This window comes from Hibiscus syriacus, unplaced genomic scaffold (genome assembly GCF_006381635.1).
Source record: "Hibiscus syriacus cultivar Baekdansim isolate YM2019G1 unplaced genomic scaffold, ASM638163v2 tig00112604_pilon, whole genome shotgun sequence".
Classification (NCBI taxonomy): domain Eukaryota; kingdom Viridiplantae; phylum Streptophyta; class Magnoliopsida; order Malvales; family Malvaceae; genus Hibiscus; species Hibiscus syriacus.
The window spans coordinates 2,414-74,502 of NW_024063366.1; the positions used below are offsets into that span (position 1 = coordinate 2,414).

Here is a 72,089-nt window from a genome sequence, read left to right on the forward strand (position 1 = left end):
TCGCATTAAGGTGGTTCATCAGAGATTGAAATCTTGAAGCTGAGTTTGAAGCAGAAAGAGATGGTGGTCGAAAGAGTTAGAGCAAATGAGACAAGATAAAGCTATGTTGGGGGTTGACATTGACTTTCATTCATCACAATGTGCAATGTTGAGAAAAGATAAAGAAAAAGGTGAGGATGAGTAGATCCTTACAGAAAAATTACCAGGAGTTATAAAATCCCGAAAAGCATCAGGACCCAGCCAATCGACGGTACAGATGACCAGAGAATTGAACATTGAGAAAAGACGAGTTGAAGATCTGAAAGGAAAGAATAGCCGTCTACTCAAAAGCCTGGAAAAAGGAAAGCAAAAAATGGAAGATTTCGAGGTTGACAGGAGAGAGCGAATTATAAAACACAAGGCTGAACACCGCGAGATCATGAATGAAATGCAAAGAGAAAGGGATCAAGCAAAGATTTAGAAGATGAAGAATGACATCTTTGATAAATTTGAAGGCGAGAAAAATATCATGTTCAAGGGATTTGAATCTGAAATGAACCAGTTGATTGCTGAACTTGAAGTCAGAGGCCAAAAGATGGAAGAATCCAATGTTGAAAAGAAAAATGGGAGCTGGAAGAAAAAAATTTCAACACCAGACTTGAGGTAGAGCAGGAAGCTAGAATTGGATGCGAAGATGCAGAAGAAGAAACAAGATGTTCAAATCCAGAAGCTTAATCAAAGAACACAAGAAGCACGAAAAAACTTGAAGAAGATCTGGATCAGTCTAGAAATAAAAACTCAGAGTTTAATGCTTACATTTTGCAACTTGAAGAATCATTGTTTCAAGAAAAGGTTCGTCTAGGACCTAATGATCTCAAAGAAAGTAATGAGGAAAATGCTTCACTACGAAGACGCATTAGAGATCTTGAAAAAATTCTGCACAATTGTCAAGTCAGAATCACTGAGTTAGAGCAACTCTTGAAGAACAAATGAACAATGGCAAAAGTCAACTTTCTATGTGAAAGAAGTGAAGAAAGAAGTAATATGGTGTTCGAGGCCATGGTTCAAATGAGCGAAGTTGCCAGATATGGGGGAATAGCGTTGAAGCCAAAATAATTGAGCATCATGTTGATCCAGTTTCTAAGTGCGGAAAGAAGGTGTCATGGTTAATGAAAGAAATTATAGAGCTTAATAGGAAAGCTACGCCTTATCTGTAGTTTGAACTATTTAAAGAAACTTTTGTATGCCGATGAAAGTTGTTCTATGACAGTTAACTTTTGGGATCAATGTTTTTGCATACATACATTTGCATACATTCATCATTCATTTCATAATTTTCGCTATGAATATTTATTTTTAAGTTAAATTCATTAATTAAAATTTGAAAAAATAATATTAAAAGATTTTTCAATCGCAGTTACTCTGGCCAAAAGAGAAATACAACATCAATACGGTACTAGACAAGCTACTAGGAGAATTATGGAGGATAAAATATAGCGTATTGAGGAACGCATCATAAAGAACAGAAGAAATGAGAATGAAGCTGGAAAAAATTGAAGCTAGTATTGCAAATTCACAAGACAGTATGATGAAGAAGATAGAGGACATGTTTAAAAGGCAGGCTATCAGTGGAAAAATGCATGAAAATCCTGTATCTTTTGACCAAGAACCCATATATCCTCTAGGTTTCCCACCAGAACCAATTTATCATTCTGGTACTACACCTATACAAATCAATGCTCGTACATCTGCATTACAAGAAGTCAAACCACATGAAGATCAACAAGTGGATCCTGCATCTTCAAGCAAAATCCGCTTATATCGATGTGAAAATAGGGGATCTTAATACTGAACATTTGATCCCAGATTTGAATGAGCTGAATGAGAAACAAAAAGTAAAATGAAGAACTGACCAGACAGATCAAGAGCTTAGAAGAACGAATGAAATCCGTAGAAATAACTGAATCGTTCTATGGTTTGATGCTAGTGAGTTGAGTTTGGTTCCAGACTTAATCCTTCCCATTAAGTTCAAAGGCTCCCGAATTTGATAAATATGATGGTACTACATGCCCTTCATCCCCATCACTATGTTTTGTCGAAGAATGCAGGATATGTGAAGGACGAGAAATTGTTAATTCACTGCTTCAGGATAGTTTGACAGGACGGCTTTAAAATGGTATACTCAATTGACCAAAGCCAACATTAGATCCTGGAAAGATCTGGCTAAAGCATTTTAGAGCAGTACCGCCATGTGACAGACATGGTCCTGATAGATGGACTCTCCAAAACTTGGAGAAAAAGAATAATGAAACATTCAGACAGTATGCCCAGAGATGGCGTGACACTGCGGCCCAAGTTCAACCACCTTTGTCAGAAAAAGAGGCCACAGTAATGTTTGTCCATACATTAAAGGCTCCTTATTTAAACCTCATGGGGAATGCAACCAGGAATTTTGCAGATTTGGTCATTTCTGGAGAACTAATTGAAAATGTCTTGAAAAGCGGCAAGATTGAATCAAATGATGGGTCTAGTTCCAAAAGACCTACGTACGTACCGGAAAAAGGAAAGTCAACAATGCAATTCTTACAGCAAGGTTCATCGAAAAGTGTTACAATAACCCAGCCAAGGGTTCAGAAAGAGGAAAACAAACACTAATCGAGCAGAGTCCAGAGGATCTCGAAAGGAAAATGAAAGGTTGTCTTTTACACCTTTACCAGTACCGTATGCAGATCTATGATTCGCTGTTAAAAGCATGTTATACGGCCTATCCTTTGGTTCCCATGCAACCACCATTCCTCCTTGGTATGATACAAAGGCACACTGTTTACCATGAAGGAATTACGGGTCATTCCATTGAAAACTGTTTAGCATTCAAAAGGGTGGTTCAAAATTTGATCAACACTGGGAAGTTGGAATTCAATACACCATCTGCATCAAATCACCCATTGCCAAATCATGGAGATAAAAACGTGAATGCAATTCAGGAAGAGAACAGAAGAAAGCAAAGACTGACATTTCTGAAATTAAATCTCGTGGCCCAACAACTTTCTTTAGCCGGTATAATTCCACAACAATTCAAGCCAAAGCAGAATAAAGGCAAGAATTATTGTGAATATCATCAGGAGAAGGGCATAAAATTCAACTATGTCTGAGTTTAGAGATTTGGTGCAAAATTGATGAACAACAGAGAAATAGAATTCTTTGAAGAAGAACCCGGGAAAAAAGAAGATGATGTTTGCTCATCAGAGGATTCTAAACCAAATCAAAGAATAAATGATCCTGTGATCATTAATGTGAAATCATCCACGGTGATTCCTGCACCAATAAGGCCAAAAGTAGTTATTACCACCTCTACCATTTCCATACAAAGATACCCGCAGGGTACCTTGGAATTATACTACCAATGTTTCATGGTAGAGGATCTGTTTCTCTAGATAAAACAGAAGAGAAAATACAAAGTCTGAGTACAACATCAACGTCCGAAGCAGTGAGCGAAGTCGGTTTCTTTACGAGAAGGGAGAGATTACTCTCCCGAAACATCCAATGCTTCAGAACAAGTGAAAGCAAAAGGAAAAGCCGTGGCAATACCTCAGAAGGTATTTAAAGATGAATCCCTTCCAGCATTCAATGAACCTGTGACAGAAAAACAAGCTCAAGAATTTTTGAAATTCCTAAAAATAGTGAGTATAGTGGTTGAACAACTACACAAACAACAAGCGAGATTTCTATTCTTGATCTATTGATGAATTCAGAAGCACATAGAAATGCTTTGATGAAAATCCTCAATCAAACATTTATCCCCGAAGATATATCCCTCAATAAACTTGACAGAATTGTAGGACATATAGCCGCTGACAATTACATAACATTCACGGATGATGAAATACCAGAAGGCGGAATGGGGTCAGTAAAAGCTTTGAACATCACGACACATTGTCATGGTCATGTGTTGCCAGGAGTATTGATTGACAATGGGTCTGCTCTCAATTTGATGCTCTAGTCACACTTCAAAGAATGCCTCTGGATCAATCACACATGAAGAGTTATCAGAATGTGGTGCGAGCATTGATGGCACTCAAAAAGAAGTGCTTGGGAAAATGGAAATACCGTTGTTAATCGGCCCAGTCGTGTACAATATTGACTTTGTGGTGATGGACATCCACACATATGTCTATTAGGGGAGGCCATGGATTCATTCAGCAGGAGCCGTTCCTTCTTCATTACATCAGAAATTGAAATTTGTTGTTGATGGACAACTAATATGCGTCAGTGCTGAGAAGAAATCATTGCGTCTGTAACAAGCGATGTTCCATATATCGACACCAATGATGAGGCTCTTGAATGCTCTTTTCGAGCTCTTGAATTTGTAAATGCAACCTTTATTGCAGAAGGAAGCAAATTCCATATCCCAGATTGTCTGATTGCACCAAGATGACAGTTACAACAAATTAGGCATCGGAGCTAAAGCTGGGAGAGGTCTAGGAAAGAATCTTCAAGGGATTTCAGTTCCTGTCAGTATAAAGATGAAAAAAGACCGTTTTGGGTTAGGGTTTAAGCCCAATCTTCAGCAAAGGAAAAGAGATGGAAAAAGATGTGAAGACAGAAAGGCAAAATTGAAAGGGGGAGAAATCCTTTGGAAACACATGTCTTTCCCACAGTTGAAGACAACATTCAGATCAGGGGGAACAATTAATGTAGAACAGCAGCTTGTTGAAGCCTTTAAAGAAGAGAAGTTGACGAAAGATCAAGACATAGTGAAGAAGCTATGAATGGATTATTTGTCAACATGATCATGAATGACAACAAGACTGGCAAGTACTTGGATAAGATTCGCCCATGTTTTCCTGGAGAAACACTCACCAATTGGATCGTGAAGATCTTCCTATAGTTTTTAATATTAATACAGAGTAATATTCAGAACTAATCTTTATGTTTAGCTCAAAAATATGAAAACTTTTTGTTATCTTGTAAAAGAATTATGTTAAATATAAGAAATTTTCTTTAAAATTTCAGATGGCAATCATTCTTTACATTTTATTACATTTTTACATTTCATAAATTTACTATATTCTTTCATATGTCGATTTAAATTTGCAGGTGTCACAGTGTTAATAGCATGTTTATTCCTAGATTTAATCCAGTGATAAATTTAGAGCAGCCTATATGTCTGGAAGAAATCAATGGTGTGAGATGAACTGGAATGTGATGTTCTATGAACTATTAAGATTGGTAGAAAAAGAGGAAAACAATTCTACCACACAAGGAAGAGGTTAAGACTGTGAATTTGGGAACAGATGAAGAAATAAAAGAGGTGAAAAAATTGGTACCACTCTGACAGTCCAGATAAAACAAGAATTGATAAATCTCCTTCAAGAGTTCAAAGATATCTTTGCTGGTCTTATCAAGATATGCTGGTTGAGCACAGATATAGTGATACACAAGCTTCCAATCAATCCAGAAATAAACCAATCAACAAAAGTCAGACGAATGAGGCCAGAAATGTTGTTGCAAATCAAAGAAGAAGTGATAAAACAAATCAATGCAGGTTTCCTACAGGCATCTAAATACCCAGAATGGGTAGCTAACATTGTTCCCGTACCTAAGAAAAATGGGAAAGTTCGAATGTGTGTGGATTACAGAGATCTCAACAAAGCTAGTCCGAAAGATAGTTTTCCATTACCCCACATAGACACATTGGTGGACAATACTGCAGGACACGCATGGTTTTCATTTATGGATGGATTTTTCAGGATATAATCAGATAAAAATGAATCCTGAAGACATGGAAAAAAAACAACATTTATAACCATGTGGGGCACATTCTGTTAAAGTGATGCCATTTGGATTGAAAAATGCAGGGGCAATACCAAAGAGCCATGATAACTTTGTTTCATGACATGATGCACAAAGAGATTGAAGTATACGTAGATGACATGATTGCCAAATCCCGAACTGAAGAAGAAACAATTCAAATTGATGAGGAAACTTTTCCAGAGATTGAGGAAGTATCAATTAAAGCTCAACCCGCTAAATGCACTTTTGGGGTAACTTCTGGAAAACTTTGGGATTTGTGGTCAGCAAAAAAGGAATCGAGATTGATCCAGATAAAGTAAAAGCAATTCAAGATCTTCACCACCCAACAAAAAAAGAAGTTCGAGGATTTTTGGGAAGATTAAATTATATATCTCGGTTCATTTCTCAATTAACTGACAAATGTGATCCAGTGTTCAAATTACTTCGAAAGAACAATCCTGAAGTCTGGAATGAAGAATGTCAAAAACGTTGGATATTATTAAGAAATATTTATCCAATGCCCCAATTTAGTATCACCAATGCCTGATAGACCATTAATTCTCTACTTAACGGTCTTCGAAAATTCGATGGGATGTGTACTAGGACAGCATGATGAATCTGGAAGAAAAGAAAAAGCTATTTATTATCTGAGCAAGAAATTTACTGATTGTGAAGTTCGATATCCACCAATACAAAAATTATGTGTGCTTTGGTGTGGACTACTCGAAGACTCAGACATATATGTTATACCATACTACTTGGTTGATATCAAAACTTGATCCTTTGAAATTCTTAATGGAATCACCAGCTTTGACAGGCAGAATGGCTAGATGGCAGATGTTATTATCTGAGTTTGATATTGTATATGTCAACCAAAAAGCGATAAAAGGAAGTGTCATAGCTGATTTTCTGGCCAGTCGTGTATCAAATGATTATCAGTCTTTGAACTTCAATTTTCCGATGAAGATTGTTGTGCATATCCATGAATGAAGAAGTCAGAACAAATGATGAATTTGCAATTGGAAGCTTTATTTTGACGGAGCATCTAATGCTTTGGGACGAGGAATGGGGGGCAGTGTTAATTCTCCAGAAAATATTTATTATCCCTTTACGAGTAGACTGGAGTTCTTTTGCACCAATAACATGGCAGAATATGAAGCTTGTGTCATGGGATTGAAAGCAGCTATAGAAAGAAAAATCAAATTTCTCAGATATATGGAGATTCATCGTTAGTGGTGTATCAATGCGAGGAGAATGGGAAACAAAAGACCCAAATTGTTGGAATACCGAAATTTTACCCTCGAATTAGTGAAAGAATTTGAGAAAGTTACCTTCAATTATCTCCCTCGAAGAAGAAAATCAAATGGCAGATGCTTTGGCTACATTAGCTGCTATGTTTCAGGCAACTAAGAAAGTTGATATGATGCCAATCAAAATGCAAGATATGAAATTCCTGCACATTGTTATATGTGGAAGAAGAGGTAGATGGTAACCATGGTATCATGATATCCTGCAATATATCAAAAATCAAAGTTATCCCCGAATGCATCGGAAATTGATAAAAGAACTTTGAGAAGAATGGCTGCTGGATATTTTCTGATGGAGAGATTATGTATAGAAAAAGCAGTGATCAAATGCTATTAAGATGTTTAAATATAGTGAAGCTCGAAATGTCATTGAAGAAGTAGGAATATGTGGAACATGCAAATGGTCTTTCCATGGCCAGAAAAATAATGAGATATGGATACTATTGGGCTACCATGTACACATTGCATTGATTATGCAAGGAAATGTCATAAATGCCAGATATATGCAGACAAGATTCATGTACCCCATCTCCTTTACATGTAATGACAACACCCTGGCCATTTTCTATGTGGGGAATAGATGTCATTGGAGCAATACACCAAAAGCATCGAATGGACATTGTTTCATCCTTGTGGCAATTGATTATTTTACCAAATGGGTTGAAGCTGCTTCATATACCAATATTAAGAGGTCCACAGTCTGTAAATTCATAAAGAAAGAGATAGTTTGCCGGTATGGCCTACCAGAAAGAATCATTACAGATAATGCTGAACCTGAACAACAAAATGATGGCTGAACTTTGTGCACAGTTTAAGATCAAACATTCAAACTCAGTGGGTATCGTCCAAAAATGAATGGGGCAGTTGAAGCAGCAATAGAACATCAAGAGAATCATTACAAAGACTACTGAAACTTACAAAGATTGGCACGAGAAGTTACCTTTGCTCTATATGCATACCGAACTACTGTTCGAACATCTACTGGGGCAACGCCTTTTCTTTAGTCTATGGGATGGAAGCAGTCTTACCAATTGAAGTTGAGATTCCATCGCTTCGAATATTGAGAGAAACAAAATTGGATGAATCTGAATGGATCCAAGCTAGAGTTGATCAATTGAACCTATTGAGGAGAAAAGATTGAAAAGCTATTTGCATGGACAGATGTATCAAAACGGATGATGAAGTCTCATGATAAGAAAGTACATCCAAGAGAATTCCAAGAGGGTGATCTAGTACTAAAAAAGATCTTGCCTATAATAAAGATTTCCGTGGGAAATGGATGCCTAATTGGGAAGGGCCATACGTTGTGAAAAAGGCCTTTTCGGAGGAGCGTTGATCTTGGCAGAAATGGATGGAAAAATTCTGAAAATCCAATAAACTCGGATTCTGTCAAGAATATTATGCTTGAAGAGAAAAGAAAAAGAAAGAAAAAAAAAGAGAAAAAAAAGAGAAAAAAGAAAGGGGGTCAAGGTGAAAACCCGCAAAGGGCATCTTGCAACCAAAGGAAGGATTTGAGTTGAAAACCTGAAAGGCGGCTCAAATGCAGTTTGATATTAGGCATCTGGCAATTGAACTCTCTTAAGATTTGACAGTTTGGAGAAATTCACATTACAAGCATTTTGACAACGTTTGAGATCTTCCAGAAAAAAGCTTACATCATTACTCTAAATTGTGTCAACTTGATTATTTAGAAATACTTATGCTTATAATTTGTTGAGACATTTGAATTTTTTATTCTTATGTTTGCCAAAATTTTGAATACAATTCTATTTATTTCAAGTTCAATTTATTTAAGAGTCAATTTATTTTGGAAATTCAATTTATTCTTTTCTATTGAAAACATAATTTGAAATAATTTAAAGATTTCTGAATATCACTTTATGTTAATACTTTTAAAAATACATGGAATACAAAGTAGGCAAATCATCACTAGCTTAAAGTCATGACATCAAGATTGTTATAAGTGGTGCTACCGACACAAGGTCGAATCCGCCAAATATACTCATCAATTGCTCCAACCAATCACCATTCAGTTCTTGCACATTTTTCAAAAAATATACTAAGACAATAGAAGGTGATCTTTGCAGCACTAATCCAACAAAAGGAAACAAGACATTGATATCACTAGGAAACATGTTTCTATATAGATCCTGTATATGGTTTTAAGGAAACCTAGAAGCATTTCCACCTCATCAGGTTCAAGTGGAGTAACTTTATTCCTTCCAACCCATACTAGGTTCCATTTTCAGCATCATCAAGAACATACTTCTGGACACTCGAAGGTGGCTCATTGTCATAAGCTTCAAAAGCCTTACAGATCCTTTCTGTCAATTTGGCACTTCCTGTTATAAACAGTTCAACTTTGTTCTTGGATCCCATGAAAGCCATCATTCTTTGTCAATGGAAAAGCATCAGCACATGGAGGAAGCAGAATAAGAGAAAATCTATTCTTAATTGGCAGAATTATGAATATAGCCCTTTTCAGTGTAATAGCATGGAAATACTTCGAATCTACAAATTCTGGCTCTACATCAAATAGTGTGTGATATCTTAGTCCAATCATTGAATTTGGAAGATGAATTTGCCAATAGCATCTTCTGGAAGTGTTCTTTGAGTTATGATCTGATTTGGCAGAACCAATCATTGAATTTGGAAGATGAATTGCCAATAGCATCTTCTGGAAGTTCTTTGAGTTATCTGATGATTTGGCAGAACCAATCATTGAATTTGGAAGATGAATTTGCTCAATAGCATCATGGAAGTGTTCTTTGAGTTATCTGATCTGATTTGGCAGAACCAATCATTGAATTTGGAAGATGAATTTGCTCAATAGCATCTTCTGGAAGTGTTCTTTGAGTTATCTGATCTGATTTGGCAGAACCAATCATTGAATTTGGAAGATGAATTTGCTCAATAGCATCTTTGGAAGTGTTCTTTGAGTTATCTAATCTAGTTGGACAGAACCAATCGTTGGAATTAAAAGATGAACTGCATGACGTCTTTATTATGAAGTTTCTTTTCAAGCTTCTTTGCTTATCCTTTCCCAAAAATCATAGCACAAGTTTCGCCTTTGCTTGTAACTGGGATCATCACATAATGGCTTCCATCTTTTACGGAAGAAAGCTATTTGAAGTTTTAGCATCTGAGAATCCCATTTTTGTCAAGTATAACAGTTATTCTCTTCATCAGAATCAGAATTCAAGATTTCTCGGTATTAGAAGAACTATCGATATTGTGAAATCATCTTGAAAGGTCACTTCATAATCAGATGAATTGTTATCAGAATCAACATGTTGCATGAATGCAAGCTTTCAAGAGCCTATACTATTGAGTTTTATTCTCAAGAGGTTTTGTGACATATATCTACTATATTTGTCAAAGATGATAGATTCTCTGATTCGAAGAAGGAAGATCTATTGGGTTTTTACAACTGAAGAAATACTCAGTTCACCAATCTGAAATCAAAAACTTAACATTCATGCATCATATTTTAGGTGTTTACAAAAATAGGTGCATTTTCATTCATTTTCATCTGTTGAATTTTAACAGGAATTTCAAAGATTTTAGCAAAGATTCAAATCTATCAATTGATGGATTATTTTGAAGAGAAAGTTCATAATGAGAAGAACTCATCTGAAGAAGGAAGAAGAAGTCATAATGAGAAGAATTTGTTCAACCTTTTGCTCAAATCTATCACTTGATGGATTTTTTCCAGAGAAAGTTCATAATGAGAAGAACTCATCTGAAGAAGAAAGAAGAAGTCATATGAGAAGAACTTGTTCAATCTTTTGCTTGAATTCATCATCTGATGGATCAACATTGCAGGGAGAGTTCATAATGAGAAGAACTCATCTGAAGAAGGAAGAAGAAGTTCATAATGAGAAGAATTTGTTCAACCTTTTGCTCAAATCTATCACTTGATGGATTATTTTTCCAGAGAAAGCTCATAATGAGAAGAAACTCTTGAAGAAGAAGAAGAGTTCATAATGAGAAGAACTTGTTCAACTTTTTGTTTGAATTCATCATTGGATGGATCAACATTGCCAGAGAAAGTTAATGAGAAGAACTCATCTGAAGAAGGAAGAAGAAGTTCATAATGAGAAGAACTTGTTCAACTTTTGTTTGATTCTTGATGGATTATTTTGCCAGAAGGTTCATAATGAGAAGAACTCATCTAGAAGGAAGAAGAAGTTCATAATAAGAAGAATTTGTTCAACCTTTAATCTGAATTCATCATTTGATGGATCAACATTGCCAGAGAAAGTTCATAATGAGAAGAACTCATCTGAAGAAGGAAGAAGAAGTTCATAATGAGAAGAATTTGTTCAACCTTTTGTTTGAATTCATCACTTGATGGATTATTTTTGCCAGAGAAGGCTCTAATGAGAAGAACTCATCTGAAGAAGGAAAGAAGAAGTCATAATAAGAAGAATTTGTTCAACCTTTAATCTGAATTCATCACTGGATGGATTATTTTTTCCAGAGAAAGTTCATAATGAGAAGAACTCATCTGAAGAAGGAAGAAGAAGTTCATAATGAGAAGAATTTGTTCAACCTTTTACCTGAATTCATCAATTGGATCAGCCTTTCCAGAGAAGTTCATAATGAGAAGAACTCATCTGAAGAAGGAAGAAGAAGTTCATAATGAGAAGAGTTTGTTCAACCTTTGTTTGATGCTATCACAGAAGGAGATAGATTAGCATCAGCTTTCTAGAAAAAAGTTCATATGAGAAGATTCATCAAGAGCTTATTCAACCTTTTGAATGACTCTATCACAGAAAGGAGGTCATCATCATCCCCAGCAGAAAGTTCATAATAAGAAGAACTTATCTGGAGAGAGAGAAGAATTTATTCAATATCTCCATTATGATCAAGTGAAGCCAAATGGATAAAAAATTTATTATCTTTTCATCTTTGCCCTATTCTTGTTAACAAGAATGAGCAAAGAGGGGCAGCTGAAGATACTAATTTTTTACCCATATCATATTATTATTATATTATTATTATATTTATATACATTATTATTATTATCATTATTATATTATTATTAAATATATTAAATACATATATAATATTATTAAAAAAAAATAAAAATAAAAAATAATAATTACAGGCCCAATTACAACTGGACCGGCCCAGTTACAAACCAACCAGAACCGGTCCAAATCCAACCAGAAACCCTAAATATTTGGGTTTCCAGTTAGGGTCCTAACCCTAATCTAAACCAGCCGCCTCATCACAACCGTGGATCTGGCACGATCCAACGGTCCAGATGGCTCCAGAGGGAAACCTAGGGTTGATACCCTAGGGCCACGCGGCGCGCCCCAGTTTCCACGGCTGCCGACACTTTCTCGCCGCCTCCGCCGCTGCCACGTCCCGAATGAAGACTCCAGAAGATAGAATACCAGCCGTCCACGCCATGGCTACTCGGTGAGTCACCACTGGTAGTCCGGTGACTCACCGAGAGCCCTTCTTCGGACCGGTCCGACAGCTACAACGGTGGTGGCTATAAAAGCCACCACCCATCTGCGAAGAAAAAAAAAGAGGAGAAAAAAAAACTGAGACAGAACCGGAGAGAAAAAAAAAACAGAAAGAAAAAAAAAACAACAACAAACTAAACCAATGATCTCAGTCAGCATCAAACGCAGCAAGGAAAAAAGAGAGAGATAGGAAAAAGCTTACCTATCATCGGAGAGCCCCAACCGTCACGGATCTCACCGGAACCTTCGAAACACCGAAGGTACTTTTGTAGATTCGCTCGATTGGGAGTTTTTTAGGAGGAAACAATACCGGAACCGTCTTAGGACGGTCCGATCTATCTATTAGTATAAAAAATAATTTTCCGGCCAGGATGTGGTGGGCGGCGGTGAATCACGGCGGCACACGGTGGCCGACCGTTGACGGCTTCCCTCCGGTGAGGGAAGCTAGAGAGAGGGAGAGAGTTTTAAACTCTCTCGGTTTAGAGAGGAGAGAAGGAAATGAGAAATGAAAACTGGCCTTCGGGCCAGCCGGTTTGGGACCATATATAGTCCTTCCCGAACGACGTCGTTTCGGGAAGGACTATGCATAATTATAAATAATTAAACCCGTCCGCAGTCCTCTAAACTTGTAAATTTTATATTTGGTCTCTAAACTGAATTTATAATAATTTTAATTCAGTCTTTGAATTTTAATTTTATTCATTTAGTCCTTTATTAAAATAATATATTAGGATAAATGACAGATTTAGTCCCTTAATTTTAATAAATATTTTTTAATCCCTAGTCATATTTTTAATTTTATTATAAAATTCGAATTTTAGATAATTTTATTTTAGTCACTAAATTATTAAATTAGAAAATAAAATATTTAATACCATATTTAATTAGGAATTAGATTTAGTTTTATTTTATTATAAATTAGTTATTTATTTTATATGTTTTCATTTTACTGCTTAAATATATTGTTTAGTGATTTTTATTTTATTATATTGTTAAATATTTTTATATATCATAAATATACATATAATAAATAGTAATTTTTAAATATTTATTTTTAATATCAAAGAAAAGGACAGTCTTAATACAACTGGATGTCCTAATTTGATATTTAAAATTAAAAATTAAACAATATTATTTAAATTAATATTTATCAATATCAAAGAAAAGAGCTGTCTTAAGGTACCTAGAATTTCTTTTCAGATATTTTTAAATAAATAAATTTTATATAATTTGAAATAATAAGATTAAAAAAAAAAAAAAATATATTTTGTATATATAGACATTTATAATTAAAAAGTACCATTTGGGCGTTGTAGGGGTGCTAATCCTTCCCTAAACGTAACCGACCACGAATCCCTTTTTATTAAAAAGAATGAATTTTGGTTAAACGCAGATCAGTTTATCTTTTAATTGATGTTTTCTTAAAAACTCTTTTAAAAGAAAATTTTTAGGTATTCGACCTACCTGATCCAAAAGGCCGATGGCGACTCACAAATTATTTTCAAAATTATTTATTCACATCAATTTCCCCGCCAAATTTAATATTTCGTGCCCGGACGAAAACCGGTTACGACAGCATTGTTGGTGGCAATGTATCAGAATTACTCTTTACCTTACATCCTTTGTTATGACATTTATTGTTGGTGTCTCGATTTCCACTTCCAACTTCTTACCTTTAGATTACTATCCATGTCTCTCATCATCCTCTTTTTTGTTTTCATTAATTAATTTTCCAAGGTGGAGTCCACTACGTGTTGTGATGGCTTTGCAATGCTTATTGCAATAAGCTTTCCATTGAATTTTATGAACTTCAATATCACTTGGTAATGCACCTTGTGGTATGTTGCTCAATGCATTGGCCAACTGTCCTATTTGATTCTCCAATGCTCTCAACGATGCTAACTGAATTTGAATCACATACCTCTATGCTTTTTAAATTACATGACTGCCCTTGATAGCTTTTCTGGTTGTGATATTGTTGTGGCTGCACCACCTGATGATGTGACTATTAATGTTATAACATTGGTTGCTACTGAGTATACTATTGTTATAGATAATGTTGTCGTGTATTCCCAAAATTTGATTGTAATGTCGTATTAGGGTTGGCTACAATATGACTTCTCCAAGTTAAGTTGGAATGATTTTGGAAGTTAGCATTGTAGGTGTTCCCATATGCATTAGCATTATCATTCCTGTTGTAATTCCTTACAAAATAGACATACTCGGGGTTTTGTGGACATTCTTCAAAATTATGGTTATCACCATAATAAACACAATTAAAAAAAGATGTAGCTTTTACCTCATACATACCTCTAGGCTTTTGCATTTTTTTCATCATTTCAGCCAATGCTATTACCCGTGTAGTCAGTGAGGTTAGAGCATCATTGTGCAATATCGCAACAACGCATCTTCCCGACATGATCCTTGTGTTTGGATATTGATAGTCATTGTTGGAGATCCTCTAATGGATATCGTATGTCTCATTGTAAGATTTATCCAACAATACTCCATTAGTTGATGCCTTCATAACCATTCTCGTTTGTATATTAAGACCATTGTAGAACATCTTTATTTGTGTCTAGTGTTAGAAACCATGCATCACACATTTGCACAACAAATCCTTAAAATGCTCTCAGGCTTCATAAAGGTTTTCATCTTCTATTTGCTTGAAAAATGTGATATCATTTCTCAGCCTTGCATTTATTTTGAAGGGTTGAATCGTAGCAAAATGTTTTAGGCAATATCATTCCATGATGCTATAGTAACAAGTTAGATCAAAATCGCTAAGATAATGCCCAATCAATTGTCGGCCACAATTCTCACGGCTTCAACACGCTTCTCGTCTAAGTGTTGTTTTCCCTAAGGAGTTTAGGCTTCCCTGGTTAGCGGTAAGAGAAAAAAATAAAAGTGTATATGAAAATTAGGGTTTCTAATGGTAAATAAAGTGTGTAAAAATATTATATTTATAGCATCCCAAAGTCAAACTTCCCACCTCCTTGAGCGTATTAAGCTTAAAAAGAATATTTTGTTTTAGCTTTAACATCTCTTTCCTTTCTCCTAGCTCTCAATCACAATCATGAACAATTTTTTTTCCTCATTAAGGTTGATATGATTTTAGTTTTAAAGAGATGTATTGTTAAGATTTTGAGTCACAATTACAAACCATAAGGAATAGGTGGGTCTCGCAGTGATGAACTCAACTCGGATTTCTTAAATGCAACTCAGAAACCTGCAAGTTGACAATCAACATTTAATTCTTTGAACTTTTTTCTTTAATGGGGCAAATCCTTTTGGACAAAAAGATACTCAGTTATACTTCCATTTTTCTTTTTGGGAATTCGAAGATCCCAAAAACAAAAGTGAAGTTCTTTTTTTTTTTGTCAAAAATAGAAAAGGAAAATATGCTTGATTGAACAACTGACATAATGTCTCCTAATTTTTCATCTTTGATAGAGAGAATTACAATATCAAAGATGATTCGAAAGAAAAATTATTATGTACGTATATGCTCAAGGTGATGGTGTCCTCCCTGTAAACTACTTGTAGTCTTTATTTCTATTATTTCCTCCTACTTGATTTGATCCCCTGTCCTTGTTGTTCAGTTTTTCTTTGTATATATGTTGTAATCACCATTTTTTAATTACTATAACCCTGGAAGATTATTGTTACATCTACACCCATAGGAATCTAAATATTCTTGTTAAGATCCTCTCCTATATTGCATTGTATGCACGAGTTGATTGCTAACTATCTAAATTTGAAACAGAAATTAGTGTTATTCAAACAAGGCTTATATTATAAATAGGTACCTACAATATATTCTTTTTTTCATCTAAGTTTCTAAAATATTTTTTTGATCAAAATAAGTACGTAAACTTTTTTTTATCAAAATAAATACCTAAAGTATTTTTAATCAAAATAAGTACCTACAGTATTCAATTTTTTCATATAAGTTATAAAAAAGTTAACATGTGACATTAATTAAAGAATATTTTAGGTACTTAGATGAAAAAAATTGAATACTTTGGGTACCTATTTTTTGACCAAAAAATATTTTAAGTACCTATTTTGACCAAAAAATATTTTAAGTACATATTTTAACCAAAAAGATAAATTAGATATTTATTTTCATAAAAAATTACTTTAAGCACTTAAATAAAAAATGTGATATACCTTATATACTTATTTGTGATATAAACCGTTTTTTGTTTTAGTAATATTATATCTAAAGATGTTTTGTTTTCTATATTTTATAAAATTAAAATTTAATTTATTAATAGAATTGATTCAAATAATAAATAGTTCGATATCATTTAAATATATTTTAATTTGAGATCTTATATATGCAAAAAAATTTTGTTAAAAAATTAATCTATACGTAAATCAATACGAATTAATTAGGAGAAAATGTTTGAGAATTGAGAGGATAACAAATTTTTATTTTCATTTGTTACAGCCAATTAGATTTGTGTTGTGACATTTGTAATTTCCTGAAAAATATTTGTGAATTTGGGCACTCGTGGGGGTCTAAAATACCACGTTGTTTAGATTTCATCCCCTCATCCACGTTCCTAATTTCATTACATATTACCCTCTTTGCGTTATCTCTTCCACTCCCAGCATAACCTAAACCTACAGTACACTCTGCAACAAACGCGCTTCATTTCTAACCAAAACTTTTTTCCAGACAAACAAACGCTACTCTCTTATAACAAGTCATTTCCTACTTAGAAAACCCTAAGCCATCATTCCGTCTTCTCACAGTACTTGTTTTAAAAAAGAAAATCAAATCTCGCTTTTAGCATCTCGATCTCCGCCTTTTTTACTACTTTTAAGAAGAAAAAAATCGTATATTTGTCGAATCGACTTTTTTTTTTAATTTGAGGCGAATAGGGAGAGATGGTGAGAGGAGGAAGCAGGAGAGACGAAGTATCTATGGTGATCAACAACACCAACGTGTTTGCGGCTCTCGAAACTCTAAGGAAGAAGAAAAAGTCTGACAAGGACCGAGGTTCCTCTAAAAAATCTTCTTCCAAGTCTCAGCAATCGAAAAAAGAACCCGAGCAGCAGGTCTTTTGGGCTCCGGCGCCGCTCACTGCCAAATCGTGGGCCGATGTCGATGATGAGGACGATGATGATTATTATGCTACAACCGCTCCTCCTCAGTCCGTTTGGGGACCCTCCGAGTCGTCTCAGGCTCATGAAGATAAGACAGTCAACGTTGAGGTGAATTAAATTATTGGTTAAACGATCAATTCTCTTTGTTTTCTTTTCTATTTGAATCCTATAGAATCAGTTGGCGTAAATTTTTAAAGTTGAAGTTGGATATTATCTTGTCTTTATTTGAGTGATTGTGGGTGATTATGTTATGGGAAATTGTGGAACGGAAGCAGTGTAAATGATGATTGGACATGAACTTTTTTTCACCCAATAATTTGACCAATGGTTTTATAGCTAAACCTGATGGCATAATTTTCTATTGATTTGGCCCGAGGTCCAGATGTTTGGGCTCTTATATTATACCTCGGATTGAATTATTGTATTCTTCAACTTTGTTGCTATTTTGGTTGTTATATTGTTAATTATTTTTAGTAATAGCTGTTCATATGAGAATGCTTCTATTATCCCTTCAGTGTTGCTAGAAGTTTTTCATAGAAATTCACAAGATGATGAATCGTGCTGAATGGTATTTATGGGAACTCCAAACTTTTCCAGGAGACTGGTAGAGTTGGTCTATGCCATTAAATATTTTCCAAAGTAAAATTATTAGTACAAAAAATATATGGATCTGTTCACTTGAAGTGAAATAAAATTATGCAAGTTCATGATGAAGACTGGACATTTGTTTATCCTTAGAATGCTTTTTTTTTCTGGAGGATGCTAAATATTCTGATTTATGTACGAAGAAAGGAATCATGTTAGCATTACCCATTAAGGAACCTTACTCTGGAAAAGAAATAAAGGAACTTACATTTGATAAATGGAACTAATGCCTGATGGAACTGAGGTGAAAAATGAATTTATTGGTATCTCTTCATAGAAGAGTTGTTTTTCTTCCTTTTATTTTTATGTTCTATTATCATATTATAGAAATTGTGGGTGGTGTATCCTAGCTTCATTTGTTCGTCTTTATATTTGATTATAATTCAATAGAGTTCATTACTATTTACTAGTAGAATGGTGCTTACAGCACTTGAGGATCACTTGGTTGTAAGCTTCCACAAATCTAGACATTTATGTTATGTTATTGACTTTCTCTCAAGGAAACACCACTCCTGCCATATCGTTTGATGTGGATATTGCTATATCTTTCTTTTTCTTTTTCGACAGATTATATAGGAACAATGGTATATTTTGCCATTACTGTAGTTTAATTTTGGAACTTTAAAGATTTCCTCCATTTCTTCTTACATCAATAGCTTAAATCTTTAAGGTGCCAGATTTTATATTATTCCTCTCTTGCTGTAAGTGGAACTTTATCAAATGCTTCTTGCAATTTAAGGTTGAAGAAGCAAGGGATGAAAAAGTGGCATAGTTGTGTGAATAAGAGAATGCCATATAAGATATAACATTGTGACTACTGTTATTAGCAGAGATCCAGATTGTTTTTCTTGTGGGCCCTCCCAAGTCTCAGGTCCATTTATGCTTTTGTTATTCTGCCAATAGGATGAATCCTTTGAGCATAAATTGTTTGTCCTGTTAATTTGGATGGCTATAGTTGATACGGGATGAATGATGGAAATTAGTCTGCTTTTTGACAAGGTATCTCTTAATAGTCATTAACTTTTTATTTGATCTGGGATGACAGGATAGTGAGAGCGAAGAAGATATTTTAGATGAAGGTGATGAAGATATAGAGGAAGATCATGACCATGAACCAGAGGTTCAGGTACATCCAGAGCCTTTACCAAAAACGGCTCCTGAAGTTCCTGCACCACCTAAGGAGCCGGAAAGACAACTTTCAAAGAAAGAGAGGAAGAAAAAGGAACTTGCTGAGCTGGAGGCTCTTCTTGCTGATTTTGGAGTTACACAGGAGAGCAATGGCCAGGACGAGTCACGTGGTAATTTAACCAACTTAGCGCTTCAATTACTTCCTTTAGTACTCTCTAATTATTTGCTTCAAACATTGTTCCCCTAGTTTTGGTGGAAAGTAGGTGTTTTTGTTTTTTATTACTTCTGTTGTGCCTCAAAAGCAGTAGAATCATATCTTAGATGGTTTTGTTTGACAAACAATATTTGACTATTCAAGTATTGTCTTTTGGGATGTAGTACACGACGACCTTAAAGTTGTTTGTGTCCAAGCTTGAAAATCTGAAAATCTATCTCTCGAGTGAATGTATTCAACCTTTTTTATATCTACATGTTCTCCTTTTTAAGGTTGTGTTATTTGCTTAGTTGTAAAAAAGTACTGTACCTGATGAAGATGGCTTTTCTAGTCCAGAACAATTCCGATGCTCAAATATGTGTACATTAGTCTCTTTTGAGCTAGATCGTTATCTCTTATGTCTGCAGTTGTTGCACAAGAAAAGAAAGATGGAGAGGGAGAAGAGAAGGACAATCCTCCAGGAGAGTCTAAAAGTGCCAAGAAGAAGAAAAAGAAGGATAAATCGAAGGAGGGTAAAGAATCACAGGATCAACCAACTAGTACAGATGCCACCAACGGGCCAGATGAAGCTGCTGGAAATAAACAGGTTGAGGAGGATGCATCAGCTGTTGATGTGAAAGAGCGGCTAAAGAAGATGGCATCAATGAAGAAGAAAAAATCTAGTAAAGAGATGGATGCTGCTGCAAAAGCTGCTGCACAAGAGGCTGCTGCAAGAAGTGCAAGGCTTGCTGCTGCAAAGAAGAAAGAGAAGAACCATTACAACCAGCAGCCAGTGCGGTAAAGTCCCCCTTTTTGGTCTGCATTACATATACATATGAAATACACGGTGGGCTAAAGGATGACTGTTTCACTTTTATTTGAAGACTAGAAGAAAGTTTCATCTGTTTTTGCTTTTTGGATCTTATTGTTGCTCAGTTATCATGGATTTGGGACAAATTATTGTTTTTTTTTTTTGGCTAAAAATTCTTCATTGGACTACATTTGAAAATGTTTTGTATTACATTTTCTTGCTGATAAGTTTTTGTGCATGGGACAATTATATGCTTGATGTGGCGGAACAAATCCTGCTATTAGTTACTATTATCGGTGAGAATCAGCACTTCTGTCTTGTCACTAATTACTCAACTGGATACTCTCATTTCCCCATGCAGTCCCATGTGGCTAATAAGCTGAGCTGATATTGTTCTCTTTAGGTTGATCAACTGGGTACTCTCATTTTCACATGCAGCGTCATGTGGCTCATAAGCTGATATTGTTCACTTTAGTTGTGGGTATTGTTGTCTTTGGGTGTCTTCTGGCCCCTCAAGTCTTTGCCAAAAATGAACCTGTCTTTGCCAAAAATGCACCTGTCCTCACCAGTTCCGAAAATCAGACTTCTTGCATATGTGTGTCCTCGGGGACCATGCTGCGGGATTTAGTGTGCAAAAATGAAAGCACCTGATGAGTTGGTGATTCGTGGCAACTTCTAGGAGGTCTATTGGCACCTAGTCCCTATGAGAGGTCTAGGTTTTTCTGTTAAGTTGGATTCAATGGGTAAGGAAAATAAGATGGGTGCAGTCGATACTTGGGTTGGATACGGGAAGCTAAAAACAGATGTACAGAAAATAGAACTGCAGTATCGGCCCGTGAGGAGGTTACACAGTCATGTGTCGTTACTTTGGTTGGTAAAATAATGTGGCACATTCATTTGTCAAGAAATTGGCAATGTTTTTCTTACACACTTGCCACATATTCTAAAGTAGGTTTAACTGAAAATTAAATATTTAAATGGTAACTCTTTTTGTTTTGTTTTAAGTATCTAGCTTTTTTTTTATAATGCTTAATGTTTTATGTTCCTATTAGTTTAAGGTCTATTGTTAACATCCATTAAAAATGTCAAATGAATGTATACATAAATTTTAACTTTTTTTAAAAATAAAGGTTTTATTTTTATTTTTTCAAAAATTCAACTTTTAAAATTAACTATTTCTAAAAAAAAAAAACTCTGAAATCTCTAACTTTCCCCCTACTACTTCATCTTGTAATAATGAAGTATAATTCACGACTCAATGTTGGAGTGAAGGTGCACATATGAAATGTGTTAATCAAATCATATGTTATACAATTGTTTAAACCAATAATTTCAAACGAAAACAATACTTCCTTTTAAGCATGAAGCCATTCAATGAATTTTTTGTAAAACTATTTTATGTATCATATATTTAAAATATTTTATAATATATATTTACAAAAAATAAATAAATAACAATATTTTATTTATTTTAAGAATAGGTGAATTTCGCTATATTTTAAGAATAGCAACCCATTGGTCATTGCCGATTCTTTCTGTTAAAAAGAGAAAGAAAGGGAGGAAAACATTCAAATGAGGAATCAAGAACAACGGAGTCGCTAGCATTCTCAAATTTTCATGCATTACTTTTCCAGGTTTTTTTTCTCTACCTAAAAACCTGAGGGTTTTTTTGTTTGTTTGCAGAAACATATTGGAAGTTTTATGATTGTTTTGGAATGTTTGGAAACTTTAAGGTACTTTAAATTGAAAGCACTAAGAATAAAGAGGTTGTTGGTCCCCACAGAAATGAGTGTATGAGTTGAAGACGAGAATGAGTTTCATACTCACTTCCCCATTTCTTGGAATACCACTTGGATCTTCTTTAAGTGGTCAAAGAAGCAATGTAGATTGCATTGTTTTTAATAGAGGGAAGCTCTTTAGAAGAGCAACACGCAAGCGTGTATCCTCTAAGAAGCAGAATGATTGGATCAAGCGAGCAACCAGATTTTCCCTTTTTTATGGGAAAAACATTGAGTTGTTTAATAAAACTATTGGATTGAGAAATTGGTTTGTAGCTAAAGGTCTTAAGAAACCTTTTGCTGGGAGTAAGGTTCTACTAAGTTCATTGTCTCCATGGTGGAAAGAGGGTTTACTGTTGGTTAGATGCTCCGTTCTCACTGCTGTTTTGTCTGGTGTGTGTTTATTGGTTTGGAATGGACAGAAGAAAGCTAAAGGTTTTGTGGAAGCAAAGCTTTTGCCTTCAGTTTGTTCTGTGCTTAGCGAATACATACAGAGTGAGATTGATTTTGATAAGTTTAGGGGAGTTTCTCCATTAGGTATCACATTGCAAGCATGCTCTATTGGACCTCACTGCGAAGAGTTTTCTCGTGCTGAGATTCCCAGTATAAAAATTCTTGTCCGGCCTTTTGCAAGTTTGAGGAGAGGCAAGATTGTAATAGATGCAGTTTTGTCTCATCCAAGTGTGTTTATTGCTCAAAAGAAGGATTATACTTGGCTGGGGATACCCATTTCGGAAAATAGTCCACGGAAGCATTTATCTACAGAGGAAGGGATTGATTATCGTACTAAAAGCAGGAGGAATGCCAGAGAGGAATCAGCTACTCTCTGGGTTAGAGAGAGGGATTATGATGCTAGGAAAGCAGCAGAGATCTGAAGATGACACAGTTAAAGGATAGGTCCCTCAGCTGAAATGACAAGCTCAAACTTTCATGCATGGATGAGAAGATGCATTGGAGGGATCATCATTGTGTAGACGCCAGTGTTGATTATGACACAAAGCATGCAGAATTAGGGAAATCATGGTATAAAAATTACAGGTTCAGGGCTGACATTGTGGTCAAAAGTTATACAAGGACTTAAAAGGAGTCGATTTAAGAAAAAGTTCAATAGGAGTGACACTTCTTCTGCCAGTGTAGCTGCCAAGAGACATTCTTGAGCGTAGTGCATCAGCAGCACTGACATATTTCCAGGCTCTGTCCCTAAAGGACTCTGGTGATTATTCAGGGGCATCTGGAACTTATGATTTATCAGTTCTTAATACCCTATTGGTTAAAAATGGGGATGATTCTAGTGCTGGAACTTCTGTTGACATTAGTAGTGCTAAGGAAGTTTACTCAGTTATAACCAGCATGGATAACAAAGTGAAAATAAAGAAAACGATGTACTAACAATAATGACACTTTTGGAAATATCCATTTCTCACGACTGTTGAAAGACTTAGTGGATTCACAAAAGTTTGCAAAATTTTCCTTATGTTGGAAATACTAGCGGAGATGCTAAAACCATGGGTTCTAAAGTAGATGGGGAGGACTTGTTTTATGATGCTGTAAATATGAATATGGATGAGAAAGCATCCGAGGGTGAAAATAGTCATGCATCTCCTTCTACTTTCATTAAGCCTGACCACACTCCTTTAGCATACCATTCAGTCACATTTTGGCCATTGGGCTTGAAATTTAGACTGCCTTCTTTTCCTGACTACATAGGGAAACAGGTTTCCCATTTCTTATCTGGATCCTTTCGAAAGCTTAAATTTGTTGTGGCCCCAAAGGTTGAAAATATTATTGCAGAGCTTGTTGGTGGGGTAGATGTGATGCAAACTGAGGGCATCTTGAGGACACTCCCAGTTACTGTGGATTCTGTCCATTTCAATGGTGGAACACTGATGCTGCTAGCATTTGGTGACAGAGAGCCCAGGTGCGAACTCCTCTGCTACCCTTTTGCTTCATGCATATGTACATTATTTTCATATATTTTATGATTTCTTACTTATGTACCTTGGACCAGCAGTACAACTTTTCCTAGTTATTAATAGTATTACATAAAACCTTTTGACTCTTAATTCTATGTGGAATACAATATACACACACACACATAAGATCAAATGATTTTCACAGGGTAATTGATAGAGGAGAAGAAAACAAACCCACAATGATAAGCCTTTAGGCAAGGGAGCTTTGCTCTCTTGTGGCATTTTGTCTCTTTCACAAGTACTTAATTAGTTTAGCTACATTTGGAAACTTCTTGTGGTTCAGTTTAATGCATGTTGTTGGTTTCCTCTGAATTCAGGCCTAGAGTCGTCAGATTTGCTGAATTCAGTCTTGTGGTTATCCAAACAAAGTATTTGAAACGTTTTGAAATAGGAGATTCACTCTTGTAGTACAATCCTTCCTTGAAATAATCCATATACACTTAGTCAATTAGTTTTTTTTGTCTATGGGTGCATTTACCACATCAAGTGGAAGTTTTAAGCAAGTGATTCTCTCTGTTATTCCCATCTTTTAAAATGGTTGATATTGTTTGTAGAGAGATGGAGCTTATCAGTGGATATGTGAAGTTCCAAAATCACTATGGTCATGTGCACGTACAACTCAGTGGCAACTGCAAAACTTGGAGATCAGATTTGGTGTCTGAAGACAGTGGTTGGTTGTCTACAGATGTTTTTGTTAATATTTTAGATCAGAAATGGCATGCAAAATTAAAAATTTCCAACCACTTTGTTCCGGTAAGATATAAAAATGATGCGATGATTAACCTCTGTCTGCATTTGGTTAAGCATGAGCTTGATATATATGGTTGTCTTGATTGTCTTTTCCTACAGCTTTTTGAAAGAACTTCAGAAATTCAAAGTCACTGGTGAGGTGCTTTTCTGACTTTACCTTTTTTTATAAATAATAACATAATTGTGCGTCTTTTATGGTATTATATAAAACTACTTTTAACATTTTGTTCTGTTGGCTGCAATATGGTTAATCAAGTCATTTTATACTCATTCTGATACCATGTTCAAAGTTGCCTTTCTGAGTGACTAGTAATATACCTATTTGTTGTTTATTATCTCTTTTGTCCGTTTTTCTATTGACTTTTGTGTACTTAAAATTCATTGTTGACTTCATATAAGTTTCTGAACGACTTCCATGTTTTACTTTTAATAGCATGACAGATGAAGGATGGGGTAGATGTATTAGCATCATAACTCTGGTGTTAGCTTATGGAATGGCTGATTTAATTTTAATATTTGAGCTTGCCAGGGATTGAACCGGACCACCAAGAGTCCAGCATTCTATGAACAGACCTGATGACTGTTGGCTCATAGAATGGTTGATATTTATGAGTTTAGCAGCATGATTTGAGTCCATCCTACCCTGCCTATGGAGGGACAAGTTTTATGAATTGACACCATGGTATCAGATAATATCATTTTAAGCTTTAGAGCTTCTGTTTCCTGCCTTAATAAGTTGCAAATTTCTTTCAAGTTTTGTGACTTTTTTCTATGAAGGAAAACAAATCTTATATAAGTGAGCTAAACAAATAAAATTTAAAGATATTTTTAGAATTTAATTCAGATTGGTTCAGTTTCAACGGAACTTGGTCCGATTTCTAAAATCTCAGTATATTGTCTATCAATGGATAGTTCTTGTTTCCCCAAACTGAAGTGAACCATATTGTTACCGCTAAACTCAGTTATTGACCATCAACCAATGGTTATCTTCTCCAAAAATTAAATTGAATGATACCATTATCACTTCTATCTAATTTTCATACTAGGACTTACTGGTCGATATCTATATACTGGTCAACTTTGTTGAGGACTTTATTCTGCTATGGAGGGAAAAAGAATTGAATACTGTAGTTACAGTGAGAAGTAATGATTGATTGATAGATATCCTGGTCAACTTTGTAATTGCAGGTTCACTTGTGCATGTCAAGAGGGGAGACTTTTCCCAATCTTCATGGACAACTTGAGGGTTGGCTTTTCAAATGTATGATTCTCCATCATGCTTTTCTGTATATCCTCTTTCATCTTCTCTATACCATTACCTGCTTCCATATCAATTCAAATATTTCCTGTAACACACCAATGAACTTAGCAGTATCTAGTGGTAGTTAATACTGCAAAACAAATATTTATGTATGAACATACAACTCATTATTGTATATTGTTGCATGGTTTTTAATTTACCATGTTCTGTGTACTTAATGCCCATATGATGCATGATTAATTTTTGATAATGTGGTACCGGCACTGGAAAAACATTATTTTTTCTGGGTTGCTTGCTTGTTTGATATCTGAAAGTCAATTTTATGTATTTGTTTCATGGTTCAGACTTTTCTATGTTTTCTAAAGTTACCGTGAACATGATGCAAAAGTACTTCATTTCTGTTTTGATGTTTTGTCGAGATACTCTTGAATGTTTTGTGAGTTTTAGAGAAGAGTTTTCTCTGATTTTATTTCACTTGAATACAAAAGAAGAATTCTTCCTAATTTATAGAACTCTAGAGCCACAACCCTAAGCAAAATCCTTTAAAAAACTAATTTAGAGATAAGATAGAATCTTATCCTTTAGGAAGATAAGACTCAGATTTTAAATTACTAACTAACAAATATGCATGGCATCTATAATCTACGTGTTTTAGTTTCTTTTAGGTGCTTACAGCCTACGGGTATGCTCCAGCCTTTATGATTAGGGCATTAAATGATTCATACCTTCACGGAGGTGTTATAATTCGATCAACTTACCATAACTAGAGTAGGTAAGTGTTCTGTGTTTGTAGTTTTTATGGACTAAAGAGTGGGATAAAGAAAAGAATTTGATTCTTGTATTTGTCTTACTTGGATGTTGAAGAGCAGAAGTGTGTGTGCAGTTGATAATTTCCTCAATAGTGAATTCTTATTTTCTTTTTCCTTTTCTTTCTCAATTGCTAACAAAAGTTGCCCAACTTTGTAGCCTAGGGGACTCACCTCTTGTTCAGGTGCACTGTTTTTCTCTCAAACTTTAGCAATCCAATTCTAGTGTAGGACAAAAGCTATAGGCTTGGGTCTTGACTTTTTGTAATATGCGAATTGCAAGAATGCTCTTACAGATGTCTACACCATCCTTTGTTACTGGGGCAAAATGAGATTACTTTTTTAGTCTGGGTGGTATTATGGGGATATGGTTTTCTTTAACTTTAATGTTTCGCTTCTCCTGTCGTTTTACAACCAGAAGTGGTTGAAGTAGAGTTAGTTGAAAGGTTTTTCTTCAAGCAATTGTGTTCAAAGCATCTGATAAAGATGGTCTTGTACCACAAAATGAACTTATTTGCACCTATAATTGATCCAGGAAAGGAGTGGCCGTTTTTCATGAGGACATGGTTTTTTCTTTTACAGGACCTTTCGGCAAGTTTATGTTTCCGAGGTCAGCGAATATTCCTGCATAATACAAGTGACTGGTTTGGCATGTTCCTTTAGAAGCTTCTGGATATTTTGGCATCCATCCTGAGGAAGGAGAGTTCCATCTGATGTTTCAGGTATGCCTTCACATATATTCTGGCCAGACTTTATTCAATGTTTTGAGAACGTGGTTTCTGAATTGACCTGTGTTATTACACTGAAAGAACTTATATTTTTCGTCATACTAAAACTGATGCTAATATACATTGCTAAAATGAATATGGATTTGAATGTTTATGCAGTTGAACTATTGGATAATTTTCATGTAATTGAAAAAGTGGAAATCCATTAGTTTGATGGCATACTATTTCTCTTTCTTGAGCATACTATTTGTTAAGTAATGTTATCCATATCAGTCAAGTCTGGGCTAAGGAACATTGTTTAGGTTGGGCTTCTTCTCACTTCTGATTTGGTTTCAAGTAGGATAATCAACTTAGCATGAGAGCCCGAGCTTTTTGTTGCCAAATTCTTTTGTTATTTATTTCATATTTACTCTTTGTTGTAAAAGAGGTAGGCTCATTCTATTTGTGTCAGTAGTTAATATTGTGCCTGCATGCTAGTGGGATTGTGTGGTGTTTTATTCATATTGGTCGATTGCCTACTGCTAATTGATTTATGTATGATGTTTGGCATGATCTTCACGTCCAATCCCTTTAGTTGATATCATATTGAAGACATCTTGAATCGAAGTTCCTTTTACTCCACGAGAAGATAAAGTTGTTATACTATAAACTGTTAGCCCTGATTTATACTTTTTAAAATTTTCATTTTCCTGAGTTAGTGGTAAGGGTGTTACCATTTCTTATAAAAACCAATTATAAAGTTCCTTTTTCTTTGGTGACAACTTAGTATTCTTCACCAGTTTTCTGATTGTGTCACCATCTCTTTATTTCCAGGTTCCATGTGTGGAAGTAAATGCTCTGATGAAAACTTTCAAAATGAAGCCTTTGTCGTTTCTGGTATGCATGTTATCATCATTGTAACTTTTCTAACTGCTACCATCACCATTCTTAGTTATTTTGTATGACATGTTTTGTGGGACTTTTTCATTTTTATCAAGTGATGCCTCAATTGTTATTATGGTCATTGTCTTTATCATCTTCTTCCTCATTAATTAGATCTAATTAGTGTAGTATATTTTATTTCCTCCACTTATATTTCTATTCTGTTATACTTCTTGAGGAATTTAGTAATATGGTTCTCTTATCTCTCAATTTACTGTACCTGCTTTCTATTATGATTGCAGTTGGCTGGTTCGGTGACGGCTATGTTCAACTATCAAGGTCCACTGACAGCTCTTACTTTTGTGGGGAGTGGAATGGTTTCTAGAAAGATATCTTACTCGGTTTTTTATGTCCCTTCATCCTCTGCATTTGAAGCAATGTTGAAAAACAAGGAGGCTGGTGCAGTGGCAGCATTTGACGGTATTCCATTATCATATCTGTCTGCTAATTTTACCTTTAACACTGATAACTGTGTATGTTGTTTTAAATAGACAAATTTGTGTGTTAAGATGAATTTCTCTTTGAATGTTAATGCAGTGGATAGCTCTTTTCTGAATTCCGTGTCATATGTGATAGGTTGCCGACTTGTATGGCATCAGAGCTAGTATGGTAGATGGTGGGGAAATTCGAGGGGCAGGAAATGCATGGATTTGTCCAAAGATATTTTTGTAATTTTCTTTTCTTGCCCAATTGGCTAGGCTAAGAGAACACTTGATTGTCATTGGATTAGTTCATGTTGAATGTATCTCCATTCTGCTTCATTCCTTTTGTCTTGATCTCTTTGTTGGCTATGATATCTGAAATTTGCTCTTATTGTCTGGACTTTCATGGTTGCTTATTTGATTCTTCTCATTGTTGGTCTTATTATAACGAATTTTATTTACTTTTATATCTTCTAATCCAATTTTTTGTAATTTGTTTTGTCCGGATGGATCGTCATTTTTTAATATCTTAGCTTTTGTGTTCCCTATAACTAGATAGGGAAGTGGAAATACAAATAAACTAATATATTTAAAAGTCATTTCTGATGTGAAATTACTTAAATCCACAGGGTGAGGAAGATAATACAACAATGGATTTTCTCAGGAAATTTGTCCATTGACAAGATTATGCAACGATATATACCAGATTATGTTCATCTTATTCCACTCAAATTAGGGGATTTAAGTGGAAAGACAACTTTCTGGATCACTTTTGAAACCATAAGCCGTAAGCCAATTGACTTGCCTTCTTTATTTGGGTTGATTGACGAGGACAAATAGTTTTATTTCCTTAATATTCTTTTTGTTTCCTCATTGGAGTTGCTTATGCTTTAAGTTGGTTAATTCACACTCCTTTTGAAACTAGGAAGTTTGATATCAAGTGGCTGCACCAAAAGCTGAAGGGTCATTAAGTGATGCTCGGGGAGATATAATGATTTCACCTGATTGTATTACTGTTAATTCTTCATCTGTTGCTTTTGACTTATCAACAAAAGTTCAAACTTCATACCTTGAGGAATACTGGCGGAACAAAAAAGAGATCAATGAGAAGATTGATGTGCCATCTATTGTTGGAGTAGAGTTGGACTTGTGAATGCGTGGTTTTGAGTTTTTCAATCTGGTCTCTTCTTATACGTTTGATCCTCCAAGGCCTACTCATTTGAAAGCAACTGGAAAAATAAAATTTCATGGCAAGGTTCTGAAGCCTTCTATTATCTGTTAGAAAGAGCTTTGTCCCGATAGGCAACCTGAGAAAGTGATGGATAACAGAAGCAGACAGAGTCTTGTTGCTGAATTGTCAGTCTCAGGTCTCAGACTGAATCGATTAATGTTGGCACCTCAGTTGGTTGGACAATTGAGTATATCTCGAGATTCTATCAAGGTAGTCTATAAACTTTCAACATAAGATACTACAACATTGTTTTGTATGTGTTCATGGTCTTGTTAGACTGATTATAGTTTCCCATCATGAGGAACTTAAAACTTTAGTATGCTCTATTAACATGGTTGTATTAGTTCGTGCAATATGGGCAATATAGCATAGAGGTTTATTTTCTTTTTATTCTTCAACAGTCTGAAAGGGAGGGGAAGGCCAAAGAAGATGAGTACAAACTGTGAATGGATGTTACTTTTATTGAGAATACTTGGGATTAGAGATGCACATAGCCGGATTTAAATCCGATCCGGATCGGATAAAAACCGATCCGATTTTTTCACTAAGCCAAAAAACCGGTTTATAAAAAAACCGGTTCGGATCATAACTGGTTTGGAGGGCCGGATGATGTAACCGGTGTAACCGGTTTTGGTGGTTTGAAAAAAACCGGTTTTTTAAAAAAACCAGTTTTTAATCCGGTAAAAAATCCGGTCATCCAATTTTTTAAACCCCAGACCAGATTTTTTTCTCCGGATAAAAAACCAGTTTTTTATACGGTTTTTTTCAAACCAGTTTTTTATCCGGTAAAAAATCCGGTCGTCCAATTTTTTCCCAAACCGGTTATACTATCCGGTTTTAAAATATCCGATCCGGTTAAAAAAAAACCGGTTTTTCCTAAATCCGGTTTCGGATATTTTTTGCGCAAAATCGGATATTTGGATTTTTTGTGCACCTCTACTTGGGATAAGGACCAAATAGGTGACGACCTAGTGTGGTTCAAAAGAGTAACGAGTAAAGAAGGAATTTTTGAAAATGTTTGAAAATTATTTCTAGTATATGACTTAAGTTTTTCAAAAGAGTAAGGAGTAGAGATTGAAATTTTTGACTTTAAAAAGAATTTTTATATTCGAACGGTTGAATGAAATATAAGTTTGAGAACTGAATTAAAAATAATCTAAAAATTTCTTTAAACTTATTTACTTTTGGTATATCAAAATCTCAAAACATAGTTCAACAATCTTCTCTTTTTTGATATAACAAAACTTTTGAAAATATTTAAGATTTTTAAAATGTATTCCCTGTTATTGTAACATTTTTTCCTTTTTTTGTTAAATCAAAAGATTAAACAAGATATAAACACAAGCTGTGAATAAGTATGCCAAAAGAGGTTATTCAACATAAATATTATTCTTAAATAATAATCGTGGTCATAAAAAAACATGTCTCAAATATCAAAATTATAAACCATAACAAGCATTCCAAATGTTATAAATATAAAATAAAAGCATCCATGTGTATAAAATATCCAAAATCACAACTGAAGCATGAAAACTAACATCCAAATCCGAAAGAAAAAAAATCCAACAAAGTCTAAATGCAAGACCAAACATGAGCACAAAATAAACAGTCAATCAAGGAAAAGCGATCAGGTGTCCAACGGAGGATGATCATGATTCGAATACGGAGCGCGGAAGGAAGCAACATCGTGAGAAATAACGTTGATCCTATCCGTCACCTTGTCCAATCTAGCATGAATATCACATCGGGAATCCACAAACATCACCTCCAAAGACAACTGTATAACACCAATTTCAGAAACTTGAGTCCCCAAAGCCATAAAGCGAGACTATGGTAGCAAACCTCATGTACATCGTCTCCATGAACGTCTGGAAGTAAGGCAAAATTGCACTCGCATCCTCACCACTGACTCGAGGGTGATCGGCGGGAATGCGATTCACGAAATCATCGACATCTCATATCAGATCATCGTCTTGAGGCTAAGGTGCATCAAAGGTATAGCCTATAGGTTGCTTCCCTTTTCTTGTCCACGTCGTCCTAGGCTTTTCCCATCCCGATTTACGAAGAGATTTAATATCAATGTAGGAAGATAGGGGAATAACGAGACCTAGAGAGGCATTGATACCGACTTTGAGAAAGATATGGCTAAGAAGACAACCATAAACTAGGGTATCAAATTTCTTAGATTGGAAGTTATTAATGACATCGACAAGCTCACAGAAGATAATTTGGGGAAATTTTATTTGTTTATTATGTTGAAAGCAATAAAGCCACCAAATGTCTACAGTAAGGAGGGTGGAGAATTTACCCCCGAATGGTCGAAACCACCAAGTGATAATAAGATACAAAAAACGCTCATGTATGTCTAGGGTATTAATACTATGACCAACCTTACAGGTGGAATCAATAATATCTTTATCATTGTCTACACCCTTAACCTCTAGACCTAAGTCTTGGGCAATGAAAGCAGCATCTATGTAAAGGTATTGCCCCATGAGATATGAGCAAATACAAACAATGCCATTTAGAGTTTGATCAACAACACAAACATCATTTGAACAGAAAGTACGAACAAGTTTTTGAAAGACAACGGGTTTGATTTTGAAGGCGTTGTCTAGTTTCCAAGATCAGAGTTGAATAAGGTATTTGAAATTAAGCTCAGCCATGGCTGAAAGAGAAGGCATACACTTGCCTCTAAGAGGTAATGACTCAAAGAATTGCAAGTATTTATGCCAAAGGTTTTGGCGACCGGGTTCATTAAAACATGATTTTTGAATGGTAAACTCATTTGGATTAAGAACGGGGTTAGGTATAGGATTGGGAGGAGGATTTTGAGGAGGAGATGCTCAGAAAGGTGGGTAGGATCGGGAAGAATGGGCTCGTTTATACATACTGGGACAAAGCCAAGATAGAGAAACCTGCAAAATGTCACAATATATATACGCAAGTTAACATCAATTCTCAAAACTAAAAAGAGTCCTCAATAATAAAGTAATGAAAATTAAATAAAACTTACGGGTTTTAAATACATACACAAGTGTAAAAAGAAATGTGGAAAATAAGTAATATTTTATATTAAAAGGTAAATATAAATATGTAAATATAATATAAATGTATATATAGAAGTATATATATATATATATATATATATATATATGTACATATAAAAATATATGTATACATATATAAAAGTATGTAAACTAAATATGAACAAGTATATAGAAATTTTGAAATAAACATTAAATATATATATATATATATAAAGTATACTATCTATATAAATATGTATATGTAAAAGTATATATAAGAGATTAAACATAAAGTAAAATTCGAAATATATATATAAAAATTAATTCAAAATAAATAAATAAAATAATGAAATTTGAGTAAATCCAAACATGTTATAGTGCGAAATCATCTATAACCAAAGCCCAATATGTATTTCAAACTAATTTGCACAAATAAATGATAAAAATTTGAAAAATAAATGTTAGGGTTTGAGAAGGGTTTTACCTTGAAACTTTGATTTGAGAAATAAATGAAGGAATGTAGCAAAAAAATTGATGATATGCAGGTAAGAGCAATGAAATCTAATAGAAAAAGACCCGAAAAAGATGGAAAATGGCGAGGATTTGAGAGAGGGGTGAGATCTTTTGTTGCCGAATGCTGTTAGGGTTAGGAGAAAAAAAAGAAAATTTTGGGGATTTTGACCTTTAAAGCACATATCAGGCCCCGACTATCGGTACTCATTTAAATGAGTACCGGTAATCTTACGCTAAATGGGATGATATTGATACAACATATCGATACTCTTAAAGATACTATAAGAACAATATTGGTCCTGGATGAATATTATCGATATCGATGAAGAACAATATCGGTACTAAATGAATAATATCGATACTAAATGCACGAAATGGTAAAAAAAATGTAGCAAATAAGTCCTAAGATGTCCCTTCTATAACAAATTAAGCACATTAAATATATAAGACCATATAAGACAATTATGACCAAGATACAAGAATTATTCATTTATACAAGGTTTAACAACAAAGACACATATGAATGCTAAAGGTGCATGAATTTCTAGTTAGAGTGTACCAAAAGGTCAAAATTCATAGTGCATATTTTAGGGCATCAATAATGGTATATATAACTCTAAATAGACAAGGAAAACATTTTCAACCAAAGAGATACACATTTAGGCATCCTTTGAGCACTTTATTAATTTAACAAAAAATTCTAAACTCTCCCTAACTAATTGCATAGTAGGCATCAAAGAAGTCATTTAACATGTTTTTTTCATAAAAACATAAAAGTGAATAAAATATTTAAACAAAAAATTAAGGTAGGTTTTTCAAACCTAATTCTCTCCTAAGTGCCCAAAATATTTCCTTATCTAAAGCTTTTGTAAATATTTCCTTTCTAAAGCTTTTGTAAAGATATCCACTACTTGATGCAAAGTGTCTATATACTCTAGAAATATATCTTCCTTTGAGACATGATCTTTATTGAAATGATGTATAATTTCAATATGTTTAGTTCTAGAATGTTGGATGGGATTTTTGGTGAGAAAAATAACATTAGTATTGTCACACTTGATAGAATAGTACATGCATTCTATTAGTTGTTTCATCCATAAAACTTGAGTGCAACAACTACCGACCAAAATGTATTTCACCTCGGTAGTTGATAATGCTACACTATTTTGTTTCTTTGAAAACCATGAAATCAACATACTACCTAGGAATTGGCAAGTACCGGAGGTGTTTTTCCTATCTAATTTAGAACCTCTATAATTTGTATCCGAGAAGGCATGCAAGGTAAAGTTAGAGTCTCTAGGATATCAAAGACCTATACTAGGAGTGTCTCTAAGGTATCTAAAAATTTTCTTAATGGCTTGTAAATGTGATTCCTAAGGATATGATTGAAAACTAGCACATAAGTAAACACTAAACATAATATCCGGTCTACTTGTGGTATGATAAAGAAATGGTCCAATCATAGACCTATAAAGTTTAACATCTTCTTTTTACCCTTCTCCTCATTGTCAAGTTTTGTAGATGAGCTCATAGGAGTCGCTTGAGGTTTCACATCCTCCAATCCAAACTTTTTGAGCATATATTTGATGTACTTAGCTTGATTGATGAAGATAACATCTTTCCTTTGCTTGATTTATAGTCTTAAGAAAATTGAGAGCTTCCCCATTGTGCTTATCTAAAACTCACATTACATTAACTTAGCAAATTCTTGGCAAATATTATCATTAGTAAATCCAACAATAATGTCATAAACATAAACTTGAACTACAAACAAATCTTTACCTTTAATTTTTATAAATAAGGTAGTGTCAACCTTCCCTTTTGAAAAACCTTTTTCAACAAGAAAAAGTAACATCCCAAATAGCGGGTCAGTGATCAAAATGTAAGAATTCAAAATATAGTGGTTTAATTGGAATAACTTGAAAAGTTCAAGGATTTATTGTGGAATTTTGTTTAGGACTTGATATCAAAATTAGATTATTGGAAGGGCACTATGGTCTTTTCATAATAAGGATTTTCCCCTTTTTAAGGGATATAAAACACTTGGAGAATGGAGAAAAGAAAAATAAAAGTCTGCAACCTTGTTATCTTCTTCCTCGTTGCTGAGAGCTCCAGTTTTAAATGTTAGTGATTTCAAGATGTTTTTTTGTTCAAATTATAGTTTGGTTTTGAATATTTGGGGGTTATATAAGCTTAAGGAAAGATTATGGTTGATTAAAACTAAGGGAGGAGTGAAATAATGATGGAAATATATAATGGGGTTTTAAGGGAATTGTTGATATGGTTTAGCTTTTAGAATTTTATTGATAAATTTGACTTGTCAAAGGTCTAATTAAAAAGTTAAAAAGATTAGAAATAATTAATAACATGTTTGAAAATATGGCATGATTTTGAGATTCAAGTGTTCAAGTGAGATTTTGGATATTTAGGAGTACTAAAGTGAGAAAAGTTGGTTTTGATGAATGAAGTTGAGTTTAAACGCAGATGAAAGTAGGAGATTTAGGAAAGGTTTTGGTTAAAATTTGAAATAAAAATTTTAATTTCGGAGCAAGGGTATCGATACTGGAAGAATAGTATCAATACTTTAAGGCAAAATCAGTTTGAGTTCAAGGAATACTATCAGTACTGATTGAGGGAGGTACCGATACTGAAAGAGGAGTATCGATACAAAGAGTAAGATATCAATACCATTATCAGGTTGGAAATTCCAGAATGCCGAAATAATATATGTACCGAAGTGGGTATCGATACCATAGAAGGGAAGTATCGATACTGTAGTGGAAGTACTGATACTAGTGCCCCTGAAATGATAAATTAAATATTTCTTTCAGCTTAAGTTATTATGATTAGTTATAAGAAATATGAATTGCGGTATTCATTTTCGATTGTTCTTGTGTAGGCATTGAACAAAGTCAAATTCCGGACAACTCGACGTTATAGATTATCGATCAAAAGTGATAAGGAATTCAATTAGGACTTCAGTGAGGCAAAGTTAAGTGCAACTCATTTGTGTATATTCGATTCGAGGGCGGCTTGCGATAAGCCAACCTCAGAGTTTTCGATCGAAAACCTTTCAATTTCTTTTATGTTATATTTTTACAATGTTTTATTCAAGTTATATTATTTAAGCTATGTTTGATAATTATGTGTACATGATTATGAAAATGTGACATGTGAACATGTGTATACAAAAATACTCGATGTGAAAGTGCCTATGTGAACAAGATATCCTTTGAATAATAAAATGATAAATAATTATGTGGTTAAAAGCCCAAGGTAAATATATGAGGATTAGAGGTATAATTGGCATGCCAAGAGTCAAGGGTTCTATGTGGTCCTTTGGGACAAAACTATGTAGACAAATATGTGGCACTTCGGTGCAAATTATGTGAGTTGTGGTGACAACATTAGTGCACAACCTCAATGTACTAAAAAACCTAGAGTTCTCAGTAATATACATTGGGCCATTAAAAACAAAGTTATATGAACCGAGTAATGAATAAAAGAATATACTTTTGTTATGAAAAGCAATTTGAATCCCTTATTAAATGTTTTATGACATGAATGAAATTTTTGTTTATAAAGTTTTATATGACTCGTAATTCCCTCACTAAGTCAATGATTTAGAGTGTGAATGTTTCACACGTAGGTTTGAAGAAATCTGAGGATTGAGGTTAGGCGAGTACATCGTACTCCCGTGAAGATCAGATCAGAACAATTTAAATGTAGGTTCCTTGTAAATTGTAAACTATTGGCATGTACTACAAGTTAAATTGAAATGCTTTGATCTATTTTGTAAACTTATAATTTTGTTTTTATTTAAATTATTAAATGTTTATTTAAATATTAATTTGAGTTTTATTATTTGCTTTAATTCAAGGGTTCCATCAATTTAATACGAATAAAAGTTTAAAATTTTCTTTACTTTTTAATAGTCAATGATTTGAAAAGTTAATGTGACACCTCAGATTCGTATCTGGGTGGGTACGGATTAGGGGTGTTACATTTAATGGTATTAGAGTTATGGTTTAATTGGTTTTAAGTTCGAAATGAAGTCATTTTTGTTTTACAAAGTATACATGTCTCTCTAATCTGATAAGGTAACTAGTATGCTGTCCTTACTAATAAAATAGTGATTTGAACTTATTAGATGTAGGATTTTGAGGGCTCCTAAAGTGAAGCAAGAGAAAAGAATGAAGGTAGTAGCAACTCACCTACCCCGAGTAGGCAGGGTGAGGAGAAGACACATCAGGGAGCATGTTCAAGATCAAGGGACCTTTTTCCAGACGTTGGATGCAATTCTGACACGTTTCCAACCGTCGGCTCCCTCAGCTCCTAAAATGAATGTGGCTAAAGAGCTTAGAAGTATGGAGCACCCGAATTTAGAGGAGAAGCTGAGGAAGGTCCCGTTGCTACCGATCTATGGCTTAACAACCTTAAGATAATGCTTGAGAATATTCATTATTCTGAAATGGAGAGGCTGGATGGGGTAGTTTTGTTAATGCGAGGTCAAGCCAGAATATGGTGGTCTAATGTGACGATGAGAGCTACAAGGGACCAGGTGACATAGTCGTTCTTATTAGAATAATTTAAGAACAAATACATCGAGGTTCAGTTCATCTGTCAAATAAAACAAGAATTTATGAGTTTAAAGCAGGGAAATCGCATTGTGTATGAGTTCGAGTGCGAGTTCAACAAGTTGAGTAGATTTGCAGCGGAGTTTGTCCCTACAGAAAATGACTCCTATGATTGGTTTGTAGAGGGTTTGGGCCCTCAATTGAAAGAGCTACTGTTAGCACTAAATCTCTTTTATTTTCAAGAGGTAGTGAATCGAGCAAAAACGCAGGAGCAATCTCAAAATGAGAGATTTGTGGAGAAAAAGACACAATGAAATAAGAGAACTGGTTCTTCGTCAAATGCATCACAAGTGAAGAAAAGCTGAGGTTCAAGTTTTTGACCTCATACTAGATCAGAGTTAGCGTCATCCTCTGGTAGAGGATCAAATCTAGAAAGATCCAGACAGGCTCATTCAGCGGGGTCGGGAGTGGAAAAGCCAAGTCAATGTCAGCATCATGGAAAACATCATAGTTACATATGCCGAAGAGTCTCAGGAGCTTGCTTTAAGCGTGGAGAGGTAGAACATTTTATTCGGGACTGCCCAATGATGATCGGAGAGCCTGTCCAAATAGAAAGATCCACTACTACACCTGTAAGAGGTAGCGGACGAGGTCGAGGAAGAAATCAGTCCGAGTCGATCGCTCAACCTGAAGTGTGCTCTACTGCTCGAGTGTACAACCTTTAGACTAGTGAATATTGTGATTATCCTGAAATCATTTCAGATACTTTTCACATAGTTGGTAAACATGTTTTAGTTTTGATTGATCCAGGATTGAATTATTCTTATGTAAGTAGTAAACTATTAAAAGACTTGAGAATTCAGTTAGAACCTATTCGTAGCTAGGTGATTGTGACTAATCCATTAGGACATAATGCTTGGGTTAGAAAAATCTATCAAGGGTGTCCTATATGGATTCACCGAATTGAATTCCCTGCTAATATAATGGAATTACCCTTTGACGAGTTCGAGGTTATCTTATGAATGGATTGACTCTATCATTACCATGCCAATGTTTATTGTCGACATAAGCGTATTGTGTTGATAAGTCTCGATGGATAGGAAGTTAGTGTGGTCAGCGAGAGAATCAATCCCTTAGCTAATGTGATATTGATGATGTTGGCTCGGAAGTTAATGCTACAAGGATGTCAAGCTTATATCGCCAATGTGACCGATACTAGAGCCAATGAAATAAAGATTGAAGATATTCCAACAGCATGAGAGTTTCCAGAAGTATTTCCTAAAGAATTACCTGGTTACCTCCAGATAGGGAGGTTGAATTTCAAATTGAAGTTATGGCGGGAACATCATCGATTTCAATGGCTCCTTATAGGATGGACCCAAAGGAACTGAAAGAGTTAAAGATTTAGTTACAAGAGTTTTTAGATAAGGAATTTATTAGACCCAGTGTGTCACCTTGGGGTGCTCTAGTATTATTCGAAAAAAGAAAGACGGTTTAATGCGCCTTTGTATTGATTATTGATAATTCAACAACGTGACCATAAAGAACAAGTATCATCTCCAAAGAATAGATGATTTATTTGATCAATTCTAGGGAGCTGCAGTGTATTCAAAAATCAATTTACGCTATGGTTATCATCAGATTAAGATACAAGAAAGAGATATTCCAAAAACGGTGTTTAGGACTCGATATGACCATTACAAATTTGTAGTAATACATTAGGGTTAACTAACACCTGCAATGTTTATGGATCTTATGAACAAAGTTTCCAATATACCTTGATCAATTCGTGGTCTTTTTCATTGATGACATTTTAGTGTATTCGAAGACAATAGAGGAGCATGATGCCCATCTTCGTGTGATTCTTCAAACATTATGAGACAAGAAGCTTTATGCTAAGTTCTCTCAGTGCAAATTTTGGCTAACTGAAGTGGTATTCCTTGGACACGTGGTTTTTGCAGAAGGGATTCAGGTAGATCCTCAAAAAATAAAAGCTATATTGGATTGGGAAGTTCCAAGAAATGCTTATGAAATTCAGAGTTTCTTATGTTTGGAAGGATATTATCGAAGGTTTGTAAAGGACTTTTCGATTATTTCCTCCCCTTTGATGAATCCGTTAAATAAAAATGTACCTTTTGCTTGGACGATTAATTGTCAAAAGAGTTTCGAAAGTCTAAAGAAAGTTCTTACGATGGCTCCAGTGTTAGTATAACCAGAATCAGGCAAGGATTATTCAATTTATAGTGACGCTTCCCTTAATGGTTTGGGATGTGTAATGCAAGATGGAAAAGTAGTCGCTTATACTTCAAGACAACTTAAGCCCCATGAAAATAACTATCCGACGCATGATCTTGAATTAGCAGCAGTGGTCGTTGCATTGAAAATTTGGCGCCATTGTTTATATGGTGAGCGTTGCTACATTTTCACAGATCACAAAGTTTGAAATATTTGTTGATGCAAAAGGAGCTTAATTTAAGACAAAGGAGATGGATTGAGTTACTCAAAGACTATGATGCAATCATAGATTATTATCCCGAGAAAGCCAATGTAGTAGCTGTTGCTCTTAGTTGGAAGACATTTACCGCTTTGAGTATGTTAAATGCTCGAATTACGTTAAAGGACAATGATACGTTGATGGACAAATTAAAGTTAAAACCATTATTGTTAGAATAGATTTAGGTGTTGCAAAAAGAGGGATGATAAGTGTTTAGCCTGGTTTGAGCAATTAGAAAAAGGTGAAATCAAGAACTTTGATGTAAAGTCTAATGGGTGTTTATACTTCAAAAACTGAGTTTGTGTTCTCAATTATGATGAGATTAAAAGAGATATACTTTATGAAACACATTGTAGTCCATTAACTTTGCAGCCAGGAGGGAACAAGATGTATCAAGATTTGAAAGAGAGTTTTTGGTGGCCATACATGGAAAGAGACATTACAGAGTTTGTCTCAAAGTGTCTTAATTGTCAGCAGGTAAAAGTTGAACATCAAGTACATTCAGATTATTGCAACCGATCTTGATTCCTCAATGGAAATGGGAAATAGTTACGATAGATTTCATAATGGGGTTACCTTTGTCACCCAACAAACATGATTCAATTTGGGTTATTGTGGATAGATTGACCAAAACAATTCACTTCATTCCTGTTCGAATGGATTATTCGATATACAAGTATGCAAAATTATATCTCAAGGAGATAGTTCGACTGCATGGAGTACCAGTTTCAATATTATCTGATAGAGATCCAAGATTTACTTCAAGATTTTGGAAATCTTTGCAAGGAGATTTGAGTACTCGATTAAACTTTAGTACTGCTTTTCATCCTCAAACCGATGGTCAATCAGAGCGGATGATTCATATATTGGAAGGTATGTTAAGAGCATGTGCTATTCAATTTCATGGATCATGGAAAAATATCTGTCGCTTGCGGAATTTTCATGTAATAATAGCTATCAAGCAAGCATTAAAATGGCACCGTATGAAGCCTTGTATGTAAGGAAGTGTAGAACATCACTTAATTGGTAAGAATTAAAAGATCAGGAAGTTCATAGCCCAAACTTGATTAAAGAATTTGAAGAAAAGGTTCAGGTAATCCAACACAATCTTAAAGTGGCATCAGACATATAAATGTCATACACAGATTGAAAGAGGAAATAAGTTGAATTTCAAGTAGGCGACAAAGTTTCCTCAAAGTATCACCTTGGAAGAAAGTACTCCATTTTGGGCATAAAAGAAATCTCAGTCCTATATTCATTGGACCTTATGAAGTTTCGAAGCGAGTTGGACCCGTGGCATATCAGTTAATCTTGCCACCAGAGTTAGAAAAGATTCACAATGTCTTTCATGTGTCTATGCTTCGAAGATATCGATCAGATCTTGCACACATCATAACTTTGGAGGAGATAGAAGTTCAATCTGACCTAACCTACGAGAAAGAACCATTACAAATTCTAGCGTATGAGATCAAGCAGCTTAGGAACAAGACGATTCCGCTAGTTAAAGCTCTCTGGAGAAACCATAAAGTAGAAGACGCTACTTAGGAACGTGAAGAAGATATGAGGAGACAATATCCCCACCTCTTTGTGCAATGAAAATTTGAGGACAAATTTTCTTAAGGGGGAGAATTGTAACATCCCAAACAGCGGGTTAGTGATCAAAATATAAGAATTCAAAATTTAGTGGTTTAATTGGAATAACTTGAAAAGTTCAAGGATTTATTGTGGAATTTTGTTTAGGACTTGATATCAAAATTATATTATTAGAAGAGAATTATGGTCTTTTCACAAGAAGATTTTTATCTTCCCTTTCTTAGGGATATAAAATGCGTGGAGAAGGGAGAAAAGAAAAATAAAGTCTGGAACCTTGTTATCTTTTTCCTCGTTGCTGAGAGCTCCAGTTTTAAAGGTAAGTGATTTCAAGATATTTGTTTGTTAAAATTTCAGTTGGTTTTGAATATTTGGGGGTTATATAAGCTTAAGGAAAGATTATGGTTGATTAAAACTAAGGGATGAGTGAAATAATGATAGGAATTTATAATGGGTTTTTAAGGGAATTGTTGATATGATTTAGCTTTTAGAATTTTATTGATAAATTTGACTTGTCAAAGGTCTAATTAAGGAGTTAGAAATATTAGAAATAATTAAAAGCATGTTTGAAAATATGGTATGATTTTGAGATTCAAGTGTTTTAGTGAGATTTTGGATATTTAGGAGTACTAAAGTGAGAAAAGTTGGTTTTGATGAATAAAGTTGAGTTTAAAGGCATAAAGGGAGATGAATGTAGGAGAGTTATGTAATTTTGGGTTAAAATTTGAAATAAAAATGGTAATTTCTGGTCAAGGGTATCGGTACTAGAAGAATAATACCGATACTTCAAGGCAAAATTAATTTGAGTTCAAGGATCAGTATTTGTACTGATTGAGGGAGGTACCGATACTCAAAGGGGAGTATCGATTCCAAGAGTAAGGTATCTATACCATTACCAGGTTTGAAATTCCAGAATGCTGAAATGGTATCGGTACCAAAGTTGGTATCGATACCATAGAAGGGAAGTATCAATATGTACTGGAAGTACTGATACTAGTGCGCCTGAAATGATAAATTAAATGTTTCTTTCAACTTAAGTTATTATGATTGGTTATAAGCAATATGAATTGTGATATTCATTTTCGATTGTTCTTGTGTAGACATTGAACAAAGTCAAATTTTGGACAACTTGACGTTATAGATTATCGATCAAAAGTTATAAGGAATTCGATTAGGACTTCAGTGAGGCAAATGTGAGTGCATCTCATTTGTGTATACTCAATTTGAGGACAGCTTGTGATAAGCCAACCTCAGAGTTTTTGATCAAAAACCTTTCAATTTCTTTTATGTTATATTTTTACATTGTTTTAGTCAAGTTATATTATTTAAGCTATGTTTGATGATTATATGTACATGATTATGAAAATGTGAACATGTGAACATGTGTAAATGAAAATACTCGATGTGAAAGTGCCTATGTGAGCAAGATATCCTTTGAATAATGAAATGATAAATAATTATGTGGTTAAAATCCAAAGGTATATGTATGATGATTAGAGGTATAATTGGCATGCCAAGAGTCGAGGTTCTATGTGGTCCTTTGGGATAAAACTATGAGGTCCTTCGGGACAAACATGTGGCACTTTGGTGCAAATTATGAGAGTTGTGATGACAATATTAGTGCACAACCTCAATATACTCAAATACCTAGAGTTCTCAGTAATATACATTGGGCCATTAAAAACAAAGTTATATGAACCGAACAATGAATAAAAGAATATATTTTTGTTATGAAAAGCAATTTAAATCCCTTATTAAATGTTTTATGACATGAATAAGAATTTTTGTTTATAAAGTTGTATATGACTCGTAATTTCCTCACTAAGTCAATGACTTAGCTTGTGATTGTTTCACATGTAGTTTTGAAGAAATTTGAGGATTGAGGTTAGTTGAGGACAATATACTCCCGCGAAGATTGGATCAGAATAATTTAAATGTAGGTTCCTTGTAAATTGTAAATTGTTGGCATGTACTACAAGTTAAATTGAAATGCTCTTATCTATTTTATAAACTTATACTTTTGTATTTATGTAAATTCTTAATTGTTTACTTCAATATTAGTGTGTTTTATTATTTGCTTTAATTCAAGGGTTCCATCATTTTAATACGAATAAAATGTTAAATTTTCCCTACTTTTTAATAGTCAATGATTTGAAAAGTCAATGTGACACCTCATATTCGTATCTAGGTTAGGTATGGATTAGGGGTGTTATAGAAAATTTGATAATCTTTCATAGAAAGCTCTAGGAGCTTGTTTCAAACCATATAACACTTTTTCAATTTAAAAACATGATTTGGAAATTTTGAATCCTCAAAATCGGGAGGTTGTTCCACATATACTTATTCTTATAAAACCATTTAAAAAATAACTTTTAACTCTATTTGATATAAAGTAAAACCATGATAACATGCAAATGCTAATAACATTCTAATTGCCTCCATCCTAGCTACGGGAGCATAAGTTTCATCAAAATCTATTCCTTCTTCTTGAGTATACCCTTGAGGAACAAGTCTACCCTTGTTCCTTACTATGTTACCACTTTCATCTAATTTATTCCTAAATATTCATATAGTACATATAGTAGATTTGTCACTAGGCCTTTCAACTAATGTAGATGCTTGACTCCTCTCAAATTGATTTAACTCATCTTGCATAACCAATATCCAAAATTTACCTTTTAAAGCTTCATTGATATTCTTAGGCTCTATGCATGAGATATATGCAACAAAATTACAAATATTCCTAAGAGAGGATCTAGTAGTTACCCATTTGGATAGATCACCCAAAATTTCACCATCATTGATGTAATTGTACTCGTTTGGGCATGATACTTCCCTTTCCTCTTGAATAGGCTCCTTAGGAGCATCTTGTGTTTGTTCTTGCATATCCTCATTAGATGATGGTTCACAAACTTCATTTGATGTCATAATATCTACATCATCATCCATACAAGATTCCTTCATCGGAAGGGAGTTATCATCGAAAATAACATGAATAGACTCTTCTATTCCTAGGGTTCTTTGTTAAAAACTCGAAAAGCTTTAGAATTCATGGAATATCCAAGGAATATTCCTTTATCACTTTTTGCATCAAATTTGCCAAGATTGTCTTTTCCATTATTTAAAACAAAACACTTACACCCAAAAGGGTGAAAATAACTAATGTTAGGTTTTTTATTTTTGAAAAGTTCATATGGAGTTTTCTTTAAAATAGACTTAATCATTACTCTATTTACAATATAGCAAGCATTGTTTGTGTCTTCCACCCAAAAGTATTTTGACAAATTATTTTCACAAAGCATGGTTCTAGCCATTTCCTCTAAAATTTGATTTTTCCTCTCAACAACTCCATTTTGTTGAGGGGTTCTAGGGGCTAAAAAATTATGGCTAATACCACAAGAGTTGCAAAATTCATTAAAAAATGATTTTTGAAATTCGATTCCATGGTCACTCCTAACACTAGAATTTGAGTAACCTTTTTTATTTTGGTTTATTTTTGAAAATATGATGAATTTATCTAAAGATTCATCCTTAGTTCTTTAAAAGATAACCTATGTGAATCTAGAGCAATCATCAACAAGCATGAAAGCATATTGTTTTCCATCCAAGCTAGTAGTCCTAATATGCCCAAATAAATCCATGTGAATCAATTGCAATACTCTATTAGAGGAAACATCATTAATGGATTTAAAGGAAACTCTTTTATGCTTACCCTTTACACATGCATCAAAAATTTTGTCTAAATCAAATTTTAGCTTTGGTAGGCCTCTTACTAGATCACATTTAATATAACTTTATCTAATATGCTCATGCTAGCATGTCCAAGTTTTCTATGCCATAACCATGAATCATTTTCATCTTTAGCAAGGCATACATTTGAGGAAACAATATCATTTAAATGCTTCATGTAAATGTTTCCTATTCTATATCCAACAAGCATAATCATGTTTGATGCAATGCCAGCTATTTTACAACCATTAGACTAAAAAATGACATTGAATCCTTTATCACAGAATTAACTTATACTAAGTAGATTATGCTTCAATCCATTGACATATAACATATTTTCAATTAAAATGGAAGAATTGTTACCAATCTAATTGATTCATTCTATGTGGGTTTTGGAGTTGTCACCAAAAGTTACTACTCCTCCACTTTTAGTTTGAGCTCTTTGAAACGATTATTATCATTGGTCATATGTCTTGAGCATCCACTATCAAGGTACTCTGAATTTCACTTACGTTTTGGGCCTTGTAGCAATTCTCCTCCACCTACAAACATAGATTAATTTTTTATTTTTGGTTCCCAAATTCTTTTGGGTCCATAGGCATTAGTTCCCAATAATCTAGCCCTCTTATGCATACATATTTCTAGGAAATCCATGTCCTTAGTAGCAATGAACCCTTTGGGGACCCATATACTCATAATAACTTTCTTATTTGAGGTTTTGTAGGGACCTCTATGTTTGTATTGTCTAAAGTTATTTTTAACATATTTGGATTTTGAAGTTTGACCTTTTTAAAATTGGGTTGATCCAACTTTTTTTAGAAGAAGCTTTAAGATCATCAAGCTCCTTTTAATGATCATAATGAACTTTAGAAAGTAAGTTATGCACAACTTGATTTGTCTTTTCAAACTCATCAAGTTTAACTTGCATGTCATTCTTCTTACTTTCAAGTTCATCATTGGTCTTAGATAAGAGATCATTTTCATTTTTTAATTTTTGAAATATTTTTCTTATTCTTTGAAATCATGATCTCAAATTCTATGTCCATTTCATCATAGGCCTCTTGTAGTTCATCAAAGGAATATTCATTTAAATTGGAAGATCTAGAGATTACCTTAGTTTTCCTTCGATGTCCATAAAACACAAATTGGCTACTTTTGGTTCTTCTTCATCGGAGCATTCTTCATCGTTCCATGTAGCTACATATGTCTTTTGTACTTTTTTGGTTGACCCCTACTTCTTCAATTGATGACACTCAAACTTGATATGTCTCAGTTTCTTGCATTCATAACAAATTACAAGGTTCTTCTCCTTAGATTCATTCTTGAAGCCTTCCTTTATTTGAAATCTTTTTCCTTTGTTTGACCTCATGAATCTTCTAAACCTTTTGGGAAACATTTTCATTTCTTCATCTTTCTCCTCATTAAAATCACTTTCTTCCTTGGTGGACCTGAGAGCAATCCCAACTTTCTTCTTCTCCACGTTCTTCTCTTCTTCCTTCTTCTTTTGAAGTTTCACTTCGTGAGTGAGTAATAATCCAATAAATTCATCAAGGGTATACAACTCCAAATCTTTGGCTTCTTGAATAGCGGTTGCTTTGCCTTCCCAAGATGAAGGCAATGATGCAAGAATTTTCCTTACCACTTTTTTGTAATAGTATGCGCAAAGATCAATCATATGATGATTGTAATAATACATTTATTTATTGATTTTATTGAATAAGGGCATTACTGTTATTATTTTCAGTTATATATATACGTGTTTAACATAAACTGGAAGATAATAAATTCCATATAATAACATAACTGTTATTCTTAAAAGATCTATAGTCAAGTATTATTATGGGCATGGACAGTAATAATACGCTTAAGACTAACATGTTATTGATTGATGACAATGAGTTGTCATTGCCATAAAGATGTCATAATTGATATATGATTATATTGTTAGAGAACAATGTATTGGATTAACCCGCCATGAGCATATGTCTTGGATTATTATGTGACAGTCATAACATTGCTCACAATGATGACTATATGTATGATCCTCAGACTTGAGATCAATATTATCCCAACATATATTGTTGTATGTTTTGACTAGTTACTCTATAAAGACTGTTATTAAATATATCTCAATATATGTAGTGGGTGTGTATGATTAAGATAGGATTTGTCCTTCCTACATAATAGGAAATATGTCACAGGTCACTTGATTGAGTGAGACTAGAAACGCATAGCCATGCTCGAATAAGTTGATATGAGATATCACAAATTATTCGTTAATTAAAGTCTACTCTAGATACCAAGAAACAATAGATGGGTTATACAAGTGTGACTATTCCAATACTTGTGCTTACTCTAGATATAAAGGACAAAAAGATGTAATACATAAAAGAGTTAATCACGAAGATGATATGTCAAATCATAATTTCTTGTAACTTAGGTGACAATGATATATTACTAGATGTCACTCATTGTATGTAATATTAGAATTGTTCTAATAATTACTACTAACGTTACAAGAACCTACAGAGTCACACCCTAGGATTGAAATGAGAAAAATATACAATTTGTTGTATTTTACTAAAATATATCTAGAGTTAATATATGTATATTGATATACATATGATTTTAATTATCCCGAATATAGTAAGTAAACATTAAAAGAATGTAATTTTGATTACAACTCTTTTAATTGATATTTATTTCGGAATAATTAAATAAGATTTTAAATAAACATTAAAGATTTTAATTTAGATTATAAGTCTTTAATGTATATTTAATTTGAATTAAATAAATAAGTTTTTTTAAATTCAAAATAACTTAAAATCCCTAATATGTTAAGGTAACTGATATATTTAAATGAGGCAAGGTCTAGCAGCTGTTTACTTTAGCCATTTTTCTCAAAATCAATTTTTGGAAAAGAAAATTTTGCTCTCAATCGGGTGAACTAAGTAGAAGCCTAGACGTGTTTTCGTGGATGTTTACGATTCAAACCGTTCGTGATCACCACTAGTCACTATTGTCTTTGATGTTTTTCAAGGAACCCATTGTAAGTATTCACGTCTTTTTCTCTCTATTTCAGTTTTACGTACTTGTATCGCTGGTGAGACTGTCGAGTTTTTGTTTCTGCTGCGCAATGGGGTGCGTCGACGGTCCTAACACTTTTCATTGAGATAAACTTTCCCATAGTTCCTTAAATCGTTGATGATGGTGGTAAAATGATTCAACATCATTTTGATGTCTTCATCGACCTTCATTTTAAAATTCTTATAATTGAAAGTGAGAATATCAATCTTCAATTTCTTCACTTAAGTTGTACCTTCATGTATGGCTTCAAGCTTGTTCCAAATCTTTTTTTTTTTCATTTGAGCAAGAAGACACCCTACTATATTCATCAGCGTCTAATGCAAAAAATATGATGTTCATGACCTTTACATTGAGTTAAACTAGTCTTCAGTCTTCATCGATCCATTCTGACTTGACCTTCGGTACAACAAACTATCCTTGCTTTTTAGAAGGAATTGATGCTCCGTTGGTGATGACATCACACACCAAATAATCAATGGCTTCAATAAATAACATCATTCTGTTCTTACAAGAAGAATAGTTGGCACCATTAAAATACAGAGGCTTCGAAATGGATTGAGACTCAACGAAAATGCCGGAAGTAGATGGAGTGGCCATTGTAGAGGAATTGATTAACTTCTTCCAAGGACCTTCTCAAGAGGATGTTAAGCCTTCCAATGAGATTAGCTCTAATTCGAATTGTTGAGTCAATCGAACCAATGAAATAACCAAGAGGGGTGAATTGGAAATTAAAAGAATGATGAAAGCTTTTTGTAAGAAATTGAAAATTTTAACACAAGCAATCTTAGAGTGGTTCAACTTTTTTAATGAAGTCTACATCTACTACCTTAGCTTCCACACTAAGGATTTCAACAAAGTTACTATTTTTTCAAACCTTTTAGGACAAGGTGTAACCTTACAATACACTTAGATTCATACCCCAAAGTCTCAAGTGTACAACCCTTCCTAAGAAGAAATTACTAATAACAAACTTAGAAAACCTCATTAGGAATGTGTTTGCACAATTCAAGAACAAAAAGAACACTTAACAAATGAAACAAACGAGTACAAAAGTGTTCTTTGAAAGCAAAAAGAATATTGAAGAATGTTAACTTGATTTTGGCTAAATATGATTGCTTTGGCTTTCTCTATGATATCTTGTCTTCACATATGACTTGAAATCTTGTTTTTATAACCCTTTGTTCAATTCTAGTCATTTAAGTTGTTGTGGGAGTTAATAGAGCCGTTGGGATAAATTTCCTGTAATAAATACTTCCCAAACACCTTGAATATCTGTACTCGGGCTTGGAGTATCGATACTGCCTACATTAAATATTAAAATATAGCAGTTGGTGAGAGATGAGTATCGATACTCCAGTTAGAGTATTGATACTAGTATCGATACTTAAAGAGTATCGATATGAAAATAGTCTACTAGAATCGTGCTTGTCAAAAACTTAAATGGAGTATCAGTACTAGTATTGGTATTGTAGTGTAATTTTACACATTAATATTGGTGGCAGTACCGGTACTGTAGTGTATTTTTACACATTAGTATCGGTGCCACATTAATAATATCAGTACTGTTCTTGCAGTATCGATACTCTAGGGTTAAAAAATGATTTTTTACTCGATTAAGATCCGAAACCCTTTGTAAAAAATGTTTGAAAATGATTTCCAATATATGACTTAAGTTTTTCAAAAGAGTAAGGAGTAAAGGTGAACTTTTTACTTTAAAAAGAGTTTTATATTTGAATGGTTGAATCGAATATAAGTTTGAAAACTGAAGTAAAAATAATCTTAAAATTTTCTTTAAACTTATTTACTTTTGGTATATTAAAAGCTCAAAGCATGGTTCAACAAAACAATACCAATATTGTTCGTCTAGTAGCCTAAAAACAAGGAGTTTTAGATTAGGGTAGTATCAATACTCGATCATAGGGTATCGATACCGTTAGGGTAGTATCCATACTTGGGGAGGAGTATCGATACTCATTTTAGATTACTAATTCCAATAGCCAATTTTGGTATCAATACTCATAAGGGTATAAATATCAAGGGGGAAATATCGATACCATTCTTAGGGGTTATTTTTCAAAACATCGAAGCTAAATTCGGTATTGATACTCAGGGTAGTATCGATACCCCTAACAAAAAAGTATCAATACTCTAAATAAGGGTATTGATACTACCCATTAACTTTACAGTTTCCAATAGTCGTCAGTATTGATACCACAAAGTAAATATCGATTCCCAGAGGTCAATATCGATACTCAGACATTCAGTATCGATACCATCGTACATTTTTGGGTAATAAACTCAAAGGGATTTAAAGTTAGAATTGATGGGTCCAATAGCACTAGAATTCCATCAAATAAAACTACAAGTGAGAATCTTAATGATATTTAGTTAACAATTAGGAACAATATCAACGAGGATTACATAAGACTAACCTTGTTTGATGCTTGAGAAATAGTCAAAACACTCGAGTTACTTTAGTAGATGACGATCATCGTGGCATATAAAATATTTAGTTGTCCTAGTTGACGTGTGAGGTTAAAATATAATGAGCTTTTTAATTATTTATTGAATTTTTATTTCAATAAACTTGTATTCGAACTGAAAATTATTTCTACATATATAATTCCTGTAAGTTGAAAGTCAAAATATGCATTTTCAATGACGGCTGAATTAATTTATTTCTTGAATACTTTTGACATTTTGTTTTCTATCTGCATTTCGTTTTCTGGCTGAAAAGCTAGTACTGAAACCCTAAAAAAAGAACTAGTATGTTGTCTTTGCATTTTAGCAGTCATGTCATCGTTACTTTGTTTGTAATGCTTAAAATTCAAACTTTAATTTGAGATCATAGAGGCGGCAAGTTGAGGAATCAGAAATATTAAGCATTGATGTGGAAGAAAGGAACCAATATAACATTCCCGGATAAAGGAAACGATCGAGCAGCAAAATCAGCTTCCGACAGACCTTGTATTTGTTAACCATCTGTGTGTCACTTGGAGGTACAACAATAAACCTGCTTATTCTTGATGGCGTCGTTGCCTGTAACCGGTATTATCAACCCTGGTTATGAGCTTGTCTTCGCTAGTTAACGGGTGCCAATCCCGAAGGAGCCTGGTAATCTTGATAAGGGGTGATCATAAGATCAAATTTGAGCTGAAATTCCCTACAAAGTTGACACCGCCAGAGCAAATAGAGGGACTGAAACGGGCTCTAGTGGGGGTGAAGTAGGAGGAATATCTCATATGCACCACCAAAGCCATTGTTCAGGCTGAATTGAAACGCCCAAGCTGTAACTTTACCCTAATATCGGATTTTCTTTTATTTATTTATTTTCTTCCTCTGTTGTATTGTGTAATTCATATATTCTTGAGGGACACGCGTTGAAATTGTATACGCAATGTATAATCGTGTTTATATATTTGTAATTGTAAACTCTTAGAGCTGGTAATATAAGGATTTATACATATATCACTATCAACTTGAGTTAGTTGAATCTCCTCGCATGGCCGATATCAATCACGAGGGTTTTAAATTTGCATGAATAACTGATACCGACTATTTTATTATCATTCTTATTTAAATAAAGAAACTATGTTATGGAAAAAGAAATTCATAGAAGATTTGACGAGAGCTAGGCTACATAAACGCTGGGTTTACAAGAGGATGGAAACTAAAAGCCTCTACTGTGGGGAACATCTTTTCGCCAGGCAGGTTGCACGGTTCCTACGGTTGTTCCGTAAATTTGAGGTCCATTAACAAATGGTTGGCCTGTGGAAGGTGAACCAGGCGGAGGAACCCATCAATTCCCGTGTTGACCATGAACATGCATGGCTGGTAATGTCTGGTGGGGCAACTGATGAGGTGCATGTATCGTCTGTTGAAATCTAAGAACCTTGCTTTGTGGGGGCTGCAGATGATGCTGTTGAGATGTTTGAGGCTGCCATTTAGGTATATCATCTTCATCGTCATTCCACTGTCACATCGAAACCCCTACAGGTCCATTATTACTATTTGATTGTCCATACTTCTGTATCAGCTCCCTCATTTGATGAACAGGGCGACATGATGTTTGACTATGTAAAGGAGAAGAGGCCATCCCAACACGCTGAGTTTGGTAACCAGTGGGGTATTTCAGGCCCGACGGGTTTGAATCACCCGAGAAATTGAACTCAGGTAGGTCATCTTCGTACGGGATGCAGCAGGGCCGAATCCCGGGGGTACATCGTTGTCGCCGTCATCATTAGAAGGGGCTAAGGAATGTAGAGGAGGTCCAACATGGGTAACACTAACAGAATTGTAGGTTTTGGTGGGAAATTAGTATTCATGTTAGTAATAGCATCATACTTTTCATGAGGTCTAATAGGAGTAGAAGTGAAGTGTTGCCTTTTGGAGGTGTATTTATGGTGTGAAGTTGAATTGGGTGAAATTAATTGAGCTCTTCCCCATACAACAACACCAATTAGACCATTGTCAATAGCATTAAGAGCCTGAAGTTGGTCCATGGGGAGGATTTTAGTCGGCCTTTCAAGAGTTTTAGCGTATGGAGGACAAAATATATTTCAACTCCAGGGCTAGCCTCAGCAAAACCCACTCTCCAGTCCAAAATATATGAATCAGCCGCCTGCACGAGGCCAGCATTTTAAGTTACCACATGACAACCCTACAAATAATAAGATAAAAGACATAATCTTCATTTCCATCTTTCATATATTCTTTAGCTCAAGAAGGCTCCCAAACTCTCTCTCGGTTGATCCCTCCTTGCTAACAACATGAACCACCTGCAAAATTGCATCAGTTTAGCGTGTTCACTTACCAATTATAAAGGCTCGTTTTTAACCCCAAAAACATACAAATCTAACCAAGGCAAATTTAATTTCTCCTAACTAAACTGGTTTATTTAGTTGCTTCAGGGATCTCAAATATTTACTCTTCACTATTTTTATGTTTCGAGCTTACAGAACATTTGACTTGCCAAGGGAGATGAATTTGAACAATATTAGCGACATTTTGTACCTTGACTCAATTTCCTGCGGAATTCGTTTGTACTAGGCGATGTTTACTGTTTTCCAGATATTCATCGCTCAACTAAGATTTTTGTACGCAATGCCAATCAGTTGATGTAGTCAATCTTTTCACTAATATATGTTGTTCTCCATGTTTCTTGTTCAAATCAAACTAGGAATATTGTTCAAGTTCCATCTCTTTCGTCTTTTCAATTTTTACGTTAAGGCTTAATAAATTCCTAGTGACCCAATGCTTATCAATGCTCCATAAATGAGATTTAACCCTATACTGAACAAAAATTTACAAATGGAAGACAAAAACTGGGATAAAAAAAGATTTTTTGGTATCCAAATTTTCTTTTGGGAAACAATATGCAGTACAGGAATTTACTGCAGTTTAAATGAACTTGATATACCATAACAGCACGACTCCGGGTCATAGGAAGCTCTTGGAGAAACTTCTCGAACGCATCAAGTCTAACTCGGCCCATAATATCAAGAAGGCTTGGCCAGTCCTTTGGAGCAGTTTTTCACCACTGCACCATGAAAAATTAAATAGTTAATATGCGCAACCTACCTTAATATCATATTTGTAAGGACCTCCTAAATGAGGATAAAGTTCAAGGACAATTACTGAGCAAGTCAAAAAAAGAGACCATAGCAAAATATAATCACATAAGCCAAAAAAGATATTGGGTGTCTTCCACCAATTTATTTAATATTTCCACCTAGAAGTGGTCATGCCTCTTCACGCAGCACATTATAATCTAATTTCATCTAGATTCATTTGTGATATAGCTAAGTTGTTTTCACAAAATCAACTAGATTTGTGTTATAACTAAACACATGCCTCTTCACATAAAACATGAGTCATGTTACAACTAAACACTTGTCTGCACCCATACGACTAGACAGATAAGATGAAATCAGTATTGTGGTATGTAGCATCAAAACAGAAGCATATATAAACATATACACGAAGGAAAGAATCATAATAAATTATTATCAGGAAAAAAAAGGGAGCTAGAACAACCTAGGCTTGCCTAACATGCTGCTTGCCAGTGCTATGGCTAAGTTGTTGGAGGCCCTATGCAAATTCTTAAAGGAGCCCTTAAATCTCGAACTTATTTTTTGAAATAATAAAAAATTTGCAACTGTATTACACTGAGCAGCCCACTTGCATTGTTTTTCCCAAAAATAATTTTGCTTGTTAACGAGATTCGAACTTAGGATCAACAAAATCATAGGCCCAATAATCTAACCAGTGCTATATACTTATTTTTCTATTTCTTAATTGCAACAACTGATAGATATACTCTATTTCGGGGCTTCTGTTTTTTGAAGTCCTGCACCGTCGCACACTGTGCGCGGGCTCAGCTGCGCCCCTGCTCCTTGCACAACTTACCTCTTAAAAATACAAATGACAGAGGTCATGGATGAGACATTCAGCTGGAGCATCCCTTCCCAGACAAGTTCACCCTTCAAAGGGGCCACGAAAACCATAAATATTACACGTCATAATTAAATATTAATAAAAATATATATATCATCACTATATACTAATAAAATAAATTATATCTACGGAGACGAAATGAATGAATGATAAAAAATATATATTGTATAAAATTCAGTAAGTAAATTGAAAAACAAAAAGTACATTAAATAAAATAAAACAGAGTAGAATTTAGTGAATAAATTTGTAATTTATCTATTTTTCTCTTGAGATATACTTTCTCTATTAGTTTAATTAAAGCAAAATACAACATTTCAATATTTAGCTTTTTTAATTATTAAATTTAATGTAAAATACAACGTTTCATTATTCAGGTTTTTTCCACTCTTATTTTAATTTATAAAATAATATATTTGTTGGTGTAGATTACTTTCTAATGACATAAAATTTATGTGTTCTCTACGTAAATTTTTTTATTTATATTTTTAAAATGATAAAAATTCTATAATTTATTTTTGTGTTATGTAGATGATATAATTTTTTTCTTAACATTCAAAGATATTGATACACTTTTCATATTATTTTTGTCACACAAACAATTTATATTTGATTTAAATCACTTAAAAACACAATCCTAAATCTAACACCCCTAAAATTATAAATCATTTTAATTTATAATATCCACTATTCAATCAATATGAAATCAAGATAGACAATTCTTTTTACTTTCCTACGGTTGAATTTTTGTTTTTTTAAAAAAATACATCATCATTGAAGGATAAAAAAGAATTTGTTAGTATTTTCTATAAAATAAAATTTTAGAATCGTTTTATATTTTTAAAATAAAAATATTTAATCCTAACGTCATTAAATATGTAACATTGAAATTATGAAAAAACTAAAAATTAAGTGACTAAATTAAAATTTTGAAAATTTAATAACTAAAATAGGAATAAAAAAGTTGAGTGGTGAAATTATAATTTAGGGTATATTATACAAATGACCACTAATGTTTGAGTAAGTTTTTTTTTTCTCACTGAAGTTTCAAAAGTAACAAATTGATTACTAATGTTATTGATTTATATCAAATTAGTCACTTGACATTAACTGCTGTTACTGCGAGTAATGGAAAGTTGACATGACATGTTAACTGATGATTGGCACCATTTGACTATCATTTTGACAAATTTCTTTATCTGTACACTTTTTAACTCTTCAAATCCCACAATTTCTCTTTAATCTTCTCTCCAATCTTCATGCTATGTGCATGCACTGCTCTAAGAAAGAAATCAAGAAAACAATGTTCCAATTGAGGGCCAACCATTACGCCATACCACAGTTCTCTGGCAATATCATTTTTGTTTCTCTTATCTAATTTGAAATTTGGTAAAAAATGCTAAAATGAATATCTTGATTCAAGCAATGGTAATTCTTTCTCGCATGCTTGCCTCCTTTTTAGGTTCAAACAAACATTACCTAAGTTATCTTAATCGCTTGACTGAATCATTGTTTTGAAGTCCATTATGAAATCATCAAGATGTTTTGTGACTTCTTGTAAGATGAACCATTATGGAACTTCAACTTACAACCTCATTTGTCACTAAAATCATGGAAGACCCTCTACTTTTCTATCTCATGATTAATGCTTTGCTTTTGCTTGGTCAACCGAACAACCTAAAGGTTTTATAGGGTGGTGATTTAAGTAAATAGGGGTGGTCACAAATTTTCAAAAGTGATGTTGAAGCAGTATACGTGGTGGGATATGTGATATATGCACCAGATTCCATCTAGTATCGATATAGTTCATCCCAATATCAATACTCAAACCCAAAAATGGCTTACCTATGCTCGATAAAACACTCAAAACCACTCTGAAAGACATAGTTTGGTTCTTAATCATGTGTTAAAGTTGTAGGAAGTTATTTAGGGTCTTAAAGTGTCATAAAAACACATTTTTTTACATCAATTAGTCATTTATGGCGTGAATCAAGTTTAAACCCTAAAATGCTCAACTACACAAATATTAGTAATTCATCATATTTATGAAAGCCTTAACACTCCAAAGGATTAGAAATACACTACCTTGATACTTGAATCTAAAAATGAAGCTTTTTGCTTAGCCACACTCATTTCCTTTGTGATTTGGATGAAACCCACACTTTTTCCTTAGCTTGAACGAACCAAAACTTTGATTCAATAAAACGATGTTGCTGGAGGGATCATGAACGAAATTGAAGCATGAAATATTCCCAAAAACTTAATTTTGATTTATGGATATTTGAGAGAAAATAGAGGGAGAGAAGGAAGAAATAAAGGGAAGAAGGAGATAAAGAAATAAAAAAACCTTCATATTTTAAAAATAAAAAAATTGCATTATAGGTCCTCCCTCATTTTTGACAATTTAAAAACATCATTTCTATAGCTAATTGGGCCCAATTCTAGCCGAATCAAGCCCAACGACTTAAATTATGAAATTCATGGGGTTTACATACCTCACGGGTAAAGAGGTATGTAAACCCGAAACTACTAGCCTGAAATTTTAGGTGTTACAAACCCGCACACCATAGTCTCATCTATGTAAGAGATAGGTGAAAAATTAGAATATAAATCGATGATAAAAAGTAAGAATTACAAGATTCACCTAGTGAAAAATCTCTTTTCGAAATGGATAGTAGAAGGAATTGTCGCATGAACGTATTGCACAAGGAAAAGAATGGATGGTTAGAGAGGTTGGTAAGATTGAGGCCAAGAGAGTGGAGGTTTGTGATTCAAGGTTAGGAGACGTTGATGATAATATATTTGGGTTTGAAAATTTGAGATTAGAGTTTAGGAGTAAAATTTGAAAATTTAAATATTTTATTTTATTTTAAATATTACAGGTCATAATTAAATATTAATAAAAATATATATATCATCACTATATACTAATAAAATAAGCTATATCTTCATAGTGAAAATAAATGAATGATAAAAAAATTATATTGAATTAAATTCAATAAGTAAATTGAAAAATCAAAAGTACAATAAATAAAATAGAAGATAGAGTAGAATTTAGTGTAGAAGTCATTTTTGGTATCTATACTCATAAGGGTATCGATACTTGACCCTAGGGTATCGATACTACGAGTAGAGTATCGATATTACCCACTTTAGATGATTAGTTTCGACCCAATTAAGGTTTGTAAGAGTTAAGGATGGTTCGTAATGGTAGAACTTAGTCCGTGAGGAACGTAAATGACCAAAGGAGCCTAGAGACACTCGTAGGAGTGAGTTACAACCATAGTAACTATAGCAAGCGTAATGTGTCCAAGTATTTTCAGTTGAACACGTAGCGAATACCTAAGAACGAAGGACCATTTGTAACACCCATAACCCGTATATGCGAACCAATACGAGTTACATATGTCACATCAAAAATTCAAATCATTTCTTTAATTGAACTGAGTAAAATTTTGTTTCATTCAAACATCACCAGTTTCATAACTTGAACAATTATTATAAAATAATTACTCAGAGAAAAATTGTAATATAATATTTTTGGTTACCATTTCAAAATCATTTTCAATTAGTGATAGACAATTCTTTTCTGTTTCATAAAATAAATAAGACTATCTAACATGTTTAATTTAAAACCCACATTAATTTTTTAAGCATAGTTTAATATCATAATATTTATTCATACTATTAATTATATTTAATACTAACTATATTAAGAAATTGCAGACATTTCATTCTCATATACATGCCAGCTAGAAATTTTAGAACACAGTAGGAGTCATCATTGTTACATGTAAATATTTCCATGGTGATTTGTTGAAAACATTTTTGTTGAAAACATTTTGATATTTCGATATAACAAATCAAGTTAAATGAATTTTAAGATTTTCCAAATGATTTTCTAAGTATATTCGATATAATTATTCAAATATCAAAACATTACTCCAAATATTTCAAAAATCATTTTTAATCCTTACTTAAGTGTAAAATTTTGTTTTAATCTTAAAACAATTTCAAAATAATCTTTCAAAGTATTTGAACCATTTCAAAGCCAAAAATTCCAGATTGCTCAGAGGGAACCGATTCCCCCCCAAGGGGGAACCGATTCCCCCCCAAGGGGGTACCAATTCCCCCTGAATGGTTTGGCTCCGAGATTTCCAGAATGCTCAGAGGGAACGATTCCCCATAGGGGGTACCGATTCCCCCTTGTATAACGGTCGAAATATTTGAATTTTACACTTAGGGAACCGATTCCCCATAGGGGGTACGATTCCCCCACGCTCCAAGCTGTTTTATTAATTGTTTTCACACTAAAACGGCTATATGATCTTCACTAATCATTCCCAACATTCAGAAGTGATTAAGGTGTATTTAAACAAGTTCTGAAGCCCTTGATCAATAAGAAATTATAGAGAAACAAGAGTGAAAGCATCAAACACAAAGTTTGTGCAAATCAAGCCAATTTTCCTTTCAATATTCATTTTGCTTTCAAATAACACCATTTGTGCTCATTTGTAATTATTTGTGAGTGTTCTTTTCTTGTTCTAGAATTGTGCAAACATCTTACCTTGTGAGGTTTTCCTTGTAAGTTTGCAAATTTGTAATCTTCTCTTTGGCAAAGAGTGTTCTCAAGAATTGGGGTATATTCTTGAGGGTGTTGTAAGGTTATCTCTTTGGCCTCAAAAGAAAGAACAAATTAGTGATTTTGTTGGAAAATCCTTAGTGTGGATAGCTAAGGTAGTGGACGTAGACTTTGATTGAGAAAGTCGAACCACTCTAAATCGTTGTGCAATTACTTTCAATTTTCTGCAAAAGCTTCCACCAAATTTTTAATTGCCAATTCACCCCCCTCTTGGCCAATTCCATCAATCGATTAACTTAACAATTGGCATCAGAGCCTAACTCATTTGAAGGTTTAATCGCCTCTTGAGTCGATCCGGGAAGAGTTAAATCGATAAAGATGGCGTCCACTTCCGGTTCATTCTCCATGGAAGAATCCAGACCAATTGACGTGCCTCCACACTTCAATGGAACAAATTATTGTCATTGGAAGAGGTGTATGATGATATTCATCAAAGCATTTGATATGGAAGCTTGGATGATAATCAAGAAAGGATATTCCTCTCCTACTAAGAAGGCAAAGAAGTGGAGTATTCAAGAACGAAATGAAGCTCAACAAAACTCAAAGGCTATGCACATGTTGTGTTGTGCAATTGATCCTAATGTATATAAAGGAGTTTCTTCTTGTTCAAGTGCCAAGAAAATATGGGATAAGCTTGAGGAGATCTATAGAGACAAGGAAGAAGAAGAACCAATAAAAGTGATGTCTCTATTAGCTCTCACAGAGCCAAAGGTATCTTCTAACTCAAATATATCAAATTCAAAATCTTTTAATGAGTTACAAGATGCTTATGATAAATTATTTTCGGAGTTTGAGACCATGAACTCTAAATACAATAAATTGATTTCTAAATTTATTACTAAAAATGATCTTCTTTTGAAAGCTAAAACAGACTTGGAAAATCAAAATGAAATGTTGAGAAAGGAGTTAGAGCTTTCAAAAATAAAATCTGAAAACTTTGAAAAATAAATTTTTAAATTAAACAAACTTCTTCTAGAAATGAAAATGGATTTTGAAAATCAAAATGAAATCTTGAAGAAGGATTTAGAACTCTCAAAAATGAAATTTGAAAGTATTGAAAAAGAAAATTTCAATTTAAAAGATAAGCTTGAATGTTTAACAAAAGAAAAAGAGATCATTCTAAATAATTCATCTAGTTCAATAATGACAATATGTTCGCATTGTCATTATCATGGTCATAAGGAACATACTTGTCCTTTAAAGAAAGGAAAAGGATTTAAAATTAGACAAGTATGGATTCCAAAAGGAACAAGAGGCATTGAAACTAATGTTCATGGATCCAAAGCAATTTGGATACCAAAATCTAATTAAATGTCTCTTGTAGGTGTGTGGGAGCAATGGTGATGAAGTTGATGATATTCAAGATGCTCTAGCCACACATGAAAAAGTAATGGGTAACCTCTAAACTTAATTTATTTTATTTTATTTGGTTTCTCATTTATTCTATGCATGCATGAGGTTTTAAATGTTAAATAATTCTAAATGATTATGTTTTGTCTCATGTATGTTGAAAAATATTGTATGATGAACATGGTAATTTTTTTATAAACTCTAGTTCATCATATTAATTTTTGGTCAAAATTATTTTTTAAAATGTAATTGATATCTCTTTAATAATTGATATTGATTTTTCAAGAACTTTGGTTTTGCAAAATTTTGATCTGAAATTTTTAATGTTTATGCATAGATTTTTGTTTAAATATTATAAAGTTTTAATGCATAAAATTTTCAAAAACTTTATGCATGTGCTCTTACTCTCTATAATCAACATTGCATAATGTTTTATATGTGAATGGGTTAAAAGCATAATCTTTTGAAAAATAAATTTGATAAAAGATACAATGTTTATTTTAAATGATTACAAAATTGATTGACATTGCATCTACTTTCGATTATGCTTATTGGTCATAAAATAGGGACATATACATGGTGCATTTAGATTCTTTTGATATGACTAATTTATGCCTAGTTGCTAAGGATGAACATGATGGTTGGTTATGGCATAGGAGACTAGGACATGCTAGTATGAGTGTTTTGCAACGGTTAATTCAAGGAGACCTAGTAAGAGGGTTGCCTAAGCTTAAATTTGATAATGATAAAATCTGTGATGCTTGTGCTAAAGGAAAACAAAGCGAGTTTCTTTTAAATCCATTAATGATGTATCAACAAGTAGAGTTTTACAATTGATCCATTTAGATCTTTTTGGGCCAACTAGAACTACTAGCTTGGGTGGAAAACAATATGCATTTGTCTTGGTAGATGACTATTCTAGATATACTTGGGTTCTATTTTTAAATACTAAAGATGAAGCATTAGAACAATTCATCACATTTTCAAAGTAATCCAAAATGAAAAAGGTTACTCTATAACTAGTGTTAGGAGTGATCATGGAACTGAATTTGAAAATCTTGAATTTACTGAATTTTGTAACTCTAACGGTATTAGCCATAATTTTTGCAGCACCTAGAACCCCTCAACAAAATGGAGTTGTTGAGAGGAAAAATCGAACTTTAGAAGATATGGCTAGAACCATGCTTTGTGAAAATAATTTGCCAAAATATTTTTGGGCAGAAGCCACAAATACCGCTTGTTATGTTGTAAATCGAGTAATGATTAGGCCAATTTTAAAGAAACTCCATATGAAATTTTCAAAAATAAAAGCCTAACATTAGTTATTTTCATCCTTTTGGATGTAAATGTTTTGTTTTAAACAACGGTAAAGAAAACCTTGGCAAATTTGATGCTAAAAGTGATGAAGGAATTTTTCTGGGTTATTCCTTAAATTCTAAATCCTATCGTGTATTTGATAAAAGAACTTTAATTGTAGAAGAGTCTATACATGTTGTTTTCGATGATAATCCCCTTCCGAGGAAGGATTCTTGTGTGAATGATGATGTAGGTGTTATAAATACAAATGACGTTGGAGAACCATCATCAAAGGAAGAAACGAAAAATGAGGAAACTCATGATCCTCTTGAGAATCCAACCATTGAAGAAAGGGAAGTATCTTATCCAAGAGAGTACAACTATGTCAAGGATGGTGAAATTATAGGTGATCCATCAAAAGGGGTAACAACTCGATCTTCTCTTAGAAATATTTGTAATTATATTGCATTTATCTCATGCATAGAGCCTAAGAATATTAAAGAAGCATTAAATGATGAACATTGGATTATGGCTATGCAAGAAGAGTTAAATCAATTTGAGAGAAGTAAAGTATGGACATTAGTTGAAAGGCCTAGTAATAAATCTACTGTAGGTACTAGATGGGTATTTAGGAATAAGCTTGATGAGAGTGGTAATATAGTGAGAAACAAGGCTAGACTTGTTGCTCAAGGGTATACTCAAGAAGAGGGCATAGACTATGATGAAACATACGCTCCCGTAGCTAGGATGGAAGCAATTAGAATGCTATTAGCATTTGCATGTTTCAATGAATTTAAATTATATCAAATGGATGTTAAAAGTGCATTTTTAAATGGTTTTATAAAAGAAGAAGTGTATGTGGAACAACCTCCAGGTTTTGAAGATTCAAATTTTCCGGATCAGGTTTTGAAAGATTGTCAAATTTTTTAATTGAAAAAGGTTTTTCAAAAGGGAAGGTTGACACTACATTGTTTTGAAGCATAAAGGTAAAGATTTATTAGTAGTTCAAATTTATGTTGATGATATAATATTTGGTTCTACTAATGATGTTCTTTGCCAAGAATTTTCTAAGCTAATGCAAAGTGAGTTTGAGATGAGCATGATGGGGGAGCTTTCATTTTTCTTGGGACTCCAAATCAAGCAAAGAAAAGATGGCATCTTCATCAATCAAGCTAAGTACGTCAAAGATATGCTCAAGAAGTTTGGACTGGAAAATGGGAAACCTCATGACACTCAAATGAGCTCTTCAACAAAGCTTGACTTAGATGAAGGAGGTAAATGCGTAGATGTTAAATTATATAGGTCAATAATTGGATCTCTACTTTATCTAACTGCAAGTAGACCGGACATTATGTTTATTGTTTGCTTATGTGCTAGATTTCAATCATGCCCTAAGGAATCACATTACTAGCTGTTAAGATCTTTAGATACCTTAAAACACTCCTAGTTTAGGACTTTGGTATCCTAGAGACTAGCTTTAGCTTGCATGCTTTTTCTGATGCGGATTATGGAGGATGCAAATTAGATAGGAAAAGAACCTTCGGTACTTGCCAATTCCTTGGAAATATGCTAATTTCTTGGTTTTCAAAGAAACAAAATTGTGTTGCATTATCTACCACTGAAGCCGAATACATTTCAGCTTGTAGTTGTTGTGCACAAGTTTTATGGATGAAACAACAACTTTTTGATTATGGAATTGAAGTAGGTACCATTCCTATCAAGTGTGACAATACTAGTGCTATTTGTCTCACTAAAAATCCCATCCAACACTCTAGAACTAAGCACATTGAAATAAGACATCACTTCATTAGAGACCATGTCACTAAGGAAGATGTAGTTCTAGAATTTGTTGATTCTTTGCACCAATTAGCGGATATCTTTACAAAACCTTTAGACATGGAACGATTTTGGACACTTAGGAGAGAATTAGGTTTGACCAATCTATCTTCACTGAGTGTTTAAAATAATTTTAGAACTTTTAATAATAAATGAAAAATGCTTATAATAGTAATTTTTGATTGCATTCATTGCTATTAGTTAGGGGGAGTTTATGATTCTTGATAAAAAATTAATTTTATGTTCAAATATCGTTTAAAGATTAATTGAATTGTTTGAACATGATTAATTTTCAATATATGAGTTGTCAATACCACTAGAGGAAATTAATTTAGCATTTTGGGTGTTTAAAATCGGATTTTAGCATTTTGGTGCAGAGGGAATCGATCCCCCCTTGAGGGAACCGATTCCCCCTTTGAAGGGGAACTGATTCCCCCCACAGGGGAATCGATACCCAATGGGGTTCTGGTTTTAGCACGGGCAGAACCCAATATTTGCTCAAACCCTCTCTTATTCCTTCACGCCGTTTCTTACCTCTACTCTCTCAAATCTCCATTCTTGCCTCAAATCAACGTTTTTAATCAGAATTTACTTCAAATATCATCCTCTAAACCTGTTGGAATCATCAAAAAAAATGTGCAAACTTCATCTAATCTCACTCAAATCCGAAATCCTTCAAGGTATTTTTCCAAAACTTATATTTCATCAATTTATAAACATAGAACTAGTTTTAATTAGTTCTAGGATGAACTTTAGATCGGACATTAATTGTGTTTTGATTGAATTATGTTGTTGTTATGAAAGCTATATTGTTTCTCAAAACCGTATTTTTCAAAAGTTTTCAAAAACTTTGCCCATTAGGATTGATTTAGAGAACCTTGAAATATTGAGGACTCAATTGAGTTTTGGGATTGATTGAATTACATACATGTGTTTTTTTAAATTTGCAGGTTACATATTCTATTCCTATTCTTAAACCATGTCAAATCCTAAACGACCTAGGACATTGTCTAGTCGCTCAAGTCAAAACTGACCTCTTATTCCTCCACCCAATCCAAATAACCCAAATATGACCATTATGAACTCTTGTTTCAACGTACCTGGTTATGGACAAGATCTATACCATATGTACCATACTTGTTTTGAGTCATATAAAATCTGGGAAGAGTGTATCCCTTCGATCCAAGCTATAAAAGATATGGACTTCCAATATCTTCCTACTTTTAAATCCTAGAAGTTTGATAAACTCTTTTAATTCAAACTTTAGGTTTATCATCAATTAGTCCGTATTTTTCTATTCCAATTTGGTATGTGTCCAAAACGAGCTCCGATCTGAAACTATAGGAATTTGATCCTATCTTTTAGGACAATTCATTTTTATTGACTCCGGCACAATCGCTACCCATTTTGGACTAGATACCTCAGGTTTAATGAAAAAGAGACTGTGGATTCACCCTATAAGTCTAAGGATAGTGAGAGTACCCTAAGAACTCATCGTGATAGATTCCTTCATTATTTGATCTCTTGGTGGTTTAGACCATCCGGAGGTAGGTACTCCTCCCTTAGGAACATAGATATATGGTGGATATTGTATCCAACATAAAAACAAGATTTATCTGCCACATATCGTTTTTAGTGAGTTTCCATAAACATTGTTCCTTCCAAGAATATAGAAACCTTGGTTTATGGTTGTCTCCTTAGTAATTTGTTTATCAAACTCGGTCTTTGGGTCAATGGGTTTATCGTCCCGAACTCAGAACTTTTAATTGTGAAACATTTTGATGTTCATGGATTGTTTTATTTTGGGTGATTGAATTTGTTGGATAAATGGATATTTGAACTTATATGCTTATATATTTGGTTTGATTTTCACTTTCATTTTGAGCTTAATGTTTATTTTTGCATCATTTACATATTAGTTGCATTATGACCAATTTTTGTCACTTCACATTGTTTATAAATATTGATTATGAAACTAATGGCTAACGTTTCTCTTGCTTGTGATCTTAGTAGCTTATATTATATATAATCAATTGGCTAAATGATTTCAAAACCTTGTTTAAATTCTTTAAAATGTCTTTTTGATTTAACAAAAAGGGAGAGAAGTGTTGTTAAATATGTTTTTAAATGATAAATGGGAGAAGTGTTAAAGTAAGGGGGAGTAATTTCAAAACTTGATTTCAAAATCATAAAATTACTAAAATGTTTTGTTATATCAAAAAGGGGGAGATTGTTGAAAACATTTTTGTTGAAAACATTTTGATATTTCGATATAAAAAATTAAGTTAAATGAATTTTAAGATTTTCCAAATGATTTTCTAAGTATATTCGATATAATTATTCGAATATCAAAACATTACTCCAAATATTTCAAAAATCATTTTTAATCCTTACTTAAGTGTAAAATTAAGTTTTAATCTTAAAACAATTTCAAAATAATCTTTCAAAGTATTTCGAACTATTTCAAAGCCAAAAATTCCAGATTGCTCAGAGGGAACCGATTCCCCCCCAAGGGGGTACCGATTCCCCCTGAATGGTTTGGCTCCGAGATTTCCAGAATGCTCGGAGGGAACCGATTCCCCCATAGGGGGTACCGATTCCCCCTTGTATAACGGTCGAAATATTTGAATTTTACACTTAGGGAACCGATTCCCCATAGGGGGTACCGATTCCCCCTACGCTCCAAGCTGTTTTATTAATTGTTTTCACACTAAAACGGCTATATGATCTTCACTAATCATTCCCAACGTTCAGAAGTGATTCAAGGTGTATTTAAACAAGTTCTGAAGCCCTTGATCAATAAGAAATTATAGAGAAACAAGAGTGAAAGCATCAAACACAAAGTTTGTGCAAATCAAGCCAATTTTCCTTTCAATATTCATTTTGCTTTCAAAGAACACCATTTGTGCTCATTTGTAATTATTTGTGAGTGTTATTTTCTTGTTCTAGAATTGTGCAAACATCTTACCTTGTGAGGTTTTCCTTGTAAGTTTGCAAATTTGTAATCTTCTCTTTGGGAAAGAGTGTTCTCAAGAATTAGGGTATATTCTTGAGGGTGTTGTAAGGTTATCTCTTTGGCCTCAAAAGAAAGAACAAATTAGTGAATTTGTTGGAAAATCCTTAGTGTGGATAGCTAAGGTATTAGACGTAGACTTTGATTGAGAAAGTCGAACCACTCTAAATCGCTGTGCAATTACTTTCAATTTTCTGCAAAAGCTTCCACCAAATTTTTAATTGCCAATTCACCCCCTCTTGGCCAATTCCGTCAATCGATTAACTCAACATGATTGATGCCAAGCTCAGCTTCTTACTCCTTTTCCTCTATTTTCCTATGTGTGAAAATCATCACACGCTAAGTGTACACTTAGTGAGACAATTATATGTATATTTAAAACAATGCAATACATAAATTTAAATGAATAACCATATTCAATACAATATGATCACTTTACATGTATTCCAACCATTTTACTATATATTAACATGATAGACCCGTATATCAATTTTTTTACCAATATACTTGCCATTCATTCCACAATCTCATAAGCTTATGATGTAAGCCTATCTACGCCCTTCAATGATATAGTTTATAGATAGCCTTATTGTTGTCCCGATCTAGGGAATGATAGCAAGTATTGCTCCAAATTTAATAAAGTATGACTACAAAACAATAAGGATAAAAAATGGATTAGTAATGATGATAATGATGGAAATAAATAGAAAATGAAATGAATTAAGGATGAAGAAATGATTAGAGTTTCTACGGAAGAAGTATGACAATGGTGGCCTTCAAAAGATGTTGTTGTTAAAGATGGCCTTGATGTAGTAGAGTACACGTCAATGAAGTTATTGAATCTTGTTGAATGATAGAATGATAATGGAGATGAATGAAAAGGATGGTGATGAAAATGAAAATGATAGTATATTAGTCAAGTTAAAGAAGAAACTATACTATAAAGAGTATAGCCCCGGTCTTTGCAAACTTGAATAAGATGTGGTGTTTAGGACTCAAACCCACTAGTTATGAAACTAGGAATTAGAAGTATCAAGGTGAAAGAAGTGACACCACAAGTATAAAGAATTACACTTGCTTAATCGGTATAGTTCTTAAATGAACTTGAAGAGAGAATTCTCACAAAATAAGTTTATAAAACCAAAGGTGTATTTACAAATGAACTAAGACTCTCTATTTATAGGATTTGAGAGGGCTGGCTAAATGATTACATGCCTTTTCGACAAGGTACATGTCTTAATGAAGATGCATGACTATTAGAATGAATGAAAAAGTCCCTTGGCCTTCATGTGATGCTTCATCTTGGTGCCAAGGCTTGGGCGTGTTCTAGGCATGTTCCCATGGTATGGCCGAATAATCTCCTAGGTTGCCTCATGTCTCTTCAATTTTTTATCTCCTTTTAGCTGCAAAAACCTCACCAATGTATACTTAGGTGGCATGGTACTTCAATGGACAATAACTTTCATGAAAGGCAACTTTGTTTGGAAAACAACCCTTCATGATTTGAGCTACTTCCCATGTGAATGAGTTGAAGGTGAACTGGCCATAGGTGAGTCATTTAACAGCTCCTTGTGAAAAGGTACCTCTTGGAATGGTAACTATTCGCGAAAAGGCACCATTGGTGAAAATTTGACTTGGGCCTTATTTGAAGTATGATGAACGGTGATAATGATGGTGCAGTTCTCGAGCTGAATTTAGAAGCCTAGCTAGCTCAAAAGTCCAGTTCAAGTCAGCTATGAGCTCGGAATGCAACTGACAACTTTTCTCTAAAATGATCTTGAACTTTTCTGGAGTTGTCCTAGTCAAGATTCCATAACTCTTGGACTTCAATTATAGTTTTAAGTCAGCTCCCAACATGTAACCGCCTATGTACTTTCAAAAAGAAGAAAAACATAAGTTAAATAATTAAGAGTAATAAACATATAATTAAAGATGTGGACTATAGTTATAATAATAACTTCATGCATCATATAATAATGAGAGAAATTTTATTATCATAGCTATATATGTAATATATATATAAAGGTATCAAGATCATAACAAATGAAATATAAGTTATATATTATGAATGTAATCATCATAATCATAATGTAGATTAAGAATGAGTTATAGAAAATCCCCTTTTTAATCTTGTGAAATGTTCGAGATGCAAGGATGAATATGGTGCTGAATTGGGTCACATCAGCTTATTTTCATGTTTACCATTTATTAATAAATAAACTATAGCCCAAAGTATAACATTATAAGGATCCCGGTATATAAGTCAAATATTGCATCATAGTGCTGAGGTCGAGCCTTGCTTACCTAATAATGCATTGTAGTGCTGAGGTCGGGCCGTGCCCACCTTATACACCGTAGTGTTTTGTACCGTGTGTCTTCGCTAGACACTCTAAGGCTTGTACTATGTGCCTTCGCTAGACACTCTAGTGATACCTAATATGCAGTTGCTAAACTCTATGGCATACCATTAATACCACTGACCCTCAATAACATACTTGGGCATATAGTATATTTTTATTTAATCCATCCATGGCAAAGTATATCAATACCATTTAAGTTTTAGGCGGTTTATACCCTAAATAACATTTATGATAAACATCATATGTATTCATGATAACATCATGTGTAATGAAAAGTGATCAATGCATTCTATATTCACCTTTGACATATTTAGAATATATCAATTATATGATAAATGCCATAAATATCATGACAATATAATTAAAGTAGACTTATCGCAAGTCCTGTCCAATGATATATAACATCCATGTATAATATTATGCATGCATTGCACTCACTTTGAGACTTTATATGCAAGTAAAATATAAGCCTCACTAAGCTTTAACTTGACCTTTTGCTTCTAATTTGATTAAATCCCAAAATTTGTCATAATTTCATATTCTGGCAGTTTGCACTACCTTTAAACAAATATTATTTTTTATTAATCTACACCTTTAAAAATTATTCCATTTTTTCCAATGTAAACTAAACTAAAATAAAAATCTATCCATATAAGGAACTACTTCTAGTTCAATTTGTACAATTTATGGTGAATTTTCAAAGTTGACTGACAAAATTTGTTTTGAGCAGAATCTGCTGCCCCGTTTTCTGACCTATAATCGGTTAAAAATCCATATCTTTTTGTATCAGTTTCTGTTTGTTCTAAATAAAACTAGAATTATGTAAGAATATAACAATATAAAAAATCCTCTAATCATTTTTTAGAATTTATGGTGATTTTCTAAACTTACTGTCCAGAACTAAATTTCTAAGCAGACTTCACCAATTTGTGTTTTCGGCTTGTCACTAATTCTATTAGCTCATCAAATGCACATATATGCATGCATCACAAATCACATAACATTTTAGGAGTCACTTATTACCATAGTAACTCTTTCACTTGATCATCACAAGCCAATGTTTGTTTGATAACATAAGTACAAATTAAATTTGCACTCACCTGGTCTCCTTAACTTGCAACCTTCCTTAGAATTTCCCATTCCATCCTTAAGCTTCTCTTTAGCTTTAATAATGTTTGATCTTGATTTCAAGCACTCACTCTCTATGAAAATCATGATCAAACATATACAAATTCAAACCAAATGTTAGAATCTTACTAACATATGCATACTTTGGAAAATAAATTTCTAACAAATTTTTCGATGCTTATTCGATACAATTTCCATGCCACAACATATAAGTTTACCTTAATACTTCTAATTGACCCCTCAAGTTCCTTTTTATCCCAACTTCACATAACATTTTCACTTAAGCTCCCAACATTTCAATATTTTTGATTTAAACCTCAACTTTTACAAGTTTTCCAAAATAATCCAATTTCACATCCTAAATTCAATTTCGACACTCAAACATTAATTTTCAGCATGGTACGTCAACTATTGAACACTTACACAACAATCCACAACTTTTCTAAAATTATCGATTTGTTCCCTAACTTTTCAAAAATTACAGAATGATCCCCAAAATTTTTCCAAGGCTTATAGAATACTTCCTACATCTTTTCCAGGCCCTGTATAATTTTTCCATAATTTTTCTCATCCTCTATAGTAATGGCCTAAAGCTTTGTATGTTTGAGATTAGGATTTTCTTGATTTTACTTGATCTTGATTCGATTCAAGTATGAAATCAACTTCGA

The 72,089-nt window shown here is 33.7% G+C and overlaps 1 protein-coding gene, 1 long non-coding RNA gene, 1 other non-coding gene and 1 pseudogene across 4 annotated transcripts; 3 read left to right on the forward strand and 1 right to left on the reverse strand.

Moving 5' to 3' along the window:
• Positions 1–15,147: 15,147 nt before the first annotated feature.
• LOC120181905 lies at positions 15,148–15,254 on the forward strand. Its single transcript, XR_005521791.1, has one exon. It is a non-coding gene; the product is annotated as a small nucleolar RNA R71 (small nucleolar RNA).
• A 1,883-nt stretch (positions 15,255–17,137) lies between these two features.
• On the forward strand, positions 17,138–40,141 carry LOC120181899 (translation initiation factor IF-2-like). Of its 2 annotated transcripts, XM_039186931.1 has the most exons (5): positions 17,138–17,785; positions 19,368–19,620; positions 20,072–20,447; positions 24,425–24,432; positions 40,129–40,141. In XM_039186931.1, exons 1-3 carry the CDS (start codon positions 17,459–17,461, stop codon positions 20,443–20,445), a joined length of 954 nt encoding a protein of 317 aa, XP_039042862.1. In that variant the 5' UTR covers positions 17,138–17,458; the 3' UTR covers positions 20,446–20,447; positions 24,425–24,432; positions 40,129–40,141. The 2 variants fall into 2 exon arrangements, with proteins under 2 accessions (XP_039042862.1, XP_039042861.1); XM_039186930.1 differs by lacking the exons at positions 24,425–24,432; positions 40,129–40,141 and adding an exon at positions 37,910–37,920 and having other exon boundaries at positions 17,140–17,785; positions 20,072–20,459.
• LOC120181895 lies at positions 22,265–38,311 on the forward strand (annotated as a pseudogene).
• Positions 40,142–54,472: 14,331 nt separating the features above from the next.
• On the reverse strand, positions 54,473–55,840 carry LOC120181894. The gene is made up of 2 exons (XR_005521790.1): positions 55,752–55,840; positions 54,473–54,882 (listed from the first exon to the last, which is right to left on the reverse strand). It is a non-coding gene; the product is annotated as an uncharacterized LOC120181894 (long non-coding RNA).
• Between the last annotated feature and the right edge of the window lie 16,249 nt (positions 55,841–72,089).

What these genes read in the sequence shown, in the direction of transcription:
- LOC120181899 (XM_039186931.1), top strand. Translation starts at nt 17,459, where the DNA reads ATGGTGAGAGGAGGAAGCAGGAGAGACGAAGTATCTATGGTGATCAAC. An exon ending in ATAAGACAGTCAACGTTGAG is followed by an intron (nt 17,786 to 19,367) that starts GTGAATTAAATT and finishes CTGGGATGACAG; the next exon opens with GATAGTGAGAGCGAAGAAGA. An exon ending in TGGCCAGGACGAGTCACGTG is followed by an intron (nt 19,621 to 20,071) that starts GTAATTTAACCA and finishes TTATGTCTGCAG; the next exon opens with TTGTTGCACAAGAAAAGAAA.